The sequence below is a fragment of the Pinus tabuliformis genome, chromosome 5_2, assembly GCF_031772625.1.
Source record: "Pinus tabuliformis cultivar Carrire ecotype Pingquan chromosome 5_2, CPIR1, whole genome shotgun sequence".
Taxonomy (NCBI): Eukaryota; Viridiplantae; Streptophyta; class Pinopsida; order Pinales; family Pinaceae; genus Pinus; species Pinus tabuliformis.
Genome location: NC_142306.1, coordinates 584,044,883 through 584,116,971, shown reverse-complemented (window position 1 = coordinate 584,116,971; position 72,089 = coordinate 584,044,883).

The window sequence follows — 72,089 nt, the reverse complement described above, 5'->3', positions numbered from 1 at the left end:
CTACGTTGAATTGTACTTCCCTTCTTTTCAAATCTACTTGCTGTTTATACTTTTGGCTACTGTCCTGCAATTTAATTTTCACCTGCTCATGCAAATCCCTCATCGCGTTAGCGAAATCTTCTCCATCTGCGCTTCGCCTTTCTTGCAGTCCAAGATCCTGCAACTCATGCACTCCACGAGGATGCATGCCGTACAGGATCTGAAATGGACTGTAGCTTGTGCTGCGATTAGGCGAGTCGTTATAAGTGAACTTTGCCTGTGCAAGCACTCAATCCCACATCCACAAATTCTCACCAATCAAGCTTCGTAGCTGGTTTCCTAGACTCCTGTTTACCACCTCTGTTTTCCCATCGGTTTGCAAGTGATAAGCAGAGATGTAACTAAGCTGTGTATCCATCTTCTTCCACAGGGTACGCCAAAAGTGCCCTGTAAACTTCACATCCCTATCCAAAAGAATAGACTTAGGGAACCCATGTAGCCTGACAATCTCTGTGAAGAACAAGTGGGCCACGTGAGTGGCATCACTGGTTTTTCTGCAAGGGATAAAATGTGCCATATTCGAGAATCTGTCCACTACTACCATCACTGAGTCATAACCCCACTGTGTCATAGGTAGAGCCAAAACAAAGTCCAAGATGACTGAGTCCCACAGTCTGCCTAGAATAGGTAATGGTGTGTACAGTCCCATGTTTTGACTGTGACCCTTCGCCAACTAGCACACTTTACATTGGTCACAAATCGTTGTACATCCCTTTGCATCTTTGGCCAAAAGTAGAAATGACTGAGCTGCTCGAGTGTCTTGTCCATGACGAAATGTCCGGCTAGACCTTCACTGTGCTTCTCCTGAGTAATGTTCTTCCTCATCGAGCAGTCAAGAATGCATAGCTGTCCTCCTCTAAATAGCAGTTTCTCTTGCAAGTTGTAGTCCAACCATGGACTATTATCTCTCACCAAGGGATTCTGACATGCCTCATAGGCCTCCTTAAAATCTGTTTCTGTCTGATATAAATCCTTCAAGTGCTCAAAACCCAACACTTGCACAGTACTCTCCTGCAAAAGTAAGGCCCTCCTACTCAATGCATCCGCCACCTTGTTGGCTTGCCTGCTGATGTGTTTCATCATGAAGGTGAAACTCTGCAAATATTCCACCCATTTGGCATGTTTGTGGTTTAGCTTGTGCTATTGCATTACATACTGTAGTGCAGAGTTATCTGAAAACAACACAAATTCATTTCCCAACAAATAATGCCTCCAGTGTTTTAATGCCTATATAACAACATAGAACTCCTTGTCATAGGGTGAATATTTTTGTCTGCTTTCATTTAGCTTCTCGCTAAAAAATGCAACAGGTTTATCCTCCTGGCTAAGTATAGCTCCAATATCCATACCGCTAGCATCACAGTGAACCTGAAAAGGCTTCTTAAAATCTGGCAATCTCAGGATCAGCCTCTTTGTGATATTTTTCTTTAATAGCTGAAAACTTCTCTCTGCTGCATCTGTCCATCGAAAAGGCTGACTGGCCTTTTTAATGGTGTCCAACATAGGTGCACAAATTTCGCTAAAATTTCTTATGAATTTTCGGTAAAAACTCACTAGTCCATGAAAGCTACGTACCTCAAATAAAATTTTCAGAGATGGCCAACTAACTATGAATGCAATCTTCTCGGGATCCATCTTCAGCTTGTTTTCTGCTATTACAAAGCCCAAATAAATCAATTCCTTCTGCAGAAAAGTACATTTCTTTAGATTTATCAGCAGTTTATTCTACTGTAATTTTTCCAGCACTTTCCAAACATGTCGAAGGTGCTCCTTGCTTGTCCTGCTGAAAATTAGTATGTCATCCAGGTACACTATCACAAATTTTCTGATGTACTCCTTTAGCAACTCATTCATTAACCACATAAATGTATTGGGCGCATTGCTCAGTCGGAATGGCATAACCATCCATTCATACAGTCCCTCATTCGTCTTAAAGGCTGTCTCCCACTCGTCCCCCTCTTGTATCTGGATCTAATGATACCCACTCTTCAAGTCTATCTTAGAAAAATATGTTGCCCTACTTAAACAATCCATCATGTCGTCCATCTGTGGCAGTGGAAACTTGTACTCGATGGTGATTTTCTTGATGGCTCTCGAGTCTATTCACATCCGCCACTCTCCTCCCTTCTTGGGAGCGAGAAGTGTTGGAACTGCGTAAGGGCTAAAACTCTCCCTTGTCAATCCTTTGTCTAGCAGTTCTTGCACCTGCTTCCTAATCTCTTCATTATCCTTGGGGCTCATTCAGTATGTTGCCTTGTTCAGCAAACTAGCTCCAGGTATGAAGTCAATATGATGACTTACGCTTCTTTTGGGGGGTAATTTGTCTGGCAAGTCATCCACCACTATGTCTGTAAATTCCTGCAACATCTGCTGGATTTCTGGAGGTAAATCTGATACCTCTGTATGCAACAACATTGTTTTTGCTCTTCTTACAACTGCATAACCCATCTAGTTGTCCTGAACTTGTTTCAGAAACTGTTTTCCACTGACCAACAATGCTCTTGGCTCACTTGTTCTTGTTGTCCCTTCCTCTTTGATGGGCATAAGCGTATGCTTGATTCCATCCTTGACAAACTTATAACAGTTCCTCAATCCGTCATGTACCACCTTTCTGTCGTACTGCTAAGGCCTGCCTAGCAGTATGTGACATACATCTATCGTCATGATGTCACAAATGAATTTATCCTTATATCTTCCTATTTGAAACTCCACCTCGCATTATTCATCCACTAGCAACTGATGGCCTTTTTGTAGCCATGAAAATTTGTAAGGGGTGGCATGTTTCAATCGCTTCAATTCTAACTTTTCCACCATCTCTGTGGACACCAAGTTATCTGTACTACCGCTGTCAATAATTAACTTACAACACTTACCATGTGACTTACAAACTTTTCTAAATGAAACCTTCTGTTGTGTTTGTTCGGCAGCTTCCTTGGCTGGTTTCAACAACACCTTGTTCAGCACCAGAGCTTCCCCTGTTTCTGGAGCATTCTCTACTTCTTGGGGAGGTGCCTCTGCTTCCTTTGGTTGTGTGACATACGCACCCCTCTATCCAGCCTGGTCTGCCTTAGGACACTCAAATGATCTGTGCCCCCATTTATGACACTTGTAACATTGATAACCAGCTCCTCTACCTCGTCCATTTCCATTTATGACACCTGTAACATTGATAACCAGCTCCTCTACCTTGGCCATTTCCCCTGCCTCGCTGGTATGGCCTACCACCTCTCGCATTATCACCTTTGTCTACTGATCTGGAAGCTCTGGAACTGCTACCTTCCTCATTACTACTAGCAGTCCACCCTCTGCCATATGACTGGCCTTTTCCCTTGTTGGCTCCTCGTCATCTCCTGGCATTCTGCCTTCTAGTAATTTTCTCTTCAGCTTTCATTGCACTTTGATATGATTCTTCAATGTTCTTTGGAGATAGAATACTAATTGCATCTAAAATTTCTAGTCTTAAACCATTCACGTACCTGGCTATCTTTTCCGAGGTATCCTCTGTATATCTGGCTCTTAGGTTCACTTGATAGAACTCCTCAGTGTACTCCCTCACCGTCATTCCTTTCTGTTTTAGATTCTGCACTTGTCTATGTAGTGCGATCTGATAGTGTTTCAGCAGAAATCTGCCCTTCAACTTGGCCACCATCCTTGACTAGGTTTTAATCGGCAACTTGTTTAAACTCCTTCTCTTTGTTTGGACACTATCCCACCACAGGGTTGCGTGTCCCTTCAACTTCGTCGCAACGAACTTAACTCTGCGGTCTTCACTGACCTCCTCACACTCGAAATACTTATCTAGCTCACTTATCCAATCAAATAGAACCTCTATGGACAGGCTACCGTCATAGTTTGGGAGTTCTAGTTTGGGTTTACTGCTTTCCACTAAAACAGATCTCAACAGTCTCATTTCTGGGCCCTCGCCATCCGATCCATCTGTTGTCGCTTTAGCTTCCTCTTCACTATCATCACCTACCTCAGGGTCTCTTCCTCTCCTTGCTTCAACTGCCTCCGAACGGGCAATAAGAATCCTGATCTCCTCTCTCAATCCTTCCTCTGCTACCCTCCGAACACCTCTTCCACGACCTCTCCTTCCTACCTCCATTTCTTCAGTCAATTTCAACGGCTTTGATACCACTATGATGGGACCAGCCCAACATTGTTCAGACTATCAATAATTAAATGATTGTAATGTGATTTAACTGTGGATTAATTTGTGATTATCAACACCTCAGATATTTATGGAATGTGATAGGTGGCATTTATTTTGGCAATCAATGTTATGTACTCACCTCGGGTCGTGTTTCCTGCTTCTTGTTTTGCCAAAACTCCTCCTCTGTCACTCATTCAGTCATTTTGCTTGTGTTCGCTGAGGGTTTGTTCTGGTATGGTTCTGTTAGTTGGGTATGCAGCTACGCTACAACTTCTAGGCGTGCCTTCTGGTTTGTTTACTGGTCTGACACTGTGACTCTCGTGCTTGTTTTCTTTATGCCTATGTGGATAGTCTCTGGCCCTGGTTCATTGGGCAACCGAAAATGATTCTGCCGCCGCCTGTGTAAGTAATGTTCTGTGCCTTTTCTGCTATTGTCTCAACCAGTCTTTGTTCCTCGAGCTCGTGGTCTGGTATGATGTTGTCTTGTTTGCGAAACTCATTGTTTGGCATGCATTCAGGGCTTGAAACAATGGCGTTCTCTAGTCTTCAGCTTCAATGCAGGTAGCCTCCTCTCTCCTTGATTCAATTTTCCACTTTCATTCCTCTGTTTCTAACGTGACTGCTCCTTCGTCTCAGCTGTTGGTTGGAACTCGTGGGTTGAAGACTCGTCCTCTGTTCTCACTACAAATCCTTCAAGTATGGTGAATGTGTCTTCTATATATTTGCTTTCATGCACTGTGGTTTCATTTTCCTCTGTCAATTTGTGCTAACAACTGTGTGTTGGCTCCTCTGCAGGTGTTGGGGTTTGCGGTTGGTTATACTTGGAATGAACACGTTGGTCTTCTCATGGTAGGCTCTGTCAACATAAATTGTCTTCAGTCTTTTTCTTGTCTTTAGAACAGGCCTATGGGTATGAGGGTTTGTCTCCCCTCGATGCTTAGTCAATGTGGCTTCCAATTGTAGTCAGTCTTCTGGCCATTTTGTTGTCTTCGAGCTTTCTCATTCTGGTGATTGTTGGTTGTAACTTTCTATGTATGAAAACAATTCTCAAAACCCTCACCTAGGGTTTTTTGACCATTGGCTTATATGACTGTCCGTGATTTATTTTGGAATTCTACTGTATGTTCTTATATGTTTCTTTTTGTAATTCGAAAGAAACTTTCAGGAAAGAGTATTGGTTTCAATTTACTTGAGTTTTAATGATATGAATAGGCTGTCGTTCTTTCCAATCTAGATTCTACGCCTTTGAACTTCAATTGTTGATTTGCGACTGTGCTTGTATGCTTTTCCACAAACAGAAAATTTGTGTGGTTGTTCTGTGAATTTGTTTGGTGGTCGATTTCAAGGTTAAGGATTATTGTATGGCCTGTAGGTGCTTTACTTGTCCTAGTACTTAGTTGTGTTCGCTCCTGTTTAATCAGTGTTGTTTTCCTCTATGGAAATACAAACCCTTGTTTTGGCATTTTCATTTTTGTCTCGTTGTCTGGACTGTCTTCTCACGAAAACAAAAATAATTAACTGAATTGGTCCATAAGCATTGTATTGTCTATTCAGATGGTTAGTGAATTAGGAAGCAAAATGAAAATATAATTAAACACACAGATGGATTGAATTGTCTGCTCTGTTATTATTATTACTTGAATGCAAAGAAATTTTGAACCCTGTACATGATTTTCATTGTTACATTTGTATGCTTTTGTCTACAGTTAATGAAATTGTGCAGTTACCTTCAGTTGTAGACCTTATAGTTACATAAATATTAAGTATTCGGTTCTGTCTTTATGACAAGATTTTACATTTAGAAACATTTGTCTTTTTCTCTTAAAATGACATGACAATTATTAATCTACTATTTATTAAAGAAAAACAAGTAAATAAACCTAACCGACCAAACTACCTCTGACTAATACAGAGATTAAGATAAAAACAAAATCCTACCTCCTACTCTGACAAACTAAACATATAAGACAAACAAGATGTTAACTCAACTCTCCAACCTGGCAGAGACCAACACCTGGTCATGGTGCCTTAGTTGGATGCTCTTGCATCACTTCTTTTATTACTTGTATCTGAAAATGCTGAACCTTGTCAATGATTTTCGATGTTACATTTATCTTCTCTGTCTACAGTTAATTGAACTGTGTAGTTACTTTTTCAGTTGTAGACCTTATAGTTACATAACTGTTTAAGTATTTGGTTCTACCTATATGGTAAGATTTTACATTAGACACATTTGTCTTTTTCCTTTAAAATGACAGGACAATTATTAATCTACTATTAATTAAAGACAAACAAATAAATGACCCTAACCGACCAAACTACCCTTGACTAATACTGAAATTAAAAATAAAAACAAAATCCTACATACTACTTTGACAAATTGAACGTAAAGAAAACCAATATGCTAATTCAACTCTCCACCCTGGCAAAGACCAACACCCGATCATGGTGCCTTAGCTGGATGCTCTTGCAGCACAAGCATCCACTATAAAAGTTATACATTGTGGATGTAGGTATGTCAAGAAGGTTAGGCACCATTGTTCTATCGCCACTCAAATCCAAGTACATCAAATGAGAGTTTTTAAATGGGTAGTCATGTCATTCCATTATGATGGATAGTGTCACAAATTGAAGTAAACAAGAAACTTTAGTGGTGACTTCTTGTAAGTAGTGGACGCAAGTGTTTTCAAACATTAGCACGCTTGATGGTAGTGTGGATATTGATCTCTCCTTGTCAACATTGTCAAAACCATAATAGTCTCGATGTAAATTTAGTGCCAACCAATTGTATGGAAAACCATGATTGACCATTACTTTCACTAAGAAGAGAAAATGATAAGAATTTTTAATGGGGAAGAAATAAATGTGAAACATAACTCATGTATTTTAGTTGAAATTTATATAAGTTCGGGTGTTCTTTAATTATTAAATACTTAATGTAAATACAAATAAATTCTCATTAATATATTGATTTTGAAGATTAAATATGTATTAAAAGGCATTCATCTATGACACTTGATTTGTCATGGAGTCTGAATAAACCACTTAAAGCTTATTATCGATTATTTCTAATTAGTTATGTATAAGATATATCTTTACTTACGTTAATAGCTTTATTTCAAAAATAAATTACATTTATAAACTTATATGAATACATACAACTAAATGACAAAAACCAACAGGCATATGATAATAGCAATCATGTTGATGAATATCAAAGCTCATGCCCCTGATATAAAATAAAATTTTTGGATATACAGGGAAGTGGGGGAAATGGGGGAGAGCCGAAGCGACGAGGGTTAGAGTAAACAGCAGAGTCATCTCTAATGGAGAGTGGCAAGGGAGGGAGCTCGGCTCCCTCCTACAAAGACATTGTGGCCAACAGAAGTAAATCACCGACTGAAAACAGTAAAGGTGGTACAGATGACAGGAACAGGGTTAATGAAAAAGAAATAGATGGGACCAGAACCAAGGAAAATAGTAGCACCAAGGACAAAGAGGAAGAAGACAAAAATCTGGGTTCAAGAGGCAAAAAACAAAAAGGACCTTGCAAACCGAAAGCAGAAATCACTCTTAGAGTTATATTAAATGATCCTGCTCTACAGGCACACAGGGAACACATGGGGACCTACGCCATTATCTATAAATTTATGGGACTATGGCCCACTGAAAAGGCTTTACAGACATGGATCAAGTATCACTGGAAACCAAAAGGAAGCATTGACCTACATCTTGGGTCAAAAGGATTCTTCACAGTGTTGTTCTCTAACATAGAAGATAAAGACAAAATATTCAAAGGTGGACCCTACTTTTTTGCAGCAGTTGGTCTTTATATGAGGCCTTGGAGGTTGAACTTTGTCTGAGAGCAGGAAACTTTCTCTTTGGTTCCAGTATGGGTAAGGCTCTATTCTCTACCTCTAGAGTATTGGTAATCTGAATTGCTTGTTGCCATTGGCAATAAACTAGGACACTTTGCTAAGGCTTTGGAAGCCACAAGAAGGGGAAAATATACCTCCTTTGCAAGGATATGTGTGGAAGTGGATCTATCAGGAGCGCTTCCGGATGAAGTAATCCTATAATTTTTTGATGAGGAATGGGTACAGACAGTGGACTATGAGCATATCCCTTTCAGATGCCGAAGATGCCATGAACACGAACATCTGTTAAGAGATAGCCCTCTCAGTAAAGCAGATAACAAAGAAAAACTTAATACAATGAAGCACACAGAAATCTTTCAGAAAGTGGCAAGTAGAGGAAAGGGAGGAAAAAAGGGGTCAAAGCAACAACAGAATGAGGGGTAGAAGGGTAGTCAGAACAAGTTTCAAGTGCTAGAAGAGAAAGAAGAAATTGCATGAGAGAACCAATATCAGGAGGAAGGTACAAGGGAAAAAGAAAAAAGAAAAGGACAAATACCAATCTCAAGATATGGATTCTCAAAAAGAGGTGATTAGAAGAATTACCCAAAGTGAAATAGATCTGGAAGATCTTGAACTACAAGAAATTCTCGACAAGGGAACCTGGATCTGGAAGGATTCCTGATGCAGGGAACCAAAGGAGGAATAGCTTCACTACCTCAAGAAGAATGCAACAGAGTACAACAGTTGTTTTTATGGAAAACTCAGGAACGAAGGCTGGAACAAGGTAAAAACATCCACATACAGGAGCACGGAGGGGTGGAAACAATGAAATCAGCTCCACGATTAGCTACAAGAAACCTAGGGAAGAAGAGGGGTAGAAAAAGGAAAAATGAGCTCTTGATGGTGTGTGGAAAGCTAATGATAGATTCAGGTAAGATGAAAGATCTAACCAGTTACTCCTTTACAAATCTTTAATCATGAAGTTCGTATCTTGGAATACAAGAGGTCTAGGTAGTAAAAGAAAATAGAGAATGCTAAGTAACAGAATGAAATTAGCAAAGCCGGACATAATATTCTTTCAAGAAACAAAATGCTCCATTTATAAATTAAAACAAATCCATAGAAAATGGCTTAGTGAATTTCAGTTTCTAGAAGTTAAAGAAGAGAACACAGTTGGGGGCATTCTCACTCTATGGAACCCCCAAAAAGTTAGCATAATAGATGTGGAGGCATCGAGAAATTATTTATCAGTTATCATTCAACTAGTGGGGGTATTAGACACCTTCCTGGTTACAAATGTTTATGGTCCTCAAAGAATAGATGAGAAACTTAGATTTCTTGACTCCCTGGTAGATCTCAAAATCAGACATATAGAAATCCCTTGGGTCATTAGAGTAGATTTTAACATGATAAAATCTCTTACAGAAAAAAAAGGAGGAAACATAATGCTAAGTAAAGATTCAGTAGTGTTCCAATCCTTCACAGAAGATATGAAAATGGTTGACTCTGAAATGCACAACGACTTTTTTACTTGGAATAACAAAAGAGGTGGTGATGCCCAGGTCACCTCCAAGTTAAATAGATTTTTAATCTCTGAAGTGTTGATGCTCACAAATAAAGAAATATTTGCAAGTGTTCTCCCCTTTGGTGGTTCTGGTCACTGGCTGATACAGTTAGAAATCAAGGGGCTTGATTCTCCCAGGAATAGACCCTTCAGATTTGAGAATATTTGGCTCTCCCACCAAGTTTTCATCAGTAACATTGAAAAATGGTGGCTTGAAGATCTGCAAATTCAGGGCACCAAAATGTTCCTCCTTCATAAAAGAATAAAGAACATAAAACTCAAACTCAAAGAATGGAACAAGAAGGATTTTGGTAACATTTTTGTAGACAAAAAATCAATGGAAATTAAAGTATAGGAACTAAACCAAGCATTGGTCAAAGATGGTCTTGATAAAGTCAAAAGCAAGCAAGCTGAAAAATACAACCAAGAAGGGAGAATTTATGCAAACAAGAAGAAATCTTTTGGAGACCAAAGTCTAGAGTTCAATGGATCAAAGAAAGTGAACGAAACACCAGATTTTTCCACAGAGCCACCATAGCCAATAGAGCGCACAATAGAATCTCTGTGATAGTGAATGAGAATGGGGAGCTTCAGAACTCTCATAAGAATATTGAAGCTGTGATGGTTAAGCATTTCAGAGGCATTACAAAGGAAAATAATCTAAACAGAGAGTAATACATTAACGAAAATACAAAAAATATCCCTAGAATGGTGTTCAGAGAAGATAATTTTAACCTGAACAAACTAGTTACCAAAGAAGAAGTCAATGAGGTAATCAAAGATATGCAGAATGGAAAAGCTCTAGGTCCAGATGGTTTTAATGTAGACTTTTTCAAAGCCTGCTGGAATGTTGTCAAACAAGATATTTTGGATGTTGTAGAGGACTCCAGAAGAAGCAGGACCATTCTGAAAGCCCTCAACACCTCCTTCATCTCCCTGATCCCCAAACAGGATTCAGCCCTGACTCCTGAGAAGTTCAGACCCATTGCTTTATGCAATGTGGTGTACAAAATTATTTCCAAGATTTTGGCTAGCAGGCTCAAACCTCTTCTCCCTTATTTAATTTCATGGGAACAGTCTGGTTATGTAGAAGGTCGACAAATCCTGGACAACATTATTTAGGCCCACGAGGTAGTTCATACACTTACCAGCAAAAGGTAGGCTAGTATGATCATGCAATTAGACATTGCAAAAGCGTATGACAAGGTGAACTGGATTTACATCAAGAAGGTCCTTACTTCTTTTGGGTTTGATCACAACTAGGTTAGATGGGTTATGGCCATGGTTACTTCTTCTAGCTTTTCAATTCTGGTGAGTGGCTCGCCCTCTGAGATCTTTACTCCTTCCAGAGGCCTCAGGCAAGGAGATCCACTCTCTCCCTTTCTCTTCATCCTCGTGATGGAAGGACTGGGACGGTCCATTAAACATGCCAAAGTCCTAGGAAAGATCAAAGGCCTCCAATTAACAGAGAATGGTCATGCTATGACCCATCAACAATTTCTGGATGACACGATGCTACAGGGTATCCCCACAGTCAAAGAAGCTTCTGCGTACAAACAAATCCTAAATGACTTTGCCTTGGCTTCAGGTATGGAAGTTAATCTCTATAAATCAAATTTTTTTTTCTTAAATACTAACATTGCTATTTAGAGGAATATTTCTAGAATTCTGGGCTTCCAAAGGGATTCCCTCCCTTCAAAGTATTTGGGAATTCACCTTACAGCTAAACCTTTGCACAAAAGTATCTAGGAACTGGTGCTTAACAAGATGCAAGACAAGGTCAAAAAATGGACTTTCAGATTGTTGAACCTTGCTAGCAGGTTGATTATGAAAAAAGTCGTTCTGCAAGCTATCCGTGTTTTCTTTTTATCAGCCCTTCCAACCCCCAAAGGGGTCTTACAACAATTTAGGAATATCTAGAGGGACTTCCTTTGGGGTAAGGAGGAAACTAGGAAGAAATGGGCCTAGTTTCTTGGGATAAAATCTGTAAACCCAAAAGTCATGGAGGCCTTGGCTTAGATGATCAGGAGATTCTGAGTAAATTTTTAGGAGTAAAGCTCTGGTGGAGATGGGTTAAAGAACCAGGGGCTCAATGGGCTAAAACTTGGAAAGAAAAATATGCAAGCTCCTGGCAAACAAGTGATCTTATAAGAATGTCTGGAAACATAAAAGGCTCTTACATCTGGAATAAAGCCTGGAAAAATAGAAGCCTAGTACAAAACAACAGTTTCTAGAAAATCAGAGCAGGAGACCTAGCTCTCTTCTGGGAAGACAAATGGCAACAAGAACCAACATTGTTAAGAGAAGACTTTATAAGCCTCAAGTAGGAAATTGATTCCCAAGGTTTAATAAAAGTAAAAGATTTCTGGAATCTTCCTCATGACTCCGAAAAGTGGAGAAACTGGAGAAAAATAGACTGCAGAGGGGATAGAACCATAAAAGCAAAAACATAAGAACTCTTGAGCATGTTAAAACAAAGGAAGATCTTGGTAACAGATGGGCAGGATCAGCTAAGATGGGGCCACAATAAAGAAGGTATCTTCAATATTAAGGAAGCAAAAAGAATTATTCTAAACCTAGATCCATGTGTTTCAGCGAAGTCCTGGAAAAAACTTTGGAGCAACCAAGGATGGATGAAAATCAAGCTTTTTATGTGGTTAGTTCACCACAAGAAAATATTAACTTGGGAAAACATTCAGAAGAGGGGGGTTATGGGGCCCTCCAGATGTCAGTTATGTGAAGCTCAAGAGGAGACAATGGAGCATATTCTCAACAGCTGCACCTACACCGCCTGGCTGTAATACCACCCTCTATCGCACCTTATAGATCGTGCATCTCGGCCTTCCGATTTCTTTCCAATCTGTTCATTTTGGTAGCGGGCTTTGACGGTCAGATTGGACTATGAATTTTTGTGGGGCCTCTTGTATTTTCAAACTTTGTGAGTTTATGATGGAAGGGATCACGAAGTGCAACTTTGGGTCAGTGTTTACCGATGGGAACCATTTAAAGGGTTAGCTTGTCCTTTAGTTTGTTCTAAGGGTCACATCTATGGCAGTATGCCCTTGATGTTACTGCAGTCCATGACAAATTCCGGTTTTATTGTATATATTGTAACATTACCTTTGGTTTAATGGAATAGAAGGACAGTCTCTTGCATCAGCAAAAAAAAGATTACATACAACTAAATGAAATTCAATAAATAACTTTCAAGTCTTATTGGATTCTATGAGATTATTTTAAGTACAAATAGTTTATTTAAGAATTGAAATTTACAAAATGTTAATATTGATAGGAAAAGCATGTCATATGGTGTAAAAAGTTTAAAGGCATCCATCTATGGACCATCTCTTGAATGAGCTTAAATAGTCTACTTAATGCTCGTGGTGAATTCATTAATCCATGTTTTATTAGAAAATTCATTTTCTTTACATGGTTTTTTATTCTAGAAATAGCAATTTCACAGTTATACATTCATATTAAACCACATGATAGGTAAATAAAAATCAATTAATGTTTTCTTGACTTATTGACTTATATGACATGATTACATGTAGCAATTGATTTAATAATGCATACTTAGAAAAAGTTGTCAATTCAAAATAGAATAAACCAGTTAGAACTCATAAATAATTGATTTTAAATTATTAATTTTCTAAAAATTATATTTTTACTTACATTGAGATCTTTATTTCAAAAATAAATTCCATTTATACATACATACATTCTAAATATAATTTAATACATTCTTGTCTTGTTGGTTTCTATGAGATTATTTCAATTACAAATAATTTATTTAAGAATTGAAATTTACCAAATGTGGGAAAATGTGGGAAAATCAAATGCCATATGTTGAATAAAGTTTAAATACATTTATTTATGACCTGTACCTTGAAATAACTTTAACAATCTACTTAACATTCATTACAAATTTATTATTCCATGTGTTGTTAGGAAAAACATTTCATAGTACATGGAGTTTTATTTTAAAAAAAAGTGCCACATTTACACACTTAGATTAAACCTCATGATATGAAAATAAAAGTCAATAAATGACTTTATATAGACCACTTGAAACTCATTATCAATTAATAATAATTTGTTTTGTAAAATATATATATATATATATATATATATATATATATATATATATATATATATATATATACTTACATTAAGAGTTACATTTAAAAAGTGCATCACATTTATGAACTTCTATCAATGCATATAGCCAAATAGAATTCTTCAAGTCATATTGGATTCTATGAAATTATTTAAACCACAAACAAACTATTTAAGAATTGAAAATGACAAAATGCTAATATGGATTCAATGTCTTATGGTGCAAAAAGTTTAAATACAACCATTTCTGACCCATCTCTTTAATGAGTCTAGATGGTCCACTTAACACATTGTTAATTAATTATTCCATGTTTTATTAAGAAGAGAATTTTGTTTTTTCATTGAGCTTTGTTTCAAAACAATACGATATGAGATTAATACAGTCTTAATAAATTAGGTGGTAGACAAATAAAAGTCAATAAATGGATTCCTTATTAAATTAAATGAGATGCGATGACTGCATATACAAATAGTTGATTCAAGAATATATGAAAAAAAAATATGGATTAAAAATTGAATGCCCTACAATTTAGCAAGTAGTATTCACTTATGAGTCATCACCCATTAGCATAAACAGTCCACTTAATACTTATTATCAAGAAATTAAAAGAATTAATTTTTGAAAAATTGCATTATAGTATATGGCTATTATAAATCACATTTATACACTCATATTAATGGACATAACTAAGTACAAGTCAATAATATAATTATAGCTCAAGTGATATGATTTCACTTTATTTAAAATACAAATTTACAAAAAGAAATGACTTTAAATAATGAAATTAGATGCCATACGGTTCAAAAAGTTTAATGACATAATTCATCCATGATAGTATCTAATCAAACCTTGACAATCCACTTATCAAACATTATCATCATATATATATATATTTTTAAGAAATGCAAAATTATTTACAATATATTTTTATCTCAAAAATTACATATCACATTTATGCACTCATATTAGTGCATTTTATATTTAAACAATGAATAACTGACTTTGTGCCTTGTTGATTTTCAATATGATATGATTGCAGTTACAACCATTAATTGATTTAAGCATATAAATTTATGAAAACTATCGATTGAGAAATCACATATCTTATGCTTCAAAAAGATCACATCATTTACCTATGACACATTTCTCATTAGCCTTAATAGTGAATAATGCATTGTGAATAGTGAATAATGCACGTAACATTTATGAAGTAAATTATTATAATTTATTTAGTAAGAATAGCACCTTTGTTTGCAAGGAGTTCTATTTCAAAACTTATATTTCACATTTATATATGATTATTGATACATATAAGTAAACATAAGTCATTAAAAAGAACATGCCTCAATGGTTCATGTAAGATAATTTGAATGGCAAACAATTCATTTAAGAACACACGCGCAGGAACACACACATCTTAGAAAAAGAATCGATACAAAAAAGTCATTGCAAAAACATTTATAAATAATAAGAAATATACATATTAATATAATTGACAATTCCCATATATTTCAAAAAATATAAAATCATACAAATTGATTCAACAAAAACTATGTCTAAAATGTATTGAAAAATTGGAATGTGTTTTTCAACAAATTTATAAAGGAAATTATCTCCATGAACTACAATCAATTACATGTTTTATTGAACATTCGAATGTACTCATGCTTTTGTTTGATATGATGAAGTGTCTTAAGAAAGGGGAATAAAACTTGCATAAGCCACGTATCTTGCTCTTTTCCTATATATGATTTTATCAAGATGTGGTTTGATTGATATCTGATGAATTGAGAAGTATGTTTCTCTGTATCTATTAGCAATACATTTGATTCTTCATAATTATCTCCATATTGGGATCACACATCAATCATCATTTTCTCATAAAATTGTCTTGTTCTCCACGCTTCCAATTTTGTTTGCAAATGACAATGAGACCTGTCCCATGCAAATTTAAAGTCCTCTATATCAATATTTGATTTTTCAAGTACTTTTCGGTTATACTTGTCAGTGACATTTAATGTCCATATTGCGACATCATAATTTCTTAAGAAATATTTTAATACTTCTCACTAAAAGGGCCTTAAAAAATAGGACTTATCACCAAACTGCCAATCTGGTTCTCTTTGAATATGAAAATTTTGTTCATCTTTGGTGTATGATTGGAAGAATACTCCTTCCATTTAAAATATCAACAACATCTTTTGACATGTAGTAATTCCCATCTGCATCTGCACTGCAACCACATATTAACATATCTCCACTTCAATAGTTCATTGCTTAAGGATATAAAAACCTATCATTTTAAAAATGATGTTAATATTTATTATGAATTATTTCCATTTGTATGCAAAGGTAATTTTACAATGAGTTCAGAGTATCACAAAATACAAATACAATTGCCTCATTAAAATGAACAAACAAATAATATGTTTACTTTATACGTACAGCGTAATACCTTTATTTAATTTGTATGGAATAAAAGTCTTATAAGAATGCACTACCCACCATTTAAATAATTGATTTTAAGACTTATAATGATTTATTTAATTTCAATTGAAAAATATAATTACAATGGTCTAGTGCAAGTAAACAAACTAATTATATATTAATTTTCACATACAATATAATACAATTTTTAAATTTCAAACCTAATTAATTATATGTTAATTTGTAGAGTTTCTACCTTAGCTTTTTTTTGGTGCTTCTCTTAGTACAAATTGCATGTTTATTGTTGGTGCTACATACAACTGAATATAGTTTTTCAACTTATATGGAATAAAAAGGGTTATAAGAATGCAATGGGTCATCCTTCACATTACTAATTTCTAAGAGGTATAATGATAACTTAAACCACATTTAAAGAAAATAATTGTAATGATCTAATTAAAACAAATAGAACAGTTATCTATTAATTTCACATACAATGTAATCCATTGTAAAAAAAAATATAGCATGGGAAATTTTAATATAAAAAATTAAATGACCATTCATCTCACCAAAAATAAATAAAAATAAAAAAATTTCATTTTTAGTAATGGCAAACCAAATCAACAATTCTTTTATTAGTGTTGTGAAATAAAAGTAATAATTCATGATTTCATACATATAATAACATGATATAGACATCTGTAATCTTAAGTTACTTCTAAATGTAATTGAACATCCTTCAAAATAGCTCACACATCCGTAGCCTTGTTGAGTTTATGCAATATTCTCCATAGCTCATTGATCAATCAATTATCCCCTTGATTTGCTCCAATGAATGGAGGGGCAAGAATCACATTTTCTTTTGGATTCTCTTTCACTCTCTCAATTAAACAATCAACTATAATAGTATTGGTTGCATCATATTGGGTATGCATTTCCCACACTTTTTTCAATGATTTAGTGTGTATAAATTTCGTTGGATTGTCAATTACCTTATGTCCCTTTTGTGGTTTGCAGTTTGAAGCAATCCACTTAAACACACGTTTATCTTGTAATGTTTCTGAAACCAACTTTTTTAGAAATCTTGTTGTGCTTTGTTTCAAAGTTGTCATCCAAATTGCAATGTCAAGAGATTTATTTTGCTTGTGGATGAATCCAAAATAATTTTTCCTGTATTGTGTAAATAGCATCAACTCCCTTTTTCTCAATATTCCCTTTGTTTGTTGCTTCATCATCAATTCTATGATAAAAAATGTCCTTTAGTTCAAAAATAACTAGTTTCTTTTCAGTTATTTTGGCTACAACACAATGGAAAATAATATAGTCAAACCATTTTATTCATGTTACAAAAATTACTAAAAAAATTGTTGAAACGATACACTTACCTTGAGTGGTTTTTGCACTATTTATAGATGAAACAATAATTTCTTTTGTCATCTTGATAGAACCTAGGGTAAACATATTAAACCTTCAATCAAATACCAATTGTACTTTATTAACCTTCAATCAAATACTGATACGAACAAAAACATTAGTAATGCAACTTTTAAAAAGAAACACACACACACACACCTTTAACATTAATTTGATTGTTAATTTTATCCTTTTTATTTGTTCCTATAATAAAAATATACAATGTTATGGTAGTTACAAGCATTAGAGTTTGAAGAATAATAAGATAAACAAGAATACAAGTTATAAGTATCTGATATGACATTATCTTCATATTTGTAATGTTGCACCTCATCATCATCTTTGCTACCTTTATTTGTCTCCAAATTAAACATATAAAATATTTTGAATTGTGAAAATGAATAGAATAATTAAACAACAAGGAAAACAAGTGGACAAATTATAAGTACCTGGTGTTATATTTTGTTCTTGATTAAAGTTTTGTTTAACTTTCATTTGATCAATGTCTTGGTTCTCTTTGATTTTCACTATAATAAACATAAACAAATGTTATAAATTGTGACAATCAACAAAATTCATTAAACAACTATACAAAAAAAGAATCATCTATAATCGTCCATAATAATATTTTGGTCTTGATTGTAGTTTTGTGGGACAGTCCCCTGGTCATTATATTCATTCTCTTTATTTCCAACTATAATCAACATATGAAATGATATGAATCACAATAATAAAAATAATAATTTAGAATAATAATAAAATAAAAAAAGATAGAGTTACAATGATTAATACCCATTTCTATCTCCATCGTTCCATGGTCATTGTCTTGATTAATTTCATTCATCTCATAATTCCCTATAATAGTCATCCAAAAATGTTATGAATATGGAAATTAAATAAATTGAAAAATTATCAAGAGAAAAAACCAAACAAATTATGTACCTGGTATGATAACTTCTTCCTCTCCTCCTTCTCCTCCTGTTTCCATATCCAAACTTTTTTCAACAACATAACCACTATGTTGATTATTTTTTTGTTTCCCACTTTCATCATTCTTTGTTTTAGAATCTCCATCATTAGTCATTTTAGTAAACACTTTGACAATTAAGAAATAGGAAAAAAATAGTATCCAAAGTATTATAAGAAAAAAATAAATGAATTGTAGTACCTGAATTTCCGAAGAAGTTAATGGATCCTGGATTTGATATTTCAAAAGATTTGTAATTATTTAACATGATTGTCCTTTGTGACTCTATTTGCACAACACATGAAATTATTCTTCCATATGTACAATAGGTCTTGATTAAATTTTTCCCCACATAAAGGGAAATAGCCACTTTTGCATCACTACGTTGTTGGTGTTTCACAAATAAATCCATCTAGAAATCATAATATCTCTCATTTTCATCAAATGTGTCTTCAAATGTGTGAGAGTATTTTATAGCCTCCAAAATTTTTAATTCTGAAGTATAGAAATGTATAGTAAGAACTATATCATAACTATAATTTTTTTGGGACTTATATTCATAAATGCCACTAGTCATTTTATAGTTGAACTTGGAGTTCTTTATGAAAATTTCCAAAGACTGGTGTACATCATTACAAAACCCAAGTTCCACTAAGAGAACTCTAGCAAAGTCATTGAACTCATTTTTTCGATAAGAAATAAAAAAAAATCAATATAATATCCCTTATGGAATTGTTCATTTTTCAAATCCAGTGTATCGAAAACAACAAGGTCAGTATGTAAAATTGGTTGCAACTAACATGGAAAAGAGTGCAAAAGTGTTGACAAAAGTTCAGGGCCCACAAAATGACAACCAAATTCAAAATTGTTATTAACTTGTTGAACACTTGTTGATCCATTTATCAGTCTGTCAAGGACTCCACATGCTTGCTGAGAAAGGGACTCTATCTTTGTATTACGTGTTCCTTTGACATAAGTAGACCCCTCCACCGTATTGCAAAAATTGGTAAATATGATATCATTAATTTCATAATGCTCAAGAATGTTGAATGCGGTAAGAGTCATCTCATTCAATTTTTGATCATGACTTTGACAATATGTAACCATTGCATCCAATATTATTCTGTTGGTTTTCAATTTAGAACAATAATATTTTAATTTTATGGCATTTGTTGCATGATTAAGTAGAATAGAAAACCAAATGTTTCCATCCAATAGCTTATCTTCTATTGAAGCAATTTCTTCCATGGTTAATCCCTGAAGTGGCTGAAGAGTAGCTGTTGTCAAATTGTGTAGACTATTTCTCTTGTAGTTCTCAAAATCAGGTTGGCGTGGAGAACACATTAATGTGCCTAGTTGGTAACCGTTAAAAACAGTGTCCCATCTATCCCAAATAGGTTCATCAAGATATAAGAAAATTGTTTTATCAAAAAAAATTGTAATTGGACAGTTGAAGAATGAACACAACATTTCATCATCAACCTGATAAAATAATAAATATAAACTAATAAGAATTCAATGTAAAAATGCAACTAAATAAGGTGTTACAAACTAATGAGAAATCATTATAAATATGAGATAATATTACTTATATTATCAGCTTTAGTCATTTATCTACAATAAAAATAGATACAATAATAAAATGTTAAATGTAAAAATAATTAAAATTACATACCTTGTCTTCAGCCGTCTTAGAACATCCAATCCTCCTTTTCTTTAATTTGTCATTGGTAATTAAGAAATGTCTCGTCGAGCGCACACAATGAATAAATGGAGTTTTGAAGAATAGCTTATTTGTAGAATTTGATTGACAACAAATGCAGATCACCTCAGTGGGTTCAACTGATGGATGCAAGAATCGAGCATTACATTTTTATATATTTATTTTTCACTTATGTCGAGACATTATATTTAGGATTTGTTAAAATTTCTTTCTCTACTTGAATGGTATGTTGACCATAAACTATCCAAAAATTGATATTCTTAGAATTTAGATCTGTCCCATTTATAATTTTGATAGAGTTGACCAATGGATCAAACTCATTCATGTCAAATGGAATCAGAAGAGCATCTGGTAATGAGGTTTGAAATTTTTCTAGGAATGATTTCACTAATACTTGAACATTTAAATCATCTCGTGATCTCAATTTGAACACTTTGGGGGCTTCCTTACATCTTTCAACAACCAATTTTCTATTAAAGGAGTTTGAAAATGGATAGCAATGCTTCAAGGCTTCATGAATCTCATCACATTGATTTGCAAGGTTTTTTGTCTCAAATTCAACTTTCCTAGTATTTTGAAATTATGTAGTAGGCTTGAAATCACTTTTTGTTATGTTCTCCTCCAAATCAGATAAATATACTCATCTCAAAGAAAGTAATTGAGAATCAATTTTATCATCTGGTATTTTATCAAGAAATTTACCTTTTTGTTGTAAATGGAGAAGTACAGATGATGTTTTTTACTTCTTACATAGCAATATCTCAGAACGGTGGCGATGCATTTTAAAATATCTGCACAACTATTTGGTCCAGATTTAGAGAAACTCTCATAGTTATCGAACTTGAACATTGAATTCTTTATCATATTTTTTGAATTAGTACTTGAAGCTTCAATCAAATCTGGTCTAAAATTTGTATACTCCACTTGACATGAAATTAATTTTACCTCATTTTCTTTAATCATTTCCACTTGAAAGTCAATGTCATTTTCATTGTAAGCATAGCAATTAATCAATATTCCTAATATCTCTAGTTCGTTTCCATCTATTGATCCAAATAGATACATATCAGGAAACATATTCGTGGGAGCTTCTATTTGGATGTATCAATCTTGCACAAACTCATATTTATTAGATGTATTGTATTTTTTAATCATTTCAAAAGTAGAAGTAGAAGGTGTTATTGATACTACCATTTGAGTTGAATAATTTTTGTTTTTCTTAAGTGATGGTTGTAACATTTCATTTGCTTTTGGGCCAACCAATTCTGCAAATAACAACAAAAAAATATTTTCATTAATCAAAATGAAAATATATTTTCAAATATCGTCACATAATGTTCTTATAAATATTGAAAAACCACATAATCTAACCATTTCTAAGAGAATGTACATAAAATATAAAACCACCATACCAGTTGAAGGAGGCATCATTTGTATATAACGTATTTTTTGTTTCTCCTTCACTACTTTACTTCAAATTTCAGGCACACCAGATTCCGTAGTTTCTAGAAAAACAAATTATGGAATACATGAAATACCAAATATTATTAAACAACTTTATAATACACTATTTCCATTTACATGCACAATAATAAAATAGTACATATGTTATGCAAGTTTACTATATGACACCAAAAGTTATCACGTGGGTAAAATTGCTAGGAAAAGAAACCACCTAATCCAACCATTTCTGAAAGAGTACATAAAATATAGAACCACCATACCAGTTGAAGGGGGCATCATTTCTATATGACTTGATTTTCTTTTTCTCTTCGCTACTTTACTTCGAATTTCACACACACCAGTTTCCACAGTTTCTAGAAAGAAAAATATGGAAGACATGAAATAACAAATAGTATTAAAGAACCTTATAATACATGATTTCCATTTACACGGACAATAATAAATGAGTACATATGTTATGCAAGTTTACTATATGACACCAAAAGTTATAACTGAGTTAAAATTGCTTGGAAAAAAAAATACCCATGTTAGTATCGGTTGTCCTCATTAAAACCCCACTCCTAAGGCTATTTCCATGGGTTTTATTAATCAACAACCAGTTACTACCATAATGTCTAACGATTGTAACAAATTATAAACTAAAATTTTCATACAATTTAAAGAATTTGGTGTCATGTTTCTTGAACGTCCCTTTTCCTTGGATGCTTCCTTTAAATTCTCACTAGCTTCATAGTCCATGGTTTCTGAAAATAAAGTAAAAAATTGTTATCACAGTTTCGAATTATTGAAGAAAATATGAATTTATAAATACTATAACTACTCACATCATTATATGTGTAACAAAATGACCAAGAACAATAACAAGTGTAGAACTCACAATCATAGCTAAGCAAGGTTAGAAAAAGGGCACCCCCAAATAATTTATTATTTTCTTTTAATCGTGAATATAGGAAAACAAACATCTACTAGGTTTCCTTCTAGCATGAGCATAAGAACATTTCCAAAAGACATTACATTGTGAATAAATAAAAACAATTGTAGAGACTACAACAACATCATATATACACAAAATTTATCTCTTATAGTCATGTATATTCTTAGTTTTCTTTAGAAAAAATAAAAGCAAAACACAATGAAAGAACATTAACTATGGCGATCATTAGATTTTCTTCTAGATTTTCGTCTAGCACAAAGACAACCACATAGCAACTTTGCAAGGTGAAAGAAATATAGAATGTGATAGAATTACTTCTAACACTAACAAAAGAACATTTCCAACATGAATCTTGCAAAGAAAAAGAAATATTCACATCCTAGATTTATTTCTATTACAAATGTACGGGTATTGTAAAAAAAAACATTGTCAGGTGAAAGAAATCTAGCACATGCTAGAATTATTTTTAGGATGAACACATTCATATTTCCAAGAAAAACATTGCAAAGTAAAATAGATCTAGCACAAGATAGATTTCATTCTACCACAAACACAAACACATTGTCACTAAAAATATTGCAAGGCAAAGGAAATGTAACACATGCTAGACTATATTCTATCACATACAGGAAGATTTCCAACAACAACATTGCATTGTAAAGAAAATCTAGTGCATGCTAAATTTCCTTCTAGCACAAACATAAACACAACGTCAATAAAAACATTGCAATAATAATATTTCCTGGGACATCTCCATGCTTATGACATTTGACCTTGCCTTTTAGAGACTATGAGGTTTTAGTCCATGCCTACATAGACTATTGTTACAATATAAAAAATGTTAAACCCTGAAATTATTAGAAGGCCCTTCATATGGAATATGTGGTCTAAGAATGTGATAGTGTGCAAAGATTTTATCCTATAAAAAACACAAGAATGTTGCAAATAACAATATTACAAGGTGAAAGAAATATAATGCATACTATATTCCCTTCTAATGCAAACATAATCACATAACAACATTGTAGGGTGAGAAAAATATATTATGCATTACATTTACTTCTAACACAAACATATAAAATTTCCAATGAGAACATTACAGGAAAAAACAAATCTAGCACAAGCTAGATTTCCTTTTAGCCTAAACAAAAACATGTTATCATTAACAACATTGCAAGGTAAAATAAAATCTAACATGTGTTAGATTTCCTTTTAAAGCAAACTCGAGCACATGGAGACATTGTAGAGTGAGAATTCTATCAAGTGCTACATTTATGTCTACCACGAATACAAGCACGTTGCCAACAACAACATTGTAGAGTATAATAATTCTAGATTGTGTTAAATTTTCTTCCAACACAAACACAAGCACATTTTAATTTGAAAGAAATCTAACACATGTTATATTTCCTTCGAGCAAAAGCACAAGAACATAACAACATTGTAGGACTAAATAAGTTTAATTTGCGCTAGATTAACAACATTGCAATTTAAAATAAAATCTAACATGTGTTAGATTTCCTTTTAGCGCAAACTCGAGCACATAGAAACATTGTAGAGTGAGAGATCTCGAAAGTGCTAGATTTATGTCTACCTGAAATAGAAGCACATTGCCAACAACAACATTGTAGAGTATAAGAAATTTGGCTTGTGTTAAATTTTCTTTCAACACAAGCACAAGCAAATTTAAATTTGAAAGAAATCTAACACATGTTATATTTCCTTCAAGCACAAACACAAGAACATAACAACATTTTAGGGCTAAATGAGTCTAATGGGTGGTATATTAACAACATTGCAATGTAAAAGAAATTCTAGCATGTGTTAGATTTCCTTTTAGCGCAAACTCAAGCACATAGAAACATTGTAGAGTGAGAAATCTAACAAGTGATAGATTTATGTCTACCACAAATACAAGCACATTGCCAACAACAACATTGTAGAGCATAAGAATTCTAGATTGTGTCAAATTTTCTTCCAACACAAACACAAGCACATTTTAATTTGAAAGAAATCTAACACATGTTATATTTCCTTCAAGCACAAACACAAGAACATAACAACATTGTAGGACTAAATAAGTCTAATGTGTGCTAGATTAACAACATTGCAATGTAAAATAAAATCTAACATGTGTTAGATTTCCTTTTAGCGCAAACTCGAGCACATAGAAACATTGTAGATTAAGAAATCTAGCAAGTGGTAGATTTATGTCTACCACAAATACACGCATGTTGCCAACAACAACATTTTAGAGTATAAGAATTCTATATTGTGTTAAATTTTCTTCCAACACAAACACGAGCACATTTTAATATGAAAGAAATCTAACACATGTTATATTTCCTTCGAGAAAAAACACAAGAACATAAAAACATTGTAGGACTAAATAGGTCTAATGTGTGCTAGATTAACAACATTGCAATTTAAAACAAAATATAACATGTGTTAGATTTCCTTTTAGCGCAAACTTGAGCACATAAAAACCTTGTAGAGTGAGAAATCTATCAAGTGTTAGATTTATGTCTAGCACAAATACAAGCATGTTGCCAACAACAACATTGTAGAGTATAAGAAATCTAGCTTGTGTTAAATTTTCTTCCAACACAAACACAAGCACATTTAAATTTGAAAGAAAGATAACAGATGTTATATTTCCTTCGAGCACAAACACAAGAACATAACAACATTGTAGGAATAAATAGATCTAATGTGTGCTAGATTAGCAACATTGCAATGTAAAATAAAATCTAACATGTGTTAGATTTCCTTTTAGCGCAAACTTGAGCACATAGAAACATTGTAGAGTGAGAAATCTAGCAAGTGCTAGATTTATGTCTACCACAAATACAAGCATGTTGCCAAAAACAACATTGTAGAGTATAAGAAATCTAGCTTGTGTTAAATTTTCTTCCAACACAAACACAGGCACATTTAAATTTGAAAGAAATCTAACACATGCTATATTTCCTTCTAGCACGAACACAAGAACATAACAACATTTTAGGACCAAATAAGTCTAATGTGTGCTATATTAACAACATTGCAATGTAAAAGAAAATCTAACATGTATTAGATTTCCTTTTAGCGCAAACTCAAGCACATAGAGATATTGTAAAGTGAGAAATCTAACAAGTGCAAGATTTATGTCTACCACAAATACAAGCACGTTGCCAACAACAACATTGTAGAGTATAAGACTTCTAGATTGTGTTAAATTTTATTCCAACACAAACACAAGCACAATTTAATTTGAAAGAAATCTAACACATGTTATATTTCCTTCAAGCACAAACACAAAAAAATAACAACATTGTAGGACTAAATAAGTCTAATGTGTGCTAGATTAACAACATTGCAATGTAAAATAAAATCTAACATGTGTTAGATTTTCTTTTAGCACAAACTCAGGCACAGGGAAACATTGTAGGGTGAGAAATCTAGCAAGTGCTAGAATTATGTCTACCACAAATACAAGCACATTGCCAACAACAACATTGTAAAGTATAATTATTCTAGCTTCTGTTAAATTTTCTTCCAACAGAAACCCAAGCACCTTTAAATTTGAAAGAAATCTAACACATGCTATATTTACTTGTAGCACAAACACGAGAACAGAACAACATTTCAGTACTAAATAAGTCTAATGTGTGCTAGATTAACAACATTGCAATGTAAGAGAAAATCTAACATGTGTTATATTTCCTTTTAGCGCAAACTCAATCACATAGAAACATTGTAGAGTGAGAAATCTAGCAAGTGCTAGATTTATGTCTACCACAAATACAGGCACGTTGCCAACAACAACATTGTAGAGTATAAGAATTGTAGATTGTGTTAATTTTCTTTGAACAAAAACACAAGCACATTTTAATTTGAAAGAAATCTAACACATGTTATATTTCCTTCAAGCACAAACACAAGCACATAACAACATTGTAGGACTAAATAAGTCTAATGTGTGCTAGATTAACAACATTGCAATGTAAAATAAAATCTATCATGTGTTTGATTTCCTTTTAGCACAAACTCGAGCACATAGAAACATTGTAGATTGTGAAATCTAGCAAGTGGTAGATTTATGTCTACCATAAATACATGCACGTTGCCAATAACAACATTGTAGAGCATAAGAAATATAGCTTGTGTTAAATTTTCTTCCAATAGAAACACAAGCACATCTAATTTTGAAAGAAATCTAACACATGCTATATTTCCTTCTAGCACAAACACGAGAACATAACAACATTTTAGGACTAAATAAGTCTAATGTGTGCTATATTAACAACATTGCAGTGTAAAATAAAATCTAACATGTATTAGATTTCCTTTTAGCACAAACTCAAGCACATAGAAACATTGTAGAGTGAGAAATCTAACAAGTTGTGATGGTTTTCTCACACAAAAAAATCTCATACTCATCTCCATATCCTTCCACTTGCTCCTCCCCATCTAGGAGATGCATATACATGTTTATAAACCACATCAAGTAAATTGTCTCTCTCACTCGTGTGAAATCCTGGGTCTTTCTAAGATTTCCCAAACTATGCAAATAGAACAGACAGTAACATTATCATCAAAAAAAAAATTCCCTCTCTATGCTCACTAAATCTAGAGTTAAAATGGATCTATAGGAAAAGCTTGCACCTTGAGAAATTTGATCCCTTTGTAGACTATTTAAATCTAGAGTTAAGATGGATCTAAAATGGTTTAATTATTAATAATTATAATTCTTATTTTATTTTATTTCATATTATGTAATTTGACTAAATTAACACGTTTAAATAACATTACATAAACTTAGAACATATCATTCACTTTGTGCTAAAGTCTCCCATGTAATCATTCATGTTGGACTAAAGTCTCTCCATGCAATTATTTAAATTTGTAGATATTTATTTTTAGTTTAATCAATAATATTTAATATAAAGTAGAAAACATAAACTTGGAAAAGCCCATAAATATTATAAATATCAAGTGAATTACAATGAAATTTGGACCATTTAAAATTATAATTTCATATTTTTATTTTAGAAAAATTTCAAACCATAAAATTGATAATAATAATTTAAAGTTATTAAATGTACGGTTATTTCATTTAATTTTATAAATATTATATACAATAATACATGAGAAATGTAATATAATTTCAAAAATTGTAATTTATAACTTTAAAATTACTAATAACCAGGATGCGGGTGACACGAATGAGAAGGACGGTACGCCACCTAGTAACCATGGGCGGCCTCAAGTATGGAAGGGTTATTAACTGCACTCCGCTGCCCTGGATGGCAAGCGTGAGAGCAGAGGCGCGAGAGGACGACAATTCATTGCCGGGTCTGAGCTCCATTAACTGTTTCAGAGGGGAGTTATGGCATACCAGGATCGAGGCAGACCAGCGCAGCATAAATATGATAAGAATATGGAATGTTATGCATCGGATCAAGTTCGAATTCTGGAATTGGGTTTCTGGACGTCAGTTCTCCGAGCTCAGGCTCAAGAGCTCCCTTCGGCAATTGGAGGTGGACACAGGGCAGCAAGGGTGGGTGAAGGCGGTTTCACACCCTCCATATCCTTCTCCCCTGCTCTGTTACGCTCATCGGACATTAAGGAAAGCATGGTTCCGCCAAGACAGAGGCTCATTAGCCGTCGAGGCTCTGGAAGAGGTGGAACTTCACGCCCCCCGGTTGCCAATCCACCCTCAAGCTGCTGCCGTTGTCTGTGCCACCAAGTGGCTGAAGCACACCCCATTCAGTCGAACCAGTTTATGGACGCCAGGACTCCAGATTCGAGCTCTGCCCCGCTACCTGCGTTTGGAACAGCGGTATTCTCCTTCAGCAGCGCCCAGGGCAATTCTAACATTAATGCTCATGTCTCGGTCCTATTCCTGGAGGAACCGAAAGAGGAGGTTGGGGAGCAACCCCGCGCCCAAGTTCATCTTGCTGAAAGCTCCAGGGCTACTGAGGGAAGGGCAGAGGTACAACCTGAGCCAGAGGTCATTCCACCATCGACTCAACTGGCATCTGCTTCAGGCAAGGCCAAGGTTGATTGGGGACCTCCCCCGGAAGGCGAGTACTGGATTTATGAAGAAGAGTCGGACGAATAGGAGTCCGCTCAATCAAGCTCCTGCCCTCAGACAATGCTCAGGTTTTTTTGTGAACTGTTACTCTTATCACAAGTGCTCAATGTATGTCGTGAATGTCTTTGTTTGGCTTGATAATTACGTAGTTCTGTGTTTGACTACGCCCTCGCGAGGGATATCGATGAAGAACTTCCTTTTCTCTCTTTTGCCCTGCGTGGGATAGATAATTTTGCTTTTTCTGTTCCCCAAAGGTCTAAGGCCCCTGCGTGGGTAACCCGTCTCAGTCATGGTGCCCTTGCATGGGTATTTGGTCTCAATGGTGTTGCCCCTGCGTGGGCATTCAGTGTTGATGAGGATGCCCCTGCGCGGGTAGTTTTTGTGAGCACTATCAATCCAGAATGCCATCCTTGGCCTCTGGCGACATGAACTCTTGGCTGTAACTGTTTTCTCTTGTTAATGTAAATAATAGAAATAGCATAGTATTAACGATAAAAAAAAAAAAAAAAACTTTAAAATTACTAATAAAAAAATATTAACATACCAAATTCTTTATTCTTATTAAAATTTGTAGATATTTATTTTCATTTTAATGGATAATATTTAATATATAATGGAAAGTATACATTTGGAAAGGGCTACCCATATTATAAATATTAAGTGCATTATAAGGTAATTTGAACCATTTAAATTTGTGATTTTATATTTTTAAATTTAAAAATAAAATAGAATTAAAACATATAATTAATTAAATTTATTATTTTACATTTCTAATTAAAAAAAATTCAAAACATAGAATTGATTGAAAACATAATTTTTTAAAATTATATGTAATCTTATTCTCAAATATAATAAACAATATAAAATTGATTAGTTTGATAATTCTACAATTGGGGAAAATGGTTACAATTCACAATTTTCTCTCTCCACCTGCCCCTCCCCATCTAGGAGATGCATATACATGTTTATAAACCACATCAAGTAAATTGTCTCTCTCACTCGTGTGAAATCCTGGGTCTTTGTAAGATTTCCCAAACTCTGCAAATAGAACAAACTCTAACATTATCATCAAGCAAAAAATTCCCTCTTTATGCTCACTAAATCTAGAGTTAAGATGGATCTAAAATGGTTTAACTATTAATCATTATAATTCTTATTTTATTTTATTTTATATTTATGTAATTTGACTAAATTAACACATTTAAATAGCATTACATAACCTTACAACATCTCATGCACTTTGGGCTAAAGTCTGCCATGCAATCATTCATGTTAGACTAAAGTCTCTCCATGTAATTATTTAAATTTGTAGATATTTATTTTTATTTTAACCAATAGTATTTAATATAAAGTAGAAAACATAAACTTGGAAAAGCCCATAAATATTATAAATATCAAGTCAATTACAATGAAATTTGAACGATTTAAAATTACAATATGATATTTTTATTTTAGAAAAATTTCAAACCATAAAATTGATAATAAAAAAAAAGTTATTAAATATATAGTTATTCTATTTTATTTTATAAATATTATATACAATAATACATGAAAAATGTAATATAATTTCAAAAATTGTAATTTATAACTTTAAAAATACTAATAAAAAAATATTAACATACCAAATTCTTTATTATTATTAAAATTTGTAGAAATTTATTTTCATTTTAATGGATAATATTTAATATATAATGGAAAGTATAAATTTGGAAAGGGTTGCCCATATTATAAATATTAAGTGCATTATAATGTAATTTGAACCATTTAAATCTATGATTTTATATTTTTAATTTAAAAATAAAATAAAATTAAAATATTTAATTGATTAAATTTATGATTTTACATTTCTAATTAAAAAAAAATCCAAAAAATACAATTGATTGAAAACATACTTTTTTAAAATTATATATAATGTTATTCTCAAATATAATAAGCAATATAAAATTGATTAGTTGGATAATTCTACAATTGGGGAAAATGGTTACAATTCACAATTTTCTCCTAACTCTTCACAAAATACTATATAAAAACTTAAAATAAATTTAAAGAATAATAAAATTTTCCTTAACATTTAAGGAAATATAAGAAATTTCTCATTTTTAGATATTATTGAATTTGACCGAGGTTGCCAATTTTGGAAAAAAACGGTTTAACGACGTAAGGTCATGGAAATCAAAAGAGCAAAGGAAGTGCAAAGGCAAATGATGTTTATACTTGTGATATTCACAAAAGAGAGAGGATTGAAAGGGGTGCAACCTTCGAGAGAATAATAACCCAAGAATAACTATAAGGAGAATGAACATTCAACAGAAGAAAAGAGACTAAGTATGCCATCATTTCCATTGCATCATCATTTTCAGAAATGTTACTCAGACTTCTCTAATCATTTAGACTGGTATGACCTATACCATTGAGGATTCAACGTTTTATTCTCGATGTTCACTTTATTAGTGGTGGGTCAACTCTTGGTTTTTCGATCGATGTATAAAAAACCGTTTGTATTACCCAATCAAAACATGAGTTAGGGGCATATATCACCTATGTAAATTTAATTGAATGGTAAACAACCAGCTTGCTACAACATTCAATGATACTTAACTGATGGATAGTGCTTGCTAATGAATATGCTTTGCAAAATGTTAAATTCAAATATTATTTACATTCCATATGATATTAGATAAACAGTCAACTAAGATATACTTATAGATTAGGTGAGCTATATATATATATATAGATATATATATATATATATATATATATATATATATATATATATATATATATATATAAGCAAAATGTAAGAAACTATGGTAAGAAGGGAGGATCAGAGATTCAATGAATCATATGTAGCAGGGAAGGAGGATTCAGGGACATTAATAGTCCAACTACAAATTCTTGTTATGAAGAAGAAGGATTGCATGTTCTAGCTCTTCTTCTACAGTGTGCATAGGTTGTTTCAGAGGATAATCATGAAGAGGCAAACAATATCTTGCCCTATATTTATGAGCTTTCTCACAATAGGGGAATTCAGTTCACCGTGTGGCTTCATACTTTGCTGAGGCCTTATCATGAAGGTTGAGCAGTTTATACTTAGGAATCTACTCTTAGTTCATAGGTTGTAGTACAAAGTGGGATTTCAAAGGCCACCCCTATAAAAGAAAAAATCAGTCCTACTCAAAAATATCTAAGCATGGTTATCACAATGCTAAGAAGAAGAAATACAAAGCTTTGGAGACAAGTACAAGAGAAGCATCAATGCATCAAGTTCCCACTGTCAAACAGAGGGTATTCCTTCAAATTCAAAAGGGAAACTATCCTACCATCTCACTCTCTAGATAGAAAGCTAGGTAAAAGAGATGGATCTGGTCTTGGGGACCTCTCTCTATATGGAAAAGATGGCCCTCTACATGGAGTTGGTAAAAGGGAGTTTCCTACAAATCTAGCATCAGCTATCTTGAAACCCCATATGACAACACCGCTTGGGTTTCTTATCAATGTTTGGGTGGCCTCTCATAACACAATATATCATTGTTGTCTTGAGTCCCTTGCATAGGTTCTATCTTTTTACCACGCTATATTAAAGGATCTTTCACCTACCCTGTTGATCATATGTTCCAAGTACAGACTCAAAATACTTAAAAGAGTTTAAAAATAGATAATTTTACAATTGCGGAAAATGGTTACAATTCACAATTTTCTCCTAACTCTTCACAAAATGAATAACCTATTGTGAACGCAAATCCAGATCAAGTACTACATAAAAACTTAAAATAGATTTAAAGAATAATTAAATTTTCCTTAACAGAAATTTCTCATTTTTAGATATTATTGAATTTGACCAAGGTTGCTAATTTTGGAAAAAAAAATTCTTTAACGACGTAAGGTCATGCAAATGAAATGAGCAAAGGAAATGCAAAGGAAAATAATGTTTATACTCATGATATCCACAAAAGAGAGAGGATTGAAAGGGGTGAAACCTTAGAGAGAACAATAACCCAAGAATAACTATAGGGAGAATGAACATTCAACAAAAGAACATAGACTAAATATGCCATCATTTCCATTGCATCATCAATTTCAAAAATGTTAATCAAACTTTTCCAATCATTTAGAGTGGTATGGCCTATACCATTGAGGATTCAACATTTTATTCTGGATGTTCACTTTATAAGTGGTGGGTCAACTCTTGTTTTTTCGATCGATGTATAAAAAACTGTTTGTATTTCCCAATCAAAACATGAGTTAGGGCTATACATCACCTATGAAAATTTAATTGAATGGTAAACAACCAACTTGCTACAACATTCAATGATACTTAACTGATGGATAATGTTTGTTAATGAATATGCTTTGCAAAATGTTAAACTCAAACTTTATTTACATTCCATATGATATTAGATAAACATTCAACCAAAATATACTTATAGATTAAGTGAGTTTTATATATATATATAGATAGATAGATAGATATATCTTATATAAGCTCTGGTAAGAAGGGAGGATTAGAGATTCAATGAATCAGATGTAACAGGGAAGGAAGCTTCAGGAACATTAATAGTCCAACTACGAATTCTTGTTCTAGAGAAGAAGGATTACATCTTCTACATGTTCTTCTACAGTGTGCAGAGGTTGTTTCAGAGGACAATCATGAAGAGGAAAACAGTATCCTGCCCTATATTTATGAGCATTCTCACCATATGGGAGTTCAGTTCACTATGTGGCTTCATACTTTGCTGAGGCCTTATCATGAAGGTTGAGTAGTTCATACTTAGGAATCTACTCTCAATTCATAGGTGGCAGTACAAAGTGGGATTTCAAGAGCCACCCCTATAAAAGAAAGAATCTACCCTACTCAAAAATATCTAAGCACGACTATCACAATGCTAAGAAGAATAAATACAAAGCTTTGGAGACAAGTACAACAGAAGCATCAATGCATCAAGTTCCCACTGTCAAATAGAGGGTATTCCTTTAAAGTCGAAAGAGAAGCTATCCTACCATCTCACTCTCTGGATAGAAAGAAAGAGATGGATCTAGTTTGGGGGACGTCTCTCTATACGGAAAAGATGGCTGTCTACATGGAGCTAGTAAAAGGGAGTTTCCTACCAATCTAGCATGAGCTATCTTGAAACCCCATATGACAACACCACTTAGGTTTTCTTATCAAGGTTTGGGTGGCCTCTCATAACCCAATATATCATTGTTTTCTTGTGTCCCTTGTAGGGGTTCTATCTTTCGACCACGCTATATTAAAGGCTCTTTCACCTACCCAGTTGATCATATGTTCCAAGTATAGACTCAAAATACTTAAAGGAGTTTAAAAATAGATAATTCTACAATTGGGGAAAATGTTTACAATTCAAAATTTTCTCCTAACTCTTCACAAAATGAATAACCTACTGTGAATGCAAATCTAGATCAAGTACTACATAGAAACTTAAAATAGATTTAAAGAATAATTAAATTTTCCTTAACATAAATTTTTCATTTTTAGATATTATTGAATTTGACCAAGGTTTCTATTTTTGGAAAAAAAATGCTTTAATGACGTAAGGTCATGGAAATCAAATGAGCAAAGGAAATGCAAAGTAAAATGATGTTTATACTTGTGATATTCACAAAAGAGAGAGGATTGAAAGGGGTGCGAGCTTAAAGAGAACAATAACCAAAGAATAACTATAAGGAGAATGAACATTCAAGAAAATAACAAAGACTAAATATGCCATCATTTCCATTGCATCATCAATTTCAGAAATGTTAATCGGACTTCTCCAATCATTTAGAGTGGTATAACCTATACTATTTAGGATTCAACGTTTTATTCTCGACGTTCACTTTATAAGTGGTGGGTCAACTCTTGGTTTTTCGATCGATGTATAAAAAACTGTTTGTATTACCCAATCAAAACATAAGTTAGGGGTATACGTCACCTATGCAAATTTAATTGAATGGTAAACAACTAGCTTGCTACAGCATTCAATGATGCTTAACTGGTGGATAGTGTTTGCAAATGAATATTCTTTGCAAAATGTTTAATTCAAATTTTATTTACGTTCCATATGATATTAGATAAACATTCAACTAAAATATACTTATAGATTAGGTGAGTTTATATATATATATATAAGCAAAATGCAAGAAACTCTATTAAGAAGGGAGGATGAGGGATTCAATGAATCAGATGTAACAGGGAAGGAATCTTCAAGAACATTAATAGTCCAACTACAAATTCTTGTTCTGAAGAAGAAGGATTGCATCTTCTAGCTCTTCTTCTACAATGTGTAGAGGTTGTTTTAGAGGATAATCATGAAGAGGCAAATAGTATCTTGCGCTATATTTATGAGCTTTCTCACCATATGCGAGTTCGGTTTACTATGTGGCTTCATACTTTCCTGAGGCCTTATCATGGAGGTTGAGCAGTTCATACTTAGGAATCTACTATCAATTCATAGGTGGCAATATAAAGTGGGATTTCAAAGGCCACCGCTATAAAATAAAGAATCATTCCTACTCAAAAATATCTAAGCATGCCTATCACAATGCTAAGAAGAATAAATACAAAGCTTTGGAGACAAGTATAAGAGAAGCATCAATGCATCAAGTTCCCACTGTCAAACAGAGGGTATTCCTTTAAAGTCGAAAGGGAAGATATCCTACCATCTCACTCTCTGGATAGAAAGCTGGGTAAAAGAGATGGATCTAGTCTGGGGGATGTCTCTCTGTATGGAAAATATGGCCCTCTGCATGGAGCTGGTAAAAGGGAGTTTCCTACCAATCTAGCATGAGCTATCTTGAAACCCCATATGACAACACCACTTGGGTTTTCTTATCAAGGTTTGGGTGGCCTCTCATAACCCAATATATCATTGTTGTATTGTGTCCCTTGCAGAGGTTCTATCTTTTGACCATGCTATATTAAAGGCTCTTTCCCCTACCTTGTTAATCATATGTTCCAAGTACAGACACAAAATACTTAAAGGAGTTTCAGAATAGATAATTCTACAATTGGGGAAAATGGTTACAATTCACAACTTTCTCCTAACTCTTCACAAAATGAATAACCTAGTGTGAATGCAAATCCAGATCAAGTACTACATAAAAACTTAAAATATATTTAAAGAATAATTAAATTTTCCTTAACATAAATTTTTCCTTTTTAAATATTATTCAATTTGACCAAGGTTGCTATTTTTGGAAAAAAATGCTTTAACGATGTAACGTCACGGAAATGAAATGAACAAAGGAAATGCAAAGGAAAATGATGTTTATACTCGTGATATTCACAAAAGAGAGAGGATTGAAAGGGGTGCAACCTTAGAGAGAACAATAACCCAAGAATAACTATAAGGAGAATGAACATTCAACGAAACAACAGAGACTAAATATGCCATCATTTCCATTGCATCATCAATTTAAGAAATGTTAATTGGACTTCTCTAATCATTTAGAGTGGTAAGTGATATATAGAGTGTCCCATACGTCACTTATGCAAATTTAATTGAATGGTAAACAACCAACTTGCTACAACATTCAATGATACTTAACTGATGGATAGTGTTTGCTAATGAATATGCTTTGCAAAATGTTAAATTCAAATTTTATTTACATTCCATATGATATTATATAAACATTCAACCAAAATATACTTATAGATTAGGTGAGTTATATCTATATATATATATATATATATATATATATATATATATAGATATATATATAAGCAAAATGCAAGAAACTCTGGTAAGAAGGGAGGATGAGAGATTCAATGAATCAGATGTAACAGGGAAGGAAGCTTCAGGAACATTAAGGAATATTAATAGTCCAACTACAACTTCTTGTTTTGAAGAAGAAGATTGCATCTTCTAGCTCTTCTTCTACAATGTGCAGACGTTGTTTCAGAGGACAATCATGAAGAGGCAAACAATATCCTGCCCTATATTTATGAGCTTTCTCACCATATGGGAGTTCAGTTCACTATGTGGCTTCATACTTTGTTGAGGCCTTATCATGAAGGTTGATCAATTCATACTTAGGAATCTTCTCTCAATTCATAGGTGGCAGTACAAAGTGGGATTTCAAAGGCCACCCCTATAAAAAAAAGAATCAATCCTAGTCAAAAATATCTAAGCATGGCTATCACAATGCTAAGAAGAAGAAATACAAATCTTTGGAGACAAGTACAAGAGAAGCATCAATGCATCAACATCCCATTGTCAAACAAAGGGTATTCCTTTAAAGTCAAAAGGGAAGTTATCCTAAAAGCTCACTCTCTAGAGATGGGTAAAAGAGATGGACCTGGTCTTGGGGGCATCTCTCTATATGGAAAAGATGGCCCTCTGCATGGAGCTAGTAAAAGGTAGTTTCCTACCAATCTAGAAAGAGCTATCTTGAAACCCCATATGACAACACCACTTGGGTTTACTTATCAAGGTTTGGGTGGCCTCTCATAACCCAATATATCATTGTTGTCTTATGTCCCTTGCAGAGGTTTTATCTTTTGACCACACTATATTAAAGGCTCTTTCACCTACCCTGTTGATCATATGTTTGAAGTACAAACTCAAAATACTATATGTAAGACACATGATCCTCATTGTTATAGACATTTTTGTGCCTCGCATCATGGAGCATGAAATGTCAATAATCACAGGGATCCTCAGTCCCTAAACATGTTGTTCTTACCCCTAAAAGAACAAGGTCATCAAACAACAGCACTTCCAATCAGTTCTCCACCTGAAAACACTTCAAAACAGGCTTATTTTGGATCATGTCAGCTGCTCCACTGAGCATCTGCGCTGGAATGCAACTGCTCCTCCTTGTACCTGCGCTGGAAGTCAAATCTAATGAAGGCTACCTGCGCTGGGCGAGATTGGCCAAGTGGCACAGTCATTCTGCAAGGTGTCAACTGCCCAGGAAGCTTCCAAACTGACACTTGGTTCATGAGATTCACCCTGTGATGAGTAAGAGGTACTTGATCACCATGTGTAAGCAAGGATCTCCAAGTGGACTTAAGAACTGAAGATTAACTGAAGAGGGAGAGGACACTAGTCAGCTCTATGCCAGCCTCAAGCTGACTCATCTTCTCTTCTTCTCTCCTATATATAGAGCTCTTCCATGAGGTCTAATGAGGCTGGAATTTTGTGTAAAGCAAGGAGGTGCTGTTGGTTTACAGTTAGAGCTATTGGGTGATTGTTTTACTAGAGGTGAAGAGGAGAGTTCTTGCTGCTGGGGAGGTGCTGCTGGATTGGAGCCATCATTGGTTGTAACCTTCTCAGAACCCTGTTACTTCTATCAATAAAGTTTTGCATGTTCTCCTATATACTTGTATTGCATTGATGTATTGTATTTACATGTATATTTGATTCATCCTAATCCATGCTTCAATTATGAGTACATGTATCTTGTAGTTTGCTCTCTTGTTTGTGCAGGATCTGTGTGTGGCTGGACCGGCAAAGAGAGCAAGGAGCTGGGAACAAGAGACAAAGAGAGAGGACAAGGATAGACTAAACGAAAGACACCAGGTTGGTTAATCTTTCTCCATTCTCTCTGTACTTTCATAAAGGGAATCATCAAAACTTTACTTTCAGTTGTTGCTAAAGACTGTCACCTTTAGAGTAGGGATAGGGTCATCCGCATCGGATACTTTTCCCCACAACAAACTGGCGACTCCACTGGGGAGCCTAGTATCTTGTTGGTGTTTGTAGTATTTTGCTATTCATTTCTTGAAGAAAAGAGTACCAAATCGAAAAGCTTTTGACTATATCAAAAGCGAAGTAGAGGGACTGCTACTCTTGCTCATTTGTTGAGCAAATTCAAGATTTGAAGAGCCTATCTACAAAAGACTCTTTACTCTTTGTGATAGATCTTCATCCTCTTGATCATCCCTTAGCCTGTACTTGACCTATAGCTTTTTATTTCAGCAAAAACAGTGCATTTTTGAGCTTTTTATGACCCGGAATTCTTTGTAGACGAAACTCTCGTGAGTCAGTGCAGGCTGTCCACAGGCAGTCTGCATTACAGCGCAGGTACTCCCTTCGGGAACTGCGCTGAGAGTCAAACTGGCAGACTAGAACCTGCGCTGGTCCAGTTAGCCATTGTCTTGCTCAGCTTTCCCTTTGTGTCTTGGCCCTGTTTTCACTGAGTTTTAGCTGATTGCTTGCTGGTCATTGTACTTGCTGTAGACCACTTCTCCTTGACATTATTCCGCCTCAGTTGTGTGATGAAACTGTGAATGTTCTTTCAGTATTTCTTGTTTCAGTTACAGTTTCCCATTGTGAAAAGCGAACCAGTATAGCTGTGACCTCTTAGATCCTGAACTGTAAAAGTGTCTTTGTGATCTTATGAGCTAGTTTTATTACTGTTCATGGCTGTTTGAGTTTGTTTGCTTTTCATTTCATGGTTTGAATCTATACATTTCCTGTGTTTTAAACAAGTCTATCATAAGGTGTCTTTTTGATTGTGGACAAGCTTGCTTATTTCTACTTGAAATTAGATTCAAAATTATACAACAGTTTCCTTTCTGTCTAGCATCAACATTAAGGATAACGAAAAGAAATACATGCATTGTGCATTTTGCATTTGACTGTATGCTTGACGATTTAGGAAGATGTGCATTTTAGTGTGTGTTCTTTGATCTGTGGAAAAAGTTGTGTCTTTCTTTTCCCTCAAGTAGATTAAGGTTTTCAAAGTTGAAAGATTGAAAAGATTTGCTTCTCATTCTTAGATTGCATATAGGAAGTTGTATATATACATCTCGTGGTGAACCTGAAAGGCAAACTGTTAAGAAAGATCAACATTAGAATAAACTCAATTTACATAACAACGCTTTGGAATTTAACGCAAACATCTAGAGGTCTAGGTAGAGACGTGTTCCGGCGTCGTTAAACATAGTGACTGTCGATCTCTACGAAGGTGGGTGATTCCTCCTGAGAGTCGGTGGCACTAACACGGACTTGAGCTCCCGCGTACCGTCGCGTATATTGGGAGACCCCTATAGGCTTTTATCCTTTATCCTTAGGAAACCGTGTCGGCCGCCCTACTGATCGCGATGCAGTGAACACAGCATTCACGAAGATCGACCACCCGTACCATAAAACGTATTCTGTGGTTTCGCGAAAGGTTTGGCACACCCTCTGCCTAGATCTCCAGAGCAGTTTCTTTTGGCCTTTTTCAAACTCTATAACTGAAAAAGTCCAACCGAGCATTTGTCACTTCGGGCTCGTTAATACATCGAAGGCGACTAGAGTCATCTTTAGCTTTTTCTCGACTCTTAAAACATGAAAAAGCAAGTTTGTGTCTAAAAGCGTCGTTAATAAAATTTATTTTAAGCGGAACATAATCACCTGTTATTCCCACGTTGATCTTTCAGTTGAAAAGTATGGAGCCCACCAACCAAGGAAGTAACCTTGGCGGAAGTCCAAATCCCTTCTCCTCTTGGGGAGATGTTGGTGCGCCTCATATGGCTACATTGTCACTTCCAGGATTGACAATCGGCCTCCCTGTATGGCTCTTTTCAACTAATGTAGTCCAGATCGCCACTAATCCTGAGCAGTCGAATCAACAGTCAGAACAATCTAGAACTACCCACCAGCCTTCCACTTCTTATGATACTTCCTCTGATCCTTCATCTTCGCAAGGTAGAGCCGGCAAAATTCAGCCTCCCAAGGAGAAGAAGGAAAAGAAGAAGAGAGAAAAGAAGCAGAAGGAGCCTCTGGCGAAGGCGACTGGGGGCAAGCAGAAGAAAGCTGACAAAAACCCACACACTGCACCGACCGGGCCTAAATCGCCATGTGTCATTTGCAAAGGGACCCACTTCCATCGTGATTTTCCTTGTATTCCCCGGATACTAAGGGACTGGTCCCCAAGGTTGCACAATCCGGTAGCATCAACCTCTGGTTGTCATGTTGATTGCAATCCGTCAACTAACGAGAGTGAAGGACGAAGAAGGGGACCAAGATCACCCTGTCTATTGTGTGAAGGCAATCATGCCATCCACAAATGTCCATTCTTAGAGGAGGCAAAGAGAGTTTTGGAAGATCGTCCGGTATCACCGTTACGACTTCCTCCTGGATACCAAAAACTCGTGCCTAATCCCTCGATAGTTGAAAATCCAGCTGGCCCGCTCAAGTGGTCAGCTGAAGTGTCGGTCATTGAGAATGAACCTACTGAATCCAGACCAGACGAAAGTCTAAAGGTCGAAACGGCAGTTGACCCGGTTCTTCCTTCAGAGGTTCTATCGTCCAATGACTCCGTCATTGAAGACCCGTCTTCAAATGACACCGTCGCCGAAGAGTCGTCTTCATGTGACACCCTCACTGAAGAGAATAAAGATGACACCATCCAGGTTCTTTTCATCAGCACCGACTCCGATGAGCATCAGGGCAATGCACCCATTCCTTTATCGCAGGAAGGAACATCATCAGAGTCATATCCGGCCGTATATTCGGTCCCACCACCAAGCAACCTGGTTGTATCCTTTGATTGGAATCAACTAGGCAGACCCCGGTTACCAGCCAGTATACCATTCAGAATCATTGTCCAGATCTATAGAATGATTATGGCTGGTACTATCATTGATGAAGGGGCGTCTGTGAGTATCCTTTCCTCTGTTGCTTGGAAAGCACTGGGTTCCCCAGCGCTTTTACCTGAGTTGAGAAATCTCTCAGGTTTTGATAAAGGAACCAGTCGACCATTAGGGATCCTCCCCGATGTACCTGTTACATTGAAAGGGAAGACCGTTAGGATGAACGTGTTGGTAGTTCAAGGACCCTTGGATTATAACCTACTCCTTGGACGCGACTATATTTATTGCATGGGAGCGATAGTCTCCTCACTCTTTAGAGTAATGTGTTTTCCACACGAAGGAAGGGTGGTCAAGCTCATAGACCAACTTTCGTTTCCGGATCTCGCATCGCAAATAGTCAAATACCATTCCTAAATGGTCTGTTCACTCAAGATTCGCCTCCACCCCCGGTCCTCCTTCCCGATGAGCGCGAGTGATTCGGAAAGAAAGACTAGGACCCAGGGGGCATGCACCCTGGTCTGCTTCGGGCAGAAGAAACCCCGGGTATAAGAAAGAATTTCCGCAGAAGAATATGACTAGTCCGTACCCCGTCCGAAGGAAGTGGGGTTGTTCTAGAATAATATTCTTTTGTCAAAGTTATGTGAGTGAGATAATTGGCTTCTCGCTCCCCTTGTCTAGGTAATAGGGACACCGAAGATGAAGACCGTTTGCGGTAACAAGTAGTAACCGTCTTTGAATTCAAGCCTCGCCCATTAAAACGAATGTTTTGAAGGATAAGCAGGGGCAGCCTTCAAAGAGATTCTATTGCTACAACGGGTGGTCACCATCTTTAGTAACCCAACGTTAGACATCGCCGAAGAAAGAGATTGATTTACGGCAGCAAATCGAACCGTCTTTGGAATAATAAGAAAGAGGCAAGCCTCCCTCAATAATACCAATGTTTTGTCTTTGAGTAGTGTTCTTCTATTGTCACAAATAGCTGTTTATTAAAAGTGGGCAAGACCCCTTAGAATAACGAGAAGACAAGTATCGTTAGCATTAGATTGGCAAGATGACAAGTAACTGTGAACACCCAAAGAAAAGCAGAGGTAGGGGAGAGGAGAGGCAGCCTCGAAATTCTATCCTATACCTGGGGGCATGCAAACCTTCTGGAGTGCAAGCTAGGGGCGGTTATTTATCTGGTTTTAAGATTAGCCATTTCCAAACTTGCATGAAAGAAGCCTGTGGGGCAGAAGTAAAATTTGCCAAAGTGAGCATAGCTGTGGTAAGGCATAAGCTCTATAAAAATTGGTCCTTACGGGAGGCGTTCTTTTTATGACTGGTATATCGAGCAGTTTTAGCATATAGTTCATGCTCGTTAAAAAATAAACGCAAAATTCGAGCAGTTTTATGACTGAATCTATGCTCGTTAAAAAATAGAAAAGTGTGAGCAAAAGTTTCCCCCAGAGTTCAAGCTCATGGAAAAAATGAACCGGTAAATAACCTTTTGAGATCGTAAATTCATTAGCCATAAGAACCTTGATCGTGTTGTCATCCATCACCTCCACCGTTCATTTGGCCGGTTATTCACTTCCATTTGTGTGTTTACCTCTTTTGAGAAACAGCTGCGAAGAGTGATTCCACCTAGCCATCCTCGTAACACTGCCGTGATTGGAAAATTCCAACCTGTACCTGGAATCTGATGCTATCCCTGTTTATCACTCGTTCCTCAAAAGACGAGTCTTCTTTCAGCTCTTTTCACTGACTCGTAAAATATGAAAAGTTTGCCGAGTTTTGGCTTTCCAGCTCGTTAAATGACCGGAACGCTATCCCTCCTCTAAATTTTAATCTTTTTGGACCTGAGGGATTATTGCACAAAAGGATCGAGCGCTTGTCTTGTTCGGCTCGTTAAAAGTACCGAACAGCCATCCCTTCTGTATTGTTTTATACTTTTTCGGACTTAAGGGATTTGCTGACGAAAAAGGAATTACGGAGTTAACTTTCTGTACCTTTTCAGACTCTCTAAAAATGAAAAGGACCGAGTTTTCCTTGTCGTTAGACTCGTTAAAATGATTAAATAGCGACAAACTTGTCTTTAGACGAGAACGAGTTTCCCTATCGCTAGGCTCGTTAAATCATAGCGATGGGCTTGCCCGAAGGGCAGGTTATAGAACAAGCATATGTTATCCTCCTCAAGCTTGACAAAAATAAAGAGGTACTGGTCAGAAATGACTGGGGAAAAATTGGGAGAACATCAAAGTTTAATGGTAGCAAGTCACTCTTGAACATGACACTTTTCCTCCGTACCACATCGGGTTGGGTTGTTTCATTCACCGGTCTCATCGCCATGGTCCTCACCAAGCCATCCACATTTGGGGTAATGCTACCGATCCATCGCATCAGTGTCGTTATATGTTCAAGAGGGGTCATTCTGAAAGTGTCAACCGTGTCCCATCCACTGCCATACATTATCCTTCATCCATTCATGATCGCCACCCTGAATCATATGTCACAGTTTGTTTTCACCTCCACTAAAGTCATTAGCTCCGTTCCGTGTCATTGATGTGGGATTCATTAAGGCCCTCCTTTGACGGATCGCTTCTTGTCGACTTCAGCTCATTATCCAAGAAGTTGATCTAGGAACACCCCCATCAGTACTTTGAAGCTTGCATGCCTCAATGGCAAGTTTCTCACTTCCGGCGACAGGTATACATCAATGACCTTCGACCAGAAGATTTTGCGTGGCGTTCGACGCCAAGTCCTTTATTCACGCCACGTGAATTGTACTGCAGTACCTTGAGGGTCATCGTCATTATTGGTGATTCCTCTCGCGCTTGTTAACGGTTTTCATTATTGATCGGTAATCAAGCGATGTCTTTCCATGTTCGACTTCAGCGCAATTCTCACATGGATCGACTTGTACTTAGAGTGAAGATCGAACGAGTTTGAAGACCCCGGATCTAGCTCCATCCATCCGGGCTGCGATATATATTCAGGAAATATAAAAGCATTTGTCATGTACATCATTGCAACAGATGATCATCCTATTCAAAGGATGATAATTTTAGCAGAAAATTATCAGTCTACCTTCAGACGATCGTCTGTCATATGTACCAAAATGTATTTATAAAAGCTGAGCATGGGAATGCCCGCCTCAGCTAGATCATGAAAATAGAATGAAAAATAATGTATTGTATTGTATTGTATTACAGGGCGCCTCCTCAGCACTGGAATGAACTTCGGACCCTCTAGATAAAGCATTTCACCCGATAAACGGCCTCATACTTTAGGGGGCAACTGTTATAGACATTTTTGTGCCTCGCATCATGGAGCATGAAATGTCAATAATCACAGGGATCCTCAGTCCCTAAACATGTTGTTCTTACCCCTAAAAGAACAAGGTCATCAAACAACAGCACTTCCAATCAGTTCTCCACCTGAAAACACTTCAAAACAGGCTTATTTTGGATCATGTCAGCTGCTCCACTGAGCATCTGCGCTGGAATGCAACTGCTCCTCCTTGTACCTGCGCTGGAAGTCAAATCTAATGAAGGCTACCTGCGCTGGGCGAGATTGGCCAAGTGGCACAGTCATTCTGCAAGGTGTCAACTGCCCAGGAAGCTTCCAAACTGACACTTGGTTCATGAGATTCGCCCTGTGATGAGTAAGAGGTACTTGATCACCATGTGTAAGCAAGGATCTCCAAGTGGACTTAAGAACTGAAGATTAACTGAAGAGGGAGAGGACACTAGTCAGCTCTATGCCAGCCTCAAGCTGACTCATCTTCTCTTCTTCTCTCCTATATATAGAGCTCTTCTATGAGGTCTAATGAGGCTGGAATTTTGTGTAAAGCAAGGAGGTGTTGTTGGTTTACAGTTAGAGCTATTGGGTGATTGTTTTACTAGAGGTGAAGAGGAGAGTTCTTGCTGCTGGGGAGGTGCTGCTGGATTGGAGCCATTATTGGTTGTAACCTTCTCAGAACCCTGTTACTTCTATCAATAAAGTTTTGCATGTTCTCCTATATACTTGTATTGCATTGATGTATTGTATTTACATGTATATTTGATTCATCCTAATCCATGCTTCAGTTATGAGTACATGTATCTTGTAGTTTGCTCTCTTGTTTGTGCAGGATCTGTGTGTGGCTGGACCGGCAAAGAGAGCAAGGAGCTGGGAACAAGAGACAAAGAGAGAGAACAAGGATCGACTAAACGAAAGACACCAGGTTGGTTAATCTTTCTCCATTCTCTCTGTACTTTCATAAAGGGAATCATCAAAACTTTACTTTCAGTTGTTGCTAAAGACTGTCACCTTTAGAGTAGGGATAGGGTCATCCGCATCGGATACTTTTCCCCACAACACTCATGCATGGGAGACATAATATATACTTTTTCTTGGAGAGTTTATTTCCATGACATTCTTACATTCTTCCTCATTCTAAAAGAACACATGCATCCATAGCTGGAATTCCATAAAACCAACCTAAGAAGCCAATGATCTTGAAATATTTGTGACTTTGTGCCAAGCTAGAGATGTTGTGGCATAAGTGGAAGGAATGATTTTTTTATTTTTTTTAAATTTGAAGAGAGAGTTGTATAGTAAGAAACATGTAATCTCATTACCCACTAGTTTAAATCAATGTTCACTGCAAATGAGATAAGGTATCCTTGAAATCACATTATACACTTGTCTGATTCATCACTGCAATGAGCCAAGGTATACGAATTTTAGGGATACCCAAAGAGCAGCCAGTAGTTAAAATTATTTATGCCAACACTATGGAACTAGAGGGAATGGATTCAATGGAGATCAAGAAATTGCATTGTTTTTTGCTAAGTGGAAGAGGTTTGTCCTTTTTTGAATGTTGAATGTTATGCTTAACTATTATAAAACCATAATAAGCACCAAAAATATTTCCTAAGAAGCAACACAGGAGCTAAATCTAAGAGAAGAAGAGGAAAAGTAGTCCTTGAGAAGGTAATATAGGTTACTTAATGTCCAACAAATGACCAAAATTACATCAACGAGACTTCTCAGTTCATAAGTGGCAACACAAAGTGGGATTTCAAAGGTTGCCCCTATAAAAGCAAGAACTAGTCCTACTCAAAAATATCTAAGTATGACTATTACAATGCTAAGAGGAAGAAAAACAAATATTTGGAGCCAGGTAAAAGAGAATCATCAATGCATCTAATTCCCATTGTTAAATAGAGGGTATTCCTCTAAAGCCGAAACGGAAGCTGTCCTACCATCTCAGGCTCTGGATGGAAAGGTGGGTAAAAGAGATGGATTTGGTGTGCGATAAGTGTCTCTATAACGAAAATAGGGTCCTCTACATGGATATGGTAGAAGGGAGTTACCTAAAAATCTAGCATGAGTTATCTAGAAAGCCCATACGAAAACATCACATGTGTTTTCTTATCAAAAGATGGGTTTCCTCTCATAACCCAATATATCATTTTTGTCATGTATCCCTTGCAAAGGTTCTATATTTTGACCACACAATATTAGAATATCATTCACCAACCCTATTGATCATATGTTCCAAGTACAAACTCAAAATGTTATATGGAAGACACATGATCCTCATGCATCGGAGGCATAACATATGTTTTTTCTTGGAGAGGTTCTTTCCTTGTCATTCTTACATTCTTCCTCATGTCAAAAGAACACATGCCTCCATAGCTGCCATTCCATATAACCAACCCAAGAAGCCATTGATCTTGAAAGATGTGTGAGTCTGTGCCAAGCTAGAGGTGTTGTGGTAGAAATGGAAGGAAAGCATTGTGTTTAAACTTTGAAGAGAGAGTTGTAGAGTAAGCAACATGAAATCTCATTACCCACTTGTTTAAATCAATGTTCACTACAAATGAGCTAAGGTATCTTTGAAATCACATTATCCACTTGTCTGATTCATCACTCTAATGAGCCGAGGTATACAAATTTAAGGGATTCCCAAAGATCAGCCAATAGCTAAAATTATTTATGCCAACACTATGGAACTAGAGGGCATGGATTCAATGGAGATCATTACCTTGCATTATGTTTTCCTAAGTGGAAGAGGTTTGTCATTGTTTGAATGTCGGGTGAGATACCTAGAGAAGCTTTCAATGAGGGAAAACATTGTTGGTGTATGGTTGTGGATATATTTTTTAGTATTGTGGGTTGCTATGTATGAGAAATAAATCCAATAGCCCTCCTTCATCCCTGTGGTCTCATAACCTAGTTTGGGGGTGGAACTTACAACATATGCCTATTGTTGGGCAATTAATCACTCATTTGTCACTAATTAGATAGATATATCATGGCAAAGATGAGGGATTATCATCATTCTCATGCCATTTCTCTCTCTTTTGTAACTTTGCTAAATAATTCCCTTGACATGTTGAATTTTTATAGCTATAGTCAGTATTCATCATTGAATTAAACCACAAATATGGGGGCATGCCTTGAATACTCCTACCTTGTAGACCTTGTCAATATATGTCCAATGGTCCAAATAGAAAATGCCCCCCATAAGTGTTTGTAAATGCATTTTCCCTTTCTTGCATTGGTGTATCATAGTCATTTGTCATGCATATCCTATGAAAAATTTTGTTTGAAACTCTGTTATGAGGTTATTTTGGTGATAAGCTGAAAGATTCAAAGAAATAGTCATCGTGAATGGAAGAAATCCTAGTTAACTTTTCAAACAATACATATTAGAGCTCCCTAGTAGATCAAAAATCTTCCAAAGCTTCTAGATTCTTGATGATATGTATGAAGCCTCTACGAGCACTTGCATCCTTGTGACATCTCTCAATTGTAAGAAAAATAGGGTCTACTTTCAACCATTTACTCATGCAGGAAAAGGAAGAAGACAATAAATCTATAAACATTTGCAGCTCTTTATCAGTTTTTGGTTATAGAATAACTATACCACATTAGACTATATGATTTCCTGTACGACAATGTGAAATTCTTTGATAAATGAGACTCAATTTAGATTCCATAGCGGAAAAACTTTACTTTGTAGGGAAAAAAACTTGTTACAAGATGACTAATGAGAAAATCATGCATTTTGAATGCAACTATAAAAAATACTACTCAAATTGATGATCTATATCAGTATATGTCAAACAAAAACTAAATTCAGTAAGCTTCAGCCCACTCCTAAAAAAAGCATATTGTAGGCAAATGAATTTGCAACTAGCCAACCAATGTGAAATGAATTTTCAATGAAATTATCAAATGTCCTACACAAATTGATGATATATATACCGAAAACAAGAGCAATTATCAACCAAAATTAAGACATCATGTCTGTAAAATGTCAGTCATTGTACAATCTTCCATATCAGATGTTCTCTAGTGTAATGTGGCTCAAATAACTTGATCAATTACACCATTATAGGAAAATAAAATACCTAGAAGAGCTTAGGATACCTGCTGATAACAAAAAGAAATCAGGAAGGACTTCATCTACAGAAAGGACAAATGTATGTGAAGGAAATGAATACCACTCAAACAATTTGAGTGGGGGATTGACAAGTGTTTGTGAATGAAAAAGGTGGAGTGGAAGCCTTAAAGAATATGATGAAATAAGAGGAAAGCCCCTAGTAAAATGTACTTACAAGCCTATAGCCAGGTGATAATTTTACAACAGACTCGAACCAATCACAAATTTTTTCTGTGCATATGTATTGTATTATTTGAGGATTAAACGTAGTCTGAGCAGATAATTAATGTATCAACAAAGCGATCAAACCAACCTATATCAACTAAGAAAATTGCAAATACTTACAACCCAGGATGGACAAATTCTGTGTAAAAGTATTTTTCATTAACAGAAAAAGAGAGTATATTAAAAAGACATGGCAGAAACTGTTTAAAAAAGTGCACAAAGGTAATCAAAATTACAATCAGAAGTAGGAAAAAACCTGTATTTTGCATGAACTCTCACTTCCAAAAGAGAAAAATATGAACCAAAAACTTGTGCTGCTTGTAAATTTGAAGATTTGTTCTTGTGAAAATCAGACAAAATCGTGCATGGAAGTAAGTTTAACAGCTCAGTTGTGGTGGGATCAATCGTGGGATCAAAACTGCCCTATTTATACTAACTGATGAGATCAGATCAGATATCAGATGATGGGGAGGGGTCAACACTTAGTTTACTATGAGCGACTTTACTCTTACTAACTACTTTCACCTACTTCAACAGCCTATATTTACTAACAAAATCGTGAATGTATTTACTGACAAAATTGTGCAGGTAGATATCTTGCTTGTGAATTTGTAAAATGATATCGATGAAAAATATGAAATTGTAAAAAATCATGGATACTTTCTATTTTTGGAAAAAATGTTATTTGGAATGGAATTGTAAGTAAAAGTTCAATATGAATGCATGTAATGAAAAATCTAATTTTCTATTTTTTTATTTATGTGAAATAAGGAATTTAGTAATTACTAAAAGAAAAAAAAGTAGAGATTTTTCCTTATTTCAAATAAGGAATTAGTTCAAATAAAGAAGTTAGTAATTATTAAAAAAACTAAAAGTAGAGTTTTTTCTTTATTTCAAATAAGGAATTTAAGAATTTATTAATTATTCCCTATCTCTACTTTTCCAGCAATATATACTTGTCTCATATAAGACCTCAAGCAATACGCTTGGTAACACCCTTGAAATAATATTTACTCTCATTTATTAAATATTTTGTATTTCCAATTTTCAACTTCAGTCACAAAGAAATAATAAATCTAGTTAACAATGAGTAAAATCCATCAAAAAGTGTTGCCGAAAGTCATAGTTATTTGATCTGTTACAAATAATGAAACTATTTGTGAAATTAAAGGTTTCAATATGTGACATAGTAATCAACATCATTTATGGAAATTCTTATCTATAACTATTCATGTGATACATAACTTTGGTTCCATTACAAGAGATATTGAATAATCAGGCCATATTCATTTTAGAAATGATATAAACAATAAGATGGGATCCTAGTATCTTCTTTACAAATTCTCATTTTGGATAGTCAAATAAAAGGTGTTTTATTTGACCTTTGGTATTATTTAAGTTCATATTGTAACATCTCTCCTAGACGTATTTATTTGCTTCTTGTCAAGCACGTGGCAGCCCTTTGCCCACAAGTCACCATTATAAAATGGTCTATCAACTTCCACGGTAGCTTACCTAGTTAGTTAATTTGGCTATTATATCCACTATCGACCACTTGGGAAATATCACATTAGTTTAAAAATTGCTGACTCAGTATAACATACAGACGAGCTTGTAGATTGAAGCCCTAATGTCTCAATACCCGATATATTGAAAGGCCAATGGTTGGTCTAAAAAGCCATTGGGCCCTCGAAAGAGGATAAAGAGTGTCATTGATACTAATTAGCTGATATATTAGCATCCAAAAGCCCAACATCCATGTCATCGCTATATGGTTGCCACCTAGACATCACATCAGTGCCAAGTCAACCTTCCATTGCCATGCCAACATGCCACGTCACTTGCCACATTAGTATGCCATGTCATCTAGACCCACATTGGTGCCACATCATAATGAGATGTTAGCAAGTCAAATCAACTGACACACAATTGACATGCGGTATCCCTGGGTCCACATCCACTCACTACATCATTACTCTATCGATATCAAGGTTTCTTGTTATGGCTAGTGTCCTACTTACTAATGTCTACTACCCAATATTGTGACATTTTGATAGGTCGATGTACCAACAACTAATACATTGCATTAGTGTTGGTTGACCTTGAGGTGTCCTTAATACAGTTAGCTTAAAATTTGACCTCTCGATGAACTATAGTCCCCAACCATCAAGTGAGAGTCCTTGAACCCTCTATCTCCATGAGCTAATGCATAATGTAGGATGATATGCTAATATCGAGGACATGTTTGGCATGGAATCTAGGTTAGTTGGGGCTTTTTGCACAATTAGGTGATGAAGAGCACTATTTGCCATCATTATAAACCATAGATATATAGATGTTTATGGGTGTTAATGTGAGGATAATTTTGCCCCACAAGGATGGCTTTGTTTGGGGGCTTGGACATCATCTAAGGAGAAACACCATTACCATCCTAGGGCCTATGAGTGGTTTTTGTGGGTAAGTAATAATACAGACTAAGCACAGGGTACAAAACCACCTCCTAGTGCCTCTAAGGTGAATAGTTAGCCTAGTGGTGCTCATCGCCAATTTCAAGGTTTCTTGTTGGTGGCTAGTGTCCTACTTACTAATGTCTACTACCCAATATTGTGACATTTTGATAGGTCGATGTACAAACAACTAATACATTTCATTACTATTGGATGACCTTGAGGTGTCCTTAATACAGTTAGCCTGAAATTTGACCTCTCGATGGACTATATTCCCCAACCATCAAGTGAGAGTCATTGAACCCTCTATCTCCATGAGCTAATGGATAATGTAGGATGATATGATAATATCGAGGACATGTTTGACATGGCATCTACGTTAGTTGGGGTTTTCTGCACAATTAGGTGATGGGGAGCACTATTTTCCATCATTATAAGCCATAGGTATATAGATGTTGTATGGGAGTTAATGCAAGGATAATTTTTCCGCACAAGGATGGCTTTGTTTGGGGACTTGGACATCTAAGGAGAAACACCATTATCATCCTAGGGCCTACGAGGGTTTTTGGTGGGTTAGTAATAATACAGACTATGCACATGGTACGGTGAATAGTTGGCCTAGTGGTGCTCACCGCCAATATCAAGGTTTCTTGTTGGTGGCTAGTGTCCTACTTACTAATGTCTACTACCCAATATTGTGAAATTTTGATAGGTTGATGTACCAACAACTAATACATTGCATTATTCTTGGTTGACCTTGAGGTGTCCTTAATATAGTTAGCCCGATATTTGACCTCTCGATGGACTATAGTCCCCAACCATCAAGTGAGAGTCCTTGAACCCTCTATCTCCATGAGCTAATGGATAATATAGGATGATATGCTAATATGGAGGACATGCTTGACATGGCATCTAGGTCAGTTGGGGATTTTTTCACAATTAGGTGATGGGGAGCACTATTTTCCATCATTATAAACCATAGGTATATACATGTTATATGGGTGTTAATGTGAGGATAATTTTGCCCCACAAGGATGGCTTTGTTTGGGGACTTGGATATCATCTAAGGAGAAACACCATTATCATCCTAGGGCCTATGAGTGGTTTTGGTGGGTTAGTAATAAACCCAACACAACATCCTAAGGATATTAAATTCTCCTTACTACTGCTACATGATGATCCACGAAACAAGATCTAGGTTTCTATTGCTTTTTGGAGGGAAAACAGTCCTCCACTCAAGGAATTTTCCTCCTATCCACTTGTACAAACAATAAGTGATGAGCCTCATAAATGGTTAATTATATGGGCTCATTTTACCTCCTATCCGAGTCAAAGCAACCATTCTCTTAGCTTATTGTATGAATTTTTTATTATATTCATGCTTATAGAGCGAGTTGAGTTAGTTATTGTGCCATGTGGTCTAACATGTATTTAATGTAGATTATTGATGGATTTCGAGGTCAAAGTCAAGGATCCAGTGGAAAACTGGCAGCAATAACTCAATGTGGATAGAGGAGAGGACTTATAGGAGGGAATCCACCTCATTTATTACTCCTCACTTCGAATTCCCCTTCATTCAACTCGGAGTACAAGCAGCTGAATCATGCACTAGAAGGCAGCCGAGCAAGTGGAGGATGACTGATGATTATCTTGAGTTTTGGGAGCCAAGCCTCCCTGATTTTAAGGAAGTTGTTGGTAGCTTCATTTGTATAAGTAGAGAGGCCTAGGGCCTCACTAGGGTTGGATTTTTTCTTATGTAAACTCTGCTCAAATTTCGAGCTTATTATTTTTGTGACAGTTTCATGTAATCTTGCTATTGTTTTGAAAATAAAGATGGAATCCTTTTTGAGCTAGCACTGAGTTACCTCAGAGGGCTGAAGCTCTTGGGTTAGGGCCCAATCCAAGCAACCAAGCTCCTCTTTACTTGTATTTTTATGCTTTACTTTAGTTGTAGATCAGTTTGTTGTTAGATGTATTTCTTTCATGGTTAAGAATAGGTTGCTTTTGATGATTTAGTACTTTGCTTTCATTCGTGCTTTCTGTAGCAGGTAAGCAATGATCAGAAAAGATTCAAAAGGCTAGCAACAATCCCTTGGCCTCTCTTCCTCCCTCTGGGACCATGATTTGAGGCAAAGATTCTCTTGCTGCCCCAAAAACATAGATTTTCCTCATTCATAAGACTTCTAGTGTTTGCAACTTTTTAGTAGGTTAATAGTCTAGTTTTGCCTTGCTTCAAATCTTCCTTATCATGTTCACTTCCTGATTTGCAATAGTATTTTTTCATGCTTTCCTTTCTTGTAGCATTTCTCAACATTTCCTTCCATAGATCATAGTTTAGAATACTTTGATGCAAAACTTTGTTTTTCTAGATGCACTCATTTCATTGTCTACTTGATCTTCTTGGTTGACTGTTAGTTTCTATGTAGCAAATCTCTTCCAGTAGTAGGCATCTTATCAGCCATCAAACCCTCCATCTGATCCATGCCCTATAGGTCTCCCAAATCTCACCTCAATTCTGCCCTAGTTTCCTACATTTTTCCATATAACTTCTTCCTCTCTCCTTGAGCAAACCTAATCATCTTTCTCTCTCCTAGTGATTCATGGTAGACCGTAGGTGCCCTAACACCTCATTCCAACCTCCATCCACCTTTTTCATCAACTCTCACACCCTCAAAATAGTGAAAACTACTCTCGGCCTCCTCCTGTAGGCCTCTTGTAGTTTCCCTATTTTCCTTCAGTAGATCCCCTGTGTCCTCATGTAGTTTTTCCTGTAGGCTTCTTTTGAAGGTCGAGTTTGGGAAAAGCCTCCAGAAGGCCACCTAAGACCTTCTGGGACCGATCCACACCATATCCCATCCTTCCAAGCTCCAAAACCATCCTTTACCTCCACCTGTTCACTGCCACACTCACACACAATAAATTACATGCATGTCAAATTCACATAAAAATACATAAAAATCCAAAAATATGTTTTTTGCTTATTTACTTCCAAAAATAGCATGGTTAGATGTTGTTTACTTCCTTGAGTAGGTAATGGAATTCCTTTCATGGTTTTCATAGTGCTTTCTACAAAAGTAGAATTAGTTGGTTAATTATGGTCTACTAGGTTTGCTTTACATTTCAGTCTTTCTCCTTTCTGCAGTTAGAATAACATCTGTAGAGTAATCTTTCTTTCCTTTCATCAAATATAGAGCTTCTTCTGGAATCCATAGAAGTTGGCTTGAGCTCCTAGTGATCTTGCGACGGCTAACCAAGTGACAACCTGCAGTGAGAACTAGTACTTGTACATACAACACCGACGCTTCCAAGTTTGTTACGAACTACCGGGTTGATAAGAGTAAAGTAGGCAGCCCAGGAGTTGCAGCATTATTGTTGCAATACTGGTGCTCACCACTTTTTGGCGCCATTGCCGAGGAAGTGTAAGAGTATTTTGTGATTACTGCTTTCTTCTATTTCCTATTGCAACATTCTGCTAATAGTTTATTTCAGCAAAAGTAGACTAGTCAGTTCTTTTCTTTCAATTATGCATTTCTCTGCTTTCCTTTTCAATTCTACAAATTTCATTTCAACAAAAGTAGACTAGTCATTTCCTTTCTTTCCTTTCTGCATTTCCTTGTTTTCCTTTTCAATTCTGCAATTTTCATTTCAGTAAGTTCATTTTAGCTAGTTACAATTTGTTTTGTTCAAATCACAATTTCAGTTTCCATAGGTACTATCAGTGCAGGGAAAGGAAAAAAACCAACCAAAAAGATTTCCTTTCATGCCTAGTAGGAATAGAGATAACTCAAGAAAAAAATTTCCCAACACCCCCACTACTTCACAGAGCTAACCTTCTGTCTTCTTTGGTGGCTGTGATCAAAAAGAACCCTTAGGTGAACAACTAGACATATTTGAAGAACCTATATGGGAAGAAGAAGAAGAAAACATTCCTCTTGAGCCAATGGCTGAAAACAGAAATGCTAGGGGAAATGGAGAAAGAATAGAGGGTACCTTTCCCATTTGGGAGACCAATGGGGACACCAAAATGAAAAATATAAGTCCTTCAACCCTACCTCACTTCCATGGCCTGACTACAGAAGATCCTGACACCTTCTTGTTTGATTTTTTCGTCATCTGTCAAACTTATGACTATGCAGAAGACGAGCAAAAGTTGAAACTATTCCCTTATACTCTCAAAGACGCAGCATTGCTCTGGTTCATGGGGTTACCTGGCAATAGCATCATAACTTGGGCTTAGATGCAGCAAGCCTTTAACAACAAGTATCGAGACTATCTTAGGTCAAAAGATACTAAAGAAGAAATCTTTCGAATGACCATGGGAAGTGATGAGTCCCTGGAAGACTACAAAGAGAGGTTCCAACTCAATTACAAAAGGGTCAGGTCTACACTTGACCCTGAGTCTCTGAAGCTGATCCTGCTAGGGGGATTCGGGAAGACCTTTTGGACACCCTCCATCTATTGGCCGGGGGATACTTCTACCAACTATCCTATGAGGACATAAAGACTATTTTTAGAAACCATTCTACAGTAGCCAGAAAGAAAGGTAGGTGGATTCAACCCATAGCCAGTGACTCTTCTTCCAACTCATCCATTAAAGGTGAAATTAGAAGCATGCTAGAAGACTTCAAGAGTGAGATGCTACAAACTCTTGCCATGCAAATGGATACCTTACATATCAAAAGAAAGCAAGAGGAGGCAAAGAGGGCTCTAGCCATTTTTTGTCCTAGATGCACCAGGAGGCATCCTAGGAATGAATGCCCATTGAACTCTATAGAGGTATGTTCAGTGTGTGAAAAAAATCATTCTATAGATAAGTGCCCTTCCTTGCGCAGTCTTAAAGCTATAAACCAAGGGGTCGAAGGAGCCACTGAACAGATCTACTACATAAACCAAAGGAGGCTGCATGGACCTTGACCATATCAGCAGGGGATGCAAGCGACATCTCAGGCATACTACAACCCCAACCAAGTCACATCCATACCTTCTTGGGGGCCCCCTACTCATCATTCCTGGCCCACATCACCTCCTTGGTCCTTCACATCTCAATATCATGCCCAACCAGCCACTCATTCATTTCAACCCTATGCTCAGCCACAACCTCAGTGGAATGCATCTCATCAGGGGTGGAGGCCCCAATACAACTCTCCTCCCGCTCTTTTGCCTCCACCACCTGCCCAACCAGAACCGTTACCTACTGCTCCACCAAGGTAATCCCAAATGCCTGCCCAGCCAAATACGAACCCGAACAATAGACAGACTCAGCAAGTGTATAGTGGGGAATCGTCATGCCCAACTTATGCAATGGAGATTCAGGAAATTAACTTGTTATCTGGGAAAGTTCTCCCAGATAGCCAGCCGCCAACTAGGGATGTTGAGGAAGATAAAGAGGAAAGTGAACCTAAAGCAAATCCACCCTTTCCTGAGAGACTATCCATGACAATCCAGCCTACCCCAGAAGTTACTAAACTCCTGGGAGAATTGAAACATTTATGTGTGAAGATACCACTTCTCCAAGCCATAAAAGATGTGCCTATCTACAATAGGTTGATCGAAGAGAAGTTATTTAGACATCCAGGAAGGCGCAAGAGAGATGACCCAACCATCAATGTTATAGGACAACTGTCCAACCTGATGTTGGGGCAGATAATCTTTCCAAAATATCTGGATCCTGGAAGCCTAGTAGTTGATATCCACATCAATGGCACAATGGTACCACATACCTCAATTGATCTGGGAGCTGCCATTAATGTGATGACCAAGGACACAATGCTCAAACTTAACCTCCAAGGCTCCTATAGGAAGACCATGATAGTGCTACAGCTAGCAAACCGCTCCACAGTGACCCCTGAGGGGATTGTGGAAGATGTGATGGTCTCTGTTGATTCCTGGGAGTACCCTGCTAATTTCTTAGTTCTCCAGCCAAAGGAAAAGCTCACTGGGTATCCTCTCATCCTAGGAAGACCTTGGTTGGCTACAGACGATGCTTATATCAGTTGTCGAGTTGGGAACATGAACATCAAGAACGGGCATATGTCCAAGCAGTTGACCCTATATCCTCCTGCACAACCCTTGCTAGAACATGATCTACATCTCTACTTGGAGGAGGAGGATGAGGATGAAGTTTATTCTGCACCATTTTGTGCATTGGAAATCGCCAAGGGAGGAAAACTGTAAGATGAGGATGATATGATTGAAAATTTGATTCGAAATCCACCTCCCAGTGTATCACCATTAAAGGACATAGTAAGAGAAACCCAAAACAACTCCTCAAATAATCTCTATGTGGTAGACCCTACTTCTCTCTATGTCAAAAATATATAGTCAGCCCAAAAAGAACATTGAAGATCAATCCATCCCTATCTCCTGCTCAGGAGAAGGAGCTATGTAGCTTACTGAGAAAACATCTATATGCCTTCGCCTAGAGTTATAAGGAGATGAGGGGAGTGCACCCTTCAGTATGTACTCATCATATATACATCAAGGAGGATTGCAAGCCAGTCAAGCAACCTTAAAGGAGGATGAAGCCAGCACTTAAAGATATTGTTAAGGAAGAACTACAGAAATTACTTGATGCAGGATTCATCTATCCCATTTCCAACAGTGAATGGGTCTCTCCTTTGGGGCTAGTGCCAAAGAAAAATGGTAAGTGGAGAATCTGTTTCGACTATCCAGAATTGAACAAAGCCACAAAAAAGGACCACTTTCCTTTACCTTTCATAGATCAAGTGTTAGATGATCTGGTAGGGAAAAAGTTTTTCTCTTTCCTAGATGGGTTTAGCGGGTACAATCAGATTCAAATCAGCCTGGAAGACGAAGATAAGACCACTTTCACTTGTCCTTGGGGTACCTTTGCATACCGGGTCCTTCCTTTTGGTTTGTGCAATGCTCCAACCACTTTCCAAAGAGCGGTATTGAGTATATTTTCTGAACTGGGTCATGATGCAGTAGAAATATACATGGATGATTTTACTCCTTATGGCTATAACTTTTAGGAAGCTTTATATAACCTAGGAAAAGTTTTGGATAAGTGTATTGAGATGAACTTGTCCCTCAGTCTAGAAAAGTTTGAATTCTTGATGACTGAAGGGACTGTGCTAGGTCATGCAATATCTTAGCAAGGACTGCAGGTGGCCCCCAACAAAACTGTTATCATCCAAAGGGTCCCACCTCCGAAAAAGGTGAGAGATGTTAGAAGTTTCCTAGGCTTAGCTAGATATTACAAAAGATTCATTAAAGACTTCAGCAAGATAGCCTCTCCTTTGTTTAGCCTCCTAGGTAAAGATGTTGAGTTCATATGGTCAGAAAACTGTCAAGAAGCCCTAGATACCTTGAAGAGCAAGCCCGTGACTGCCCCAATTCTGAGAAGCCCTAAATGGGCCCTACCTTTTCACATTCACATAGATGCTTTGAACAAAGTGATAGGAGCAACCTTAGGACAAGTTCATGAAAAGTTTGTTGGAAATAATACTGAGAGGGGGGGGTGAATCAGTATTATCAGATCAATCAAACTTTTCAAATTTCATGCTCAGAAACATATACGCTACTTCAGTTAAGTGAACCCGCGTGTACACGCTACTGTGTCTAAAGCAACTAGCGTATATCCAGAGATCTTATGATTTAGTTAGCTTATCTTCAGTAAATGCATCAGAACATTATTAACCATATTAACAGTAAACAGGTGCAGTATAACAGAACAGATCATCACACAAAAGCCACACACATGAACACCATGATATAAGGTGGAAACCCAATGTGGGTGAAAACCACCTGCTGCAATTCGTCTCTTTCTTCTTTAATAAGAAACTTCTTTTACAATGTACTGGTGCAGTCATTTACCAGCACGCAAGCTGCAACCTGCAGAGGGCTACAACCCTCATAGCTCTTGTACTAGCCGATCCATTTACTAGTACGTAGGTGCCAACCCTACAGAAGGCTACAACCTTCACTCGTTTTCCAGCTGCTCCTGGAAGGGAGCTACAACCCCCTGGCTCTTGTACTGGCTGATATGTTTACCAGTACGTAGGTGCCGGCCTACGATCTTCCCGGGACCACGTTTCATACATTTTCATATTGGATCCATAAGTCAATCACCATTGTAGTACAACCTGCATCATCAATCACTGAAACACCCAATGCTGAATCACTGTAACCCTGTCAACAACAACCAGACAACATAACAACTACCAGATCCAACTCCATCTTCAAATATCATACTTCACATTGTATACGCTACTTGGATGAACCCAACCTGCGTGTATACGCTCTTTTACCAAAACCAACCCGCGTACAGATCTGCAAACTCTAACTTATAACTCTGCAGCTATATCAGACATCAAAACATACCCAGATCATAACAATAAACATGCGTCAGTAGATCTGATCTATCCACAGTCATACCATATGAAGATAATCATTCCAAGCCTTGAGATCTCGTTCCATCATTCGTCATCCTCCACATGAGTGAAACCTTGGTTTAGATCACCATACTTGGATCTTACACTTCCTCAGATCTTCATCACTCACAGACTCTTGCACCTTGCTTACACTATTTGCCTAATGATCTTCTCCTTATATAGCCTTAGGCCCTTTACAATACCACGGTCCAAAACCATAGTAACACAATACCATCAACTTCAAAACTAGGGATCAACACGTCCGTCGAGACACCATGGTCCAAAACCATAGGCACAACTTCCAAGGACTAACCGCCATGGACCAAAGGTATGTTTTCACATGTACGCGCTTTTCCTGAAGCCAACCTGCGTGTACACGCTGATTTTCCTTACTGAACCTACGTATATCGCTTTCTTGTCCTGCTGTACTGAGATCTGTCCTCTGATTAAATTGCCATCACCTGTACCAACCTCTGAGCACCTGTACCAACCTCTGAGTGAGTTGCCATCAAGGACAACACTTGAATCATAATGCCAACAATCTCCCCCTTTGGACTTGATGGCAACCACCACACAAAGTCACTCTCCCCCTTTGACATCAAGGGCAAAGGGCGGACCAAGATATTCTCTTCTTTGGTATACCTTCTGTTGTCCATACTCCCCCTGAGTACCTGCTGCAATCTCCAAATGTGCTCCCCCTTTGTGTATGCCAAAGTGTACCAATCTATCCATCCTGCTCTTGCTGAATTGTGCTGTTCATGCTCCCCTTGACTGTAGGAAAGATCTACAAAAGATGTTCTTCAAGAAGAACAAAGACTTATACACCATAGAAGACCTTCCTATCACCAAAAGACTCAATACATACATTCATCACCCAAACTAGTGGGGATATACCAATATTGACTCATCCACCTAACCATGTGGAGATACATTAAGAGTTTACTCATGATAAGACATGAACATTACATCATTCATCCCAGGCATAGTGGGGAAACCAACATAGGCCGTTACATGACCTTGACACCATAAAAGAGATATCACAAAAGAGATACATGCTGAAGTTTCTGAATGGGCTCCAAGTTGTATCAATCCATCCATGCTCCCCCTGAGTAGATGCAAGTTCTAAGACCAGCAATTCATTCAAGACCATGACTATCATTCATCATATATGATCTGTACCATCAGCCTGCAATGCCATTCCTTTGATCAAACAACAAGATGTATCATTTAGCTTCATAGACTTTATCAACAACTTCTAACCATAATGCCAACAATGCATTATTTGAAGTATATGCTCCCCCTGAGCCTGTGCCATCTATAGTTAGATCTGATCATGCATACATCAGTAATAAGCATCAAGATCTCATCATCATCAAGTTAGGATTAAACACTTCTAACATCTTACAAGTATCAAAACATTTCCAAACATCCTCAGCAGGCTGTAACTGTTTACCAATAGAGCATATACTGGACTGGATCATATCAGACCCCTTTTCTGAGTCTGTCCCCACTGCTTTTTCACAAACTGACATATACGCGACTTTGCAGTGTGAAACTCGCGTATATATGCGTATTTACTTCATGAAACTTGCGTATGAGAATTAGAACACTGAAGTTTTACATCTTCAGCTCCCCCTGAGTCTGTTATGTCTGTGCTGTGCTGAGTACCCTGTGCTGTGCCACATCTTTCTGGCTGAACTTCCTTCTTCTTCCATATCTTCAAGCATGTTGATGATTTCTTCTTATCATGAGCTTTGTTCCTGCAATCTCTTGCTTTATGTCCAAACTTGTTACATGCATAGCATCTTACATTTTTCATATTCCTCTTATAGCAATCAGCAGCTTTGTGGCCAAATATATTGCAAGAAAAGCAATATCCATTAAAGTACCTTGAATGTGATGATCTTTCTGCATGATGGTCTTGAAACCTTCTTCTTCTACATATGGCTGCAATATGTCCAAGATTATGACATACATAACATTCAACATTATTCATGGGAGGAGTAAAAGATTTTCTTTGAGGAGTCTCTTTCCTTGATTGTTGATGAGGTTGACCTTTCATTTCCTTGTAGAGCCTTTCAGATTTTGCATTAGAGATTCTTGTCTTACTTTGTGAACCAGATTCACCTTCAATAGACTCATGAAAACCAAGACCAGTTTTGATAGCAGGGGACCTTTGACTACTAAGAATATCATCCAAGATCTTAGTACTATCTTGAAATCGTAATAGTTTATCCTTTTCTTCTAATTTACTTTTCAAGATATTTACCTCAACTTGATGTTGTTCTTCTTTGTCTAGACATTGCTTCTTCAAGGTCTCTTCAGCTTTCCTTCCTTCATCCAACTGATGCCTTAGTTTGAGGATCTCGTTTTCTTGCTCTTTATTCAGTGCTAGCAGCATTTGTCGAATTCTGGAGGCACATTCCAACAGATCTTCTAATTTGATGATTTCTTCTTTGAGGGCATTCTCCTTTTTGCTAGGTAGATCTTGCTGATCTATGGTTTGATCTGATGCTTCATTTGTTTGTCCATCTTCATTCTGAGGTGATTCAGGATCTGAATTCTTACTTCCACTCAACGGCAGGTTGTCATTGTTCCTTTGAGCTGTCTTCTTCTTCTGACGTGCTTTCTTCCCCATTGTTCTACGAATCTCCTTCAAGCGATCAAGCTTCTCTGAAGGACCGGCTCTGATACCAATTGTTGGAAATAATACTGAGAGGGGGGGGGGGTGAATCAGTATTATCAAATCAATCAAACTTTTCAAATTTCATGCTCAGAAACATATACGCTACTTCAGTTAAGTGAACCCGCGTGTACACGCTACTGTGTCTAAAGCAACTAGCGTATATCCAGAGATCTTATGATTTAGTTAGCTTATCTTCAGTAAATGCATCAGAACATTATTAACCATATTAACAGTAAACAGGTGCAGTATAACAGAACAGATCATCACACAAAAGCCACACACATGAACACCATGATATAAGGTGGAAACCCAATGTGGGTGAAAACCACCTGCTGCAATTCGTCTCTTTCTTCTTTAATAAGAAACTTCTTTTACAATGTACTGGTGCAGTCATTTACCAGCACGCAGGCTGCAACCTGCAGAGGGCTACAACCCTCATAGCTCTTGTACTAGCCGATCCATTTACTAGTACGTAGGTGCCAACCCTACAGAAGGCTACAACCTTCACTCGTTTTCCAGCTGCTCCTGGAAGGGAGCTACAACCCCCTGGCTCTTGTACTGGCTGATATGTTTACCAGTACGTAGGTGCTGGCCTACGATCTTCCCGGGACCACGTTTCATACATTTTCATACTGGATCCATAAGTCAATCACCATTGTAGTACAACCTGCATCATCAATCACTGAAACACCCAATGCTGAATCACTGTAACCCTGTCAACAACAACCAGACAACATAACAACTACCAGATCCAACTCCATCTTCAAATATCATACTTCACATTGTATACGCTACTTGGATGAACCCAACCTGTGTGTATACGCTCTTTTACCAAAACCAACCCGCGTACAGATCTGCAAACTCTAACTTATAACTCTGCAGCTATATCAGACATCAAAACATACCCAGATCATAACAATAAACATGCGTCAGTAGATTTGATCTATCCACAGTCATACCATATGAAGATAATCATTCCAAGCCTTGAGATCTCGTTCCATCATTCGTCATCCTCCACATGAGTGAAACCTTGGTTTAGATCACCATACTTGGATCTTACACTTCCTCAGATCTTCATCACTCACAGACTCTTGCACCTTGCTTACACTATTTGCCTAATGATCTTCTCCTTATATAGCCTTAGGCCCTTTACAATACCACGGTCCAAAACCATAGTAACACAATACCATCAACTTCAAAACTAGGGATCAACACGTCCGTCGAGACACCATGGTCCAAAACCATAGGCACAACTTCCAAGGACTAACCGCCATGGACCAAAGGTACGTTTTCACATGTATGCGCTTTTCCTGAAGCCAACCTGCGTGTACACGCTGATTTTCCTTACTGAACCTGCGTATATCGCTTTCTTGTCCTGCTGTACTGAGATCTGTCCTCTGATTAAATTGCCATCACCTGTACCAACCTCTGAGCACCTGTACCAACCTCTGAGTGAGTTGCCATCAAGGACAACACTTGAATCATAATGCCAACAAAGTTACCTTATGCCATATACTTTATAAGAAAAAATTTGTCAAAGGCAAAGTTAAACTATACAGCGATCGAGAAGGAACTCCTAGATGTCGTGCATTCCTTAAACAAATTCAGACATTATATCACAGGCTATCAAACCTTTGTGTACATTGATCATGCTACAATTAGATATTTAATGAACAAACCAGATGTAAATTCTTGCATTATTAGATGGTTGCTTTTACTGCAGCAATTTGATTTGACAATTATTGATAAGCTTGGTAAAGAGAATGTTGTTGCTAAATTTTTGTTTAGAGTGAATTTGCCTGCAGATGAAGAAAGAATGGTGGATGACCAAATGCCAGATGAACACCTCTTTGCTATATCAATACTCTCTCCCTGGTTTGCTGATATGGCAAACTACTTGGTTTCAGCAGAGTTCCCACCACACCTGTCCTCAAAGGAGAAAAGAGAGATAGTAAGGAAAAGTGCCCCTTTCACCTGGATTGGGGGCAATCTTTTCAAACTTGGCCCAGATCAGATCTTGAGAAGATGTGTAAGGGAGGAGGAAGTCTTTGACATCCTCCTAACCTATCATGATGGGCCTTGTGGAGGTCATTTTGCAATAAAAGGAACCGCCTTCAAGATATTACAAGTAGGCTACTACTAGCCCACTCTTCATCAAGATGTGAGGAGATACATGAGCTAGTGTGATCGGTGTCAGAGGATGGGGAAACCCACTACAAAGGATGAAATGCCCATGCAACCTCAGGTGACCTTTGTGCCATTTGAGAAGTGGGGCATGGACTTTGTGGGGCCTATCAACCCCCCTTCAAAGTAGAAGCAGTACATCATTATGTGCACCGACTACCTAACAAAGTGGGTAGAGACAAAAGCAATCAAAGCAACGATAGAAGAAAAAGTAGCTGAGTTTTTTAGAGAAAACATCTTTTACAAATTCGGGTATCCAAGAGAGTTGGTCACAAACCAATGCAGTCAGTTCACTTCTAGCCTGATTGAAGACCTGCTCACACATCATAAGATCAAGCACAGGACTTCTAGCCCTTACCATCCATAAGCCAATGGGCAAGTGGAGGTCACTAAGAGAGCTTTGGAAGGGATCCTAACCAAGATAGTGAGCAGTAGCAGAAAAGACTGGGCGGGCCAATTAGCTGAAGCCACTTGGGCATACAACACAACATGGAAGACCACCATTGGGTTAACACCCTGTGAACTGGTCTATGGGAAGAAAGCTTTGTTGTCAATAGAGTTTGAATTCAATACCCTAAGGATGGAAGCTCAGCTGTACCTAGACCTTAGCCATGCACAGAAGGAAAGATTACTTCAGCACAATGGATTGGAGGAACACAGATTGTAGGCCCTTCTCCATACAGAGGTAGTTCAGCTTCAGAGAAAGATATGGCATGACAAAAATATCAAAGAGAAGTAATTCCAAGAGGGAGATTGGGCACTACTCTATGATTTATGATACAAGGATTTCAAAGGCAAGCTAAGGACAAGATGGCTAGGACCCTACACTGTGGAGAAATGCAATGACAATGGTTCAGTTCTGATCAGAACCATTGATGATGAAGCCATCCCCATGCATGTCAATGGACATCGGTTGAAGGTCTACAAGAAACCACTCTCCAAGCAAGAGTTCCTCAAATATTTGAATAAAAAAGTGACAGTAGTGGAGCATGTCTTAGCCTCCACTTCACCCACTCACTGAAGGAAAAGAAAAAATTAAAAATAATGACTCAAGTGAAAACCTTCATGAGGTGCTTGAGTCCCATCATTGGGTTGAAAACCTCTTCTGAGGTGGTCCAATGATGTAAAAAAAAAAAGGGAAAAGAATAAAATCTCTGGGTGAAAACCTCCCTTGGAGGTGCCCAGGGCAGACAATTAGGGTGATAACCTCTCTGAGGTGCCCTAGTTGTTTTCAAAAAAAAAAAAGAGAGAAAAAGAAAAAGGAGAAAGAAAATGAATTTTTTTGTTGCATTGCAGGTTTGCAGGAGGACTACAGGGAGCAGAAGAAGGTGCCAAGGGGACCCTGACATTCATACCAACACCCATCTCATCTTCTCCACACCTACCTCCATCATTTTTGGCACTATACCTCTTTTTCAAGAATTGTGTTTTCTAGAGGAGGCTCTGTGTTTTCTACAGGAGGCCCCTGTAGGAATTACAGAGAGCTAGAAGTGGTTACTGAAGGTATTTTGAGGGACAAAGAAGCTTCATGAAGAACCTATAATCCCTCCTACAATCTTTGAACCTTATTGGCATCATTTCCAAGCCCCAATCACACCCAAGTGTCATTTTTTTTCCCTGTCCAAGAAAAACATAGAAAAAAACAGTTTTCCAATATTGAAAAAAAAAAAGGAAGGAAAAAGGCACCAATAACCATACCTGAAGCTTACCTATTTTCACTCCATCATGCATCGCACCTCTGGCATTCTTCTCAAGCTCCAAGCACAGGGAAAAGCTAAAGTTTCAAGGGGAGAAGCAGCTACAGGAGCTCCTGTAGGAATTCCTGTAGCAGTTGATCCCATAGAAATCCAGCACCAACAGCAAGAGAGTGCAAACAAAAGGTTGAAAAGGAACCTGAAGCTTAGATCTAGCTAGAGAACGAACTGCACAAGCACACAATCACACATTAGCTAGCAGGGATAGCATGTAAGAAAAAAGGAAATAAAGGCATGCATCAGAGAAAGCCACAGCACCTCACAGCAAATACACTCGGATCACAGGTAAGTGACTAAGTCACTCCTATCTTTGCATTTTTGTAATTAGAAGTCATGCAAAAGCAACGATATGGTTGAGGTTGAACGAGGGAAAGGTGGCCAGTTAACTTGGCCACCTTCATCTAGTTGACTCCACTCATCCGAGATGTCACCCACATGTGCGTATGGTCAACTCAAGAAAAGATGCCAAGGACATGTAGTGGAGGAAGTGTGAACTCCGATGCAATAATGAGGGATGATTACCAAGAGTGGCCATGATGACCAAGCAGGTGGGGACCAATGGTCCAAATATGGCCAATGTACACCTTTCCAGCTCAGCACTCATAACCAAAAATATCCATAAAGGGTAATAAGTACTACTCCCCGAGCATTCTCACCACCTTTTCCTTCATTCTCTCCTCGTAACTCAATTACAGCAGTCTCCTTGTGCCCCCACAACCTCGTAACCACCGTCCTCCATCGATCTCTCCCATATTCTTGCTCTCAACATTTTCGACAGGAGCACCTATAGGAAATCTACAAGAGGGACAGCAGGCTTCTACAGGAGGGGCAGTGAGTCAGTTTGAAGGGAGAAAACCCAATTTTTAGCACAATTTTCAGTCTGAAGAGGTAGGGTTCTGGTATGCCCCATATTGAATATCAATAGATGAAAGAAGTGGTTTCAATTTGAGGAGGAAATAAGTCTTTAAGAGAGGAGAAAATACATAAAAAAAAATTCTACATATTTTAAAAAAAACACAGTCTCCTCTGTTTCTCTATTTTTCTCAAAATTCTTTATCTCCACCTCCATCTTTGGTTCTCCAAAAGAGTATAGACAATATGACAAGAGGGTTTATGAGAAAGGAACCCACTAACTCCACTAGGCTCCATGCACATCCTCAACTGGTGGACATCTTCACAAGGGCAAACTGAATTAATTTCTTTGGGAAATTTCAAGGGCTTGATGAGGAAATTGCCCAAGATTTTTCTCTCTCTCTGGTCTCTCACACAACAACTCATGCCACTATCACCATTAGAGGTCTTTCCATGGAGATAATCCCTGAATTTATTAGTAGGGTCACTACCCTTCCTCTTGGGTTGCCTTGGAGTAAAGATGAGAAACTAATTGGCCAGGCTGCCAAGAAGAACTTTTACCAAAATAATGAAACCCCTGCTGAAGATAAAAATGGAATTAGATGGGCTAGCATACCATATCCCTAGGATGAGGTTAGCTATCAAATAATCAAATACATTTCCTGTGAGGGGAGTTACAGCATCGTTTATGGTTATCACTTTAGAATCCTCCAAGAATTAAGGTATGGCATGGACACTCCAGCACCTCAGAAGCTCAGTATCCCTTACTTCCTCCTGCAGTCCCTCATTGACTCCAGCACCAAGGTACAAGTAGGAAATTCAAAGTAGCCATCTCACCATGGCTTAACCAAAATCTTAGTAGAGGAAGCCCTCCATACCTTTGCACTCCCTATAGCATGGGAAGTTTTCTGAAACATGATAGCTGAGGATGACATAAAGGCCTTATCCTATGATGTCAGCCCTACCAGCAGTGAGGAGAAAGAACAGCAAGGGGGAGAAGGTGGAGGTAGCGGTGACATAGCAGAACAAGAAAGGGAGGAAGAAGGAACTAAAATAGAGGAGTAGAGAGCTAAAGAAACAGAGCCGGAAAAGACCGGAAAAGAGACAGAAAAAGAGACAGAAGAAGGAGAAAAAGAGGCAGAGAAGGCAGAGAAAGGGGAGGAGTCCCCTGAGACTTTGGAAAGAGAGGCAGTAGCTTCCCTCACTATCCTAAGTACACCAATCAAGCCAAAGCAAAAGAGGAAAAGATAGACATCCATGTATTTCAGGGCTAGGAAGAGCACAAGAATTAAAACAGGCAAACTGATGAGCCCCATAAATGGGTAATTATATAGGCTCATTTGGCCTCCTAACTTAGCTTAATCCACATTCTCATTAGCTTATTGCATGTTTTTTAGTATATTTATGCTAATAGAGTGAATTGGCTTAGTCATTATGCCATGAAGTCTAATGTGTGCTTTATGCAGATTTTTTGTCAATTTTGAGACAAAGTCAAAGGTTTAATGAGCATTTGGCAGCCAATATTCAAGGAAAACAAGGGAGAGGATTTGTAGAAGGTTGTCCCTCTCATTTATGACCCCCTACCTCGAATCCTCCTTCAGAAATCTTGGAGCACAAGCAGCCACATCAATGCATCAAAAGGGAAGTCGAGCAAGTGAAGAAGAACTGTAGTCTATCTCTAGTCTTGGGAGCCAAGCCTCCTTGATTTGAGGAGAGTTGTTGGAGGCTCCAATTGTATAAATAGGAGGGCTTAGGTGCTCAATAGTTTAGTTGGATGTTATTCAAATTTTCGCACTTTTGTTGCAGCTCTTGCTCTGCTCATTTCGAGGTTACTTTTATGAACAATTTTATGTAATGTGACTATTATTTTGATAATGGAGATGAAATATTTTCTGAGCCAACACTCAGTCCTTCTAGAGGGCTGAAGCTCTTGGGTTAGGGCCCAACCCAAGCTGCCCAGCACCTCTTGTTTTGTACTTACATGGTTTTTTGTAGTTCATTAACTAGTTGCTGTTGGATAGATTTCTTCCTTAGTAAAATAGGTTTCTTCTTGGTGATTTACATAGTTGTTTCCATTTCAGTTTGCTGAAGTAGGTTAAGTAGTGATAAGAAAAAGATACAAAAATGCCATCAACAAATCCTTCACCTCCTTTCCTCCCTTTGGGACCATGAACTGAGGTCAAGACCTGCTTGCTGCCAAAAAACACAATTTTGCCTTGTCCATGCAATTTCTAGTGTTATAGTTTGATTTAGAGGTTAATTTTTTGCTTCAGATCCATTTTTCCATACTCATTTATGTTTCTGTAATAAATCTCTTTACATGCTTTCCTTTCCATATAGCATTTTTTAGCATGTTATGTTCCTAGGTCAGAATTTAGGTTAACATGAGATATAATTATGTTTTTTTTTGTACAACTAGCTCTTTTTCTACTCAGATTCAACGTTTCGTTTGCAGCTCTCTTACAATACACCTCTGCTTATAATAAGTTAATAAAAATGCCATCACCATCTCTTTTGCTACATGTTTCACAGGTCATTCACAGCCCTTCACAAATCTGCCCTAACTTTTGCACTTTTCTCATAAGCTTTCCTCTCATCTCTTGAACAAATACAACCATCATTTTCTTTCCTAATCATCCATGATGAACTTTAGACACCTTAACTCATCCCTCTAGTCTTCAGCTACCCTTTTCCACCATTTTTCCACCTTTAAAACCTCCAAAAATAGCCCTCGGCATCCTTTTGTAGATCCCCTGCAGCCTCTTGTAGAATTTCCTGTGATTGACATTTTGAAGTTTGATTGCATAGAAACCCTCAAGAAGGTTACTAGAGGCCTCCTAGGACCCCTCCACACTTCCCTACACCTCTACAAATTCCGAAGTCGCCCTCCTTCGCCACCTAATCACTACCAAATGCACAAACAGATAAATTTCATACATAAAAATTTCACATAAAATACATAGAAATCCAAAAAAGATGTTTTTTTCTTATTTTCTTCTAGGAATTGCTTGAATAGGTGTAGTTTACTTCCTCACTAGGTAATGGCACTCCTTTCCTAGATTTTCACCTCTATTTTTGCAAAAGTAAGGTTAGTTGGTAAATTAGGGTTTGCTAGGTTTACTACACATTTTAGTCTTCTTTCTCTTTTTGCAAGTAGAATAGCCTCTGTAGAGTTAGATTTATTTCACCACATTTAAAGCTTCTTCTAGAATTCATAGAAGTTGGCTTAAGCTCCTAATGATATTGTGTCAGCTGACCAAGTGACAACCAGCAGTAAGAACTAGTACTTGCGCATACAACACTGTCGCTTCCAAGTTTGTTACAAACTACTAGGTTGATAAAAGTAAAGTAGGAAGCCCCAAGAGTTGCAACATTATTGCTGCAATACTGGTGCTCACCACTTTTTGGTGCCATTATCAGGGAAGCGTCAGAGTATTTTGTGATTACTGCTTTTCTTCTATTTTCTACTACAACATTCTGCTAAGTAGTTCATTTCAGCAAACATAGAGTAGTTGTTTCTTTCAATTTCTGCATTTCCTTGCTTTCATTTCAATTCTACAATTTCCATTTCATCAAAAGTAGATTAGTCCTTTCAATTCTACAATTTTCATTCCAGATTTGTTTGTTCAATCAATTTTAGTTTTGCAGGTACAAGCAGAAAAAACAAAAATCACCAAAAAAAAGATTTCTTTTCATGCCTCATAGGAATAGAGATAATTCAGGAAAATTCTTACCCAACACCCCCACCACATCACAAAGCCACCCTTCTCTCTTCTTCGGTGGCAGTGATCTAGAAGAACCTTTAGGTGAACAACCAGAGATATTTGAAGAACCTATAGGAGAAGAAAAGGAAGAAACCATCCCTCTTGAGACAATGGCTGAAAACAGAAATGCTAGGGGGGATGGAGAAAGAGTAGAGGGTACCTTTCCCATCCAAGAGACCAATGGGGACACTAAAATGAAGAACATAAGCCCTTCAGCCCTACCTCACTTCCACGGATTGACTACGGAAGATTTTGACACCTTTTTGTTTGAGTTTGATGTTATCTGTCAGACCTATGACTATGCAGAAGATGAGCAGAAGTTGAAACTGTTTTCTTCTACCCTTAAGGATGTAGCATTGTGCTAGTTCATGGGGTTACCTGGCAACATCATTGCAACTTGGGCTTAGATGCAGCAAGCCTTTAATAACAAATATCGAGACTATTGTAGGTCAAAAGATACCAAGGAAGAAATCTTCCAAATGACCATGGGAAGTGATGAATCCCTGGAAGATTATGAAGAGAGGTTCCAGCTCAGTTATAAAAGGGCCAGGTGCACACTTGACCCTGAATCTCTGAAGTTGGTCCTACTCAGAGGAATTTTGTAAGACCTTCTAGACATGCTCCATTTGTTGGCTGGAAGAGACATCTACCAACTACCTTATGAAGACATAAATATTGTTTTTAGAAACCATTCTAGGGCAGCCAGAAAGAGAGGTAGCGGGAATCAACCGATAGCCAGTACCTCCTCATCCAGTTCATATCTCAAATGTGAACTTGGAAGCATGCTGGAGGACTTCAAGAGTGAGATGCTGCAGACTCTTGCCATGCAAATGGATACTTTCCATATCAAAAGGAAACAAGAGGAAGCAGAGAGGGCTTTGGCCATTTTTTGTCCTAGGTGCACTAGAAGGCATCGTAGGAACAAATGTCTATTGAACTCTATAGAGGTTTGTTCAGTCTGTGAAGAATACTATTCTACAGATAAGTGCCCTTCCTTGCCCAGACTTAAATTTGTATACCAAGGGGCCAAAGGAGCCACTGAACCACTCTATTTCATGAACCAAAGGAGACTGCATGGACCTAGACCATACCAGCAGGGGATGC